The following is a 72,089-nucleotide window of genomic DNA, read 5'->3' as shown; positions in this document are numbered from 1 at the left end:
AGCCTCATTTAAAACACTTGAAATTAAAAAACCCAACCACAATAGCAATTAGGTTACACATGACACAATTAACACACTTTAACTCAGAAACTGCCCAATGAGGGAGTGCACACAGTCAACCGTTTCGCGCCTATCAAAGAAAAGGCAGTTTCATCTCCTCTTAACAGAACTCATTGTGCCTGCTTTGGTTACGGAGTTGGCCGTGTTGAGTCGCCTGGCTAACGAACTGGTAGCGCTGACCCTTAACCGATACCGTATGGTGGTGAGGGAGATTCCCTCTTTCCGCGAAGGGCAGTGATTAGCCCAAATGGATGAGGTCAAACCGACTGTAAGACATTTGTTTAAACGCCCCGGCCCTCTTTCGGTTAGCCCGAGCCGTGCTTAATGTCAGATCGTGCTAATGACAATCCGTCACAGGGTGGGCCTAGCTCTAGGAAAAAAGACCAAAAAGCCGCTCATCTAGAGCGGCTTCGAGTGGCTTCTCTCTTTCACACATGGTTGGTGATCCCAGTCATCAGCGCCGCTAATCGGCTGCGGCTGTTGTAGTTAACGCGGCGTGAAACAAATCCTGGTCTCTTATCTTTCTTTTTTCTTCTCTTTCTCTCTCTTTCTCTCTCTTGCCCTCTCTCTTTGTGTGTCTGTTTCAAACACATACACTCAGATTTACTTAAATCAGTCTTAGACTGGGAATTTGGCCTTACTGTAGCTGAGCTAGGCTAAACTGGACTTGGTTGGGTTGAGCTTGACTTATTACTGAAGTACAGCTCACTTCAGCTGTAATCCAAATGTCCTACAGTATGGGGGGAGCTTTTAATTAACTTCATTCACATTGATTTGTTGAATTCATATCAGTCATGCAGAAGTGAAATGAGACTTCTTTGTGAGTACTAACTCCCCCTTCCCCCCTTCCCTCAGGATACATTGCTGGACCCTGGGGAAGATGTGGCCCTTCTCTCCGTAAGCTTCGAAGACACAGAGGCAACCCAGGTGTTCTTTAAACTCTACCTGTCCCCCAGCATTGAACAGTAAGTGTTTTTTTGCTTCAGTGTTTTCTTTAGCTCCATTCATGTGGGCTGTAGACAGCTCCCTATACATTCACCAGCCAGTTTATTAGGTATTTATTAGGTACCGCATTCGCGAAAATGGATCGCTATTACAGACAGTCACATGTCCGTGGGCTTGCTATATAAAGCAGGCAGACAGGCATCGAAGCATTCAGTTACGATTCGATTGAACATTACAATGGGCAAAACGAGTGACCGAAGCAATTTTGAGCGTGGTATGATTGTCGGTACCAGGCACGCCTGATACAGTATCTCAGAAACGGCCGCCTTCCTGAGCTTTTTACGCACAATAGTGTCTAGGGTTTCTCGAGAATGGTGTGACAAACAAAAAAGATCCGGTCAGCGGCAGTCCTGTTGGTGAAAACAGCTCTTTGATGAGAGAGGTCGAAAGAGAATGCCAAGAATCGTGCAAGCTAACAGGCGGGCCACAAACAGACAAATAATTGCGCAGAACAACAGTGGTGTGCAGAACGGCATCTTGGAACACATCTCGTCGATCCTTGTCATGGATGGGCTAATGCAGCAGACGACCACACCGGGTTCCACTCCTATCAGCTAAAAACAAGAAGAAAAACTGGTTTGACGAATTCCAGTTCCTGTTGCGTCATGCTGATGGCCGAGTCAGGATTTAGCGTAAGCAGCATGAGTTCATGGACCCATCCTTGCCTGGTATATTTGTATTTATTGCCAAAGCAGCAGCTCCACTTCCTGGGGTCCAGCAAAACTAAGGCAGTTTATACAATTTTAAAACATAACATTACATTCACAGATTTCACAACACACTCAGTGCCCTCAGGCATCTACTCCACCGGTACCACATATATACATGACTAAATCCATGTGTATGTATAGTGCGTATGTTATCGTGTGTGTGCATGTGTATGCATGTGTCTGTGCCAATGTTTGTGTTGCGTCACAGTCCCCGCTGTTCCATAAGGTGTGTTTTTATCTATTTTTTTTATCTAATTTTACTGCTTGCGTCAGTTACTTGATGTGGAATAGAGTTCCATGTAGTCATGGCTCTATGTAGTACTGTCCGCCTCCCATAGTCTTTTCTGGACTTGGGGACTGTGAAGAGACCTCTTGTAGCATGTCTTGTGGGGTATGCATGGGTGTCCGAACTGTGTGCCAGTAGTTTAGACATGGTGTCAACGGTACTGGCCGGTGGTGGTGGGGTACCGCCATCCAATCTGCAGCAACTGTCTGATGCCATCGCGTCAGCATGGACCAACATCCCTGTGGAATGTTTCCAACTTGTAGAATCCATACCCTAAAGAATTCAGGCTGTTCTGGAGGCAAAGGTGGGTCCGACCCGGTACTAAACTGGCCAGTGAGTGTAAATTACATCCCAAAAAATGAGGATCCATTGATGGATAGCGAGTGAGTGTGGAGGCTTCCATTGTACTGCAATCATTTTCTTGCCGTTAGCCCAGCAAGAAGAATGCGCTTCTGACATAGAGATCAATGAAGTACCGGGGGGGAAGAAAAAAAAGTAAACAAAAGGAGATGCAGGAATATTTTCTGACAATAGAGTGGACAAGTTCGATGCTACTTCATCTCAGAATATAGATATCAGAGAGCATTCCCAAACCATGTGTGTAAAGGTACATTAAGACGGCACAATGTACAGGAAACATCATTAAGAATTTTAATATAGAACAGTTTACGAGGAGTTAGACAAGTCCTGTATACAAAATTATAATGGATCTGTTGGTGATCAGGATTCTGAGAGGATTGTTGAATATTAGACCACACAGATGAAGATGTTAGAATAACTGTCCACGTTTACTTTTCCTCAGCCAACAAGACGAGTAATCACTAGCCTACAGGGCCTTGAAAAAGTATTTGCCTCCTTTCTGATATTCTATATTTTTGATGCTGAATGTTATCAAATCTCCACCCAAAACCAAATAGTAGATAAAGGGAACCTGAATTTACAAATAACTAAAAATATATATACTTATTTTATTTATTTAATTAACAAAGTTATGCAACACCCAATTTCCTTGTGTTAAAATGTAATTGCCCCCTTATACTCAATAACTGGTTGTGCCAACTTTAGCTGCAATGACTGCAACTAAATGCTTCTTTTAGTTGTTGATTAGTCTCTCATGTCCCTGTGGAGGAATTTTGGCCCACTCTTGCATGCAGAACTATTTTAACTCAGCGACATTTGTGGGTTTCCAAGCACGAACTACTCGTTTCAAGTCCTGCCACAACATCTCAATTGGGATTAGGTCTGGACTAGGCCAAATTCATACAACTAGGCTACATCCCCCAAATTGTTAAAAGCAATGAGGCTCATGCAACAGATCAGAACAATAAGCTTAAAATGTTGATAAACTATTATTTGTTCACATTATAAGCGCAGGAATGCACACAAGACAGTAGGCTACGTTCCATAATGTGATTAGCTGAAAACACTGTTGTCATAAGCACACTGCACATGCCTACGGTTTCATGAGACAAAGATGAAAATATCCGTTAGAAATGTAGAAAGAGGGGCTATAAAGATGCAACAACACTAGCATGGGTTGCTAATATGACTAGGATAGTTCCTTTGGCTACTGGACAATGAAAAGACATTTGAAAACCAATAGAACATAAGAGAAATAGGCTACTGGTTTCAATGGCATATGGAAGTCTTTCTAAAATAATTGCCTGCATGTTTGTATAGATTTTGGCTAGGCTACTTTGAAGCAAGGTAAGACATGCCTCATAGTATGTAGTAAAACATTCAGGTTTCAAACAATGAAGTATATGTTTTCAATATGCATACTGCCTCCAGCTCATTACAAAGTGGTGTGTGACGCGCTGAAGCCTGCCTAGTAGTTACCTATGCACTGGAATCGGAAGTGCTGCTTCAATTACCAGTTGAGAATAAATCGTGGCCATCTAAACTTTTTTAAACACACGATTGCGTTTAGAATGGTTGCGCAATGATTGGTGCTTATAAAAGCAGCAACGGGAAAAAGAAGCAGCACTCCAGCAGCAACGAATGAGCTGTTTGATGAGCCGAAGCAGCAATGCTGAAATGCATTTTCGCAATGGGAATTTTTTGTAAGACTGAACGTTTTTTGTGTTCATTTCAGTAGGAATGCAAATGTGTACGTATGTATATAGGCATTTATGTATGTATGTATGTATGCATGCATGTACGTACAGTACCAGTCAAACGTTTGGACACACTTACTCATTCCAGGGTTTTTCTTTATTTTTACTATTTTCTACATTGTAGAATAATAGTGAAGACATCAAAACTATTGAATAACACATATGGAATCATGTGGGAACCAAAAAAGTGTTAAACAAATCAAAATATATTTTATATTTGAGATTCTTCAAAGTATCCACCCTTTGCCTTAATGACAGTTTTGCACACTCTTGGCATTCTCTCAACCAGCTTCCAATCACCTGGAATGCATTTCAATTAACAGGTGTGCCTTATTAAAAGTTAATTTGTGGAATGTATTTCCTTTTTAATGCATTTGAGCCAATCAGTTGTGTTGTGACATGGTAGGGGTGGTATACAGAAGATAGCCATATTTGGTGAAATACCAAGTCCATATTATGGCAAGAACAGCTCAAATGAGCAACGAAACAATAGTCCATCATTACTTTAAGACATGATGGTCAGTCAATCCGGAACATTTTAGAACTTTCAAAGTTTCTTCAAGTGCAAAAACCATAGAATTCAAGGAACACTTAACCAGCATGGCTACCACAGCATTCTACTGCGATATGCCATCCGATCTGGTTTGAGCTTAGTGAAACTATCAGTTGTTTTTCAACAGGACAATGACCCAACACACCTCCAGGCTGTGTTAGGGCTATTTGACCAAGAAGGAGAGTGAAGGAAAAGCAGCCAACAAGTGCTCAGCATATATGTGAACTCCTTCAAGACTGTTGGAAAAGCATTCCAGGTGAAGCTGGTTCAGAGAATGCCAAGAGTGTGCAAAGCTGTCATCAAGGCAAAGGGTGCCTACTTTGACGAATCTCAAGTATAAAATATGTATTGATTTGTTTAACACTTTTTTGGTTACTACATGATTCCATATGTGTTATTTCATAGTTTTGATGTCTTCACTATTACTCTACAATGTAGAAAATAGTAAAAATAAAGAAAAACCCTTGAAATGAGTAGTTGTGTCCAAACTTTTGACTGGTACTGTATGTATGTATGTACTGTATGTATGTGCGTACGTATGTACATGTGTGCGCATATATAAGTATGATAATTGTATTTGGATACAGCGAATACAGTGTCTTATAAGCCCATGTGGGCTGGGCATCATGAAGAGGCATGACAAAATAAATCACATCAAAATATACATGAGTTTGTGTGTGCGTATGCTCGTGTGTGTGCGTGTGTGTCGGGCAGAGTGTTAGGTATGTACATCCCCTCTCCTGACCCCAGGCCCCCCTCCAGCCTGCCTGGTCTGGATGTTTGTGCTCGGATGAATCTCTGGAGATGTTTTTTGCAAGTGCACGCCCCGTCACACCAGGTTAAGGCGCCTCTTCCCCCTCTATCTCTCTCTCTTCATCCCTCCTCTCCCTCAAATTTCCTCACTCTCTCTGTCTCCCCCATGTCCTTGTCTCCCTTTTCCTTTTTTACTTCTTCCCGGTTTCTTCTGTCCTCCATTTTTCTCTCTCTCTCCCTTTACCTTCTCTTTATCTCTCGCTGTCTCTCTCTCTAGCTGTCTCCCTGTGTCTCTCTCTCCATGTATCCCTGTCTCCCTTTTTGTCCTCTTTGCTCTCTAGCTCTCTGTTTCTCCTTTCCTCCATCTTTCTCTCCCCTCATTTCTCTCTCTCCCGTCCCTCTCTTCCTCCACAGATGTCTTCAGGTGTGCTGTCACAGGTTACCCTATCCACCTTCCCTACAGGGCCAACCTCTCCCCCGCATGGCAAAGTAATACATAGAAATCAGCCCAAAATCACACACTTTAACCAGGGCACACTTTAGCCAAGTCTAGGACAAAAAGGCTTCTCAACAGTTTTTTACCCCCAAGCCATAAGACTCCTGAACAGATGATCAAATGGCTACCCGGACTATTTGCATTGTGTGCCCCCCCTCCCCCCACCAACCCCTATTTTACGCTGCTGCTACTCTCTGTTTATCATATATGCATAGTCACTTTAAATATACATTCATGTACATACTACCTCAATTGGCCCGACCAACCAGTGCCCCCGCACATTGGCTAACCAGGCTATCTGCATTATGTCCCGCCACCCACCACCCGCCAACCTCTCTTTTACGCTACTGCTACTCTCTGTTCATCATATATGCATAGTCACTTTAATCATATCTACATGTACATACTACCTCAATCAGCCCGACTAACCGGTGCCTGTATGTAGCCTCGCTACTGTTATAGCCTCGCTACTGTATATAACCTCGCTACTGTTATTTTTCACTGTATTTTTTGTTGTTTTTATTTCTTTACTTACCTATTGTTCACCTAATACCTTTTTTGCACTGTTGGTTAGAGCCTGTAAGTAAGCATTTCACTGTAAGGTTGTACCTGTTGTATTCGGCGCACGTGACAGAAATAAACTTTAATTTGATTTGATCTAGTTAGTCCCCTGCACTCTCCACACTCTACGTTGAAGTACTCTCTGATCGTGCAAAATAGCACCAGGGTCTATATCATTGGTCAGTTGATTCAGGAAATTGATTCAGGAAGTGAATTGGGTTCCAACTGCAATTACAGATTTGTGCCATATTTTTTTCCAATGAGGATGAGAATACCAAACAATCAAGAGAAGCATGCCCACTCAGCTGTGTGTGTGTGTGTGTGTGTGTGTGTGTGTGTGTGTGTGATGTGTTGTGTGTGTGGGTGTGTGTGTGTGTGTGTGGTGTGTGTGTGTGTGTGTGTGTGTGTGTGTGTGTGTGTGTGTGTGTGTGTGTGTGTGTGTGTGTGTGTGTGGTGTGTGTTCGAGCACATGACCTGGTCTGGCACATGACCTTGCCCATGTGCTGGCCAGGCTGCAGTGGCATTCAGGTCGTCCTTCGCCAGTTGAGTGAGGAGGGTGGACAGAAAGAGGCTAAAGGCATGACAGAAGAGAGCGGGAAGGGGGGACCGTGTGGTGCTGGGGGGGGGGGGATGGAGCAGAGAGGGCTGCACAGCAGACCTTACTATAATATGAACATACAGTGCGTTCAGAAAGTATTCAGAGGCCTTGGCTTTTTCCACATTTTGTAACGTTACAGCCTTATTCTAAAATTGATTAAATACAAAAATGGCCTCATCAATCTACATCCTGATCAATCTACGCACAATACCCCATAAAGACAATGCAAAAACTGTTTTGCAAATGTGTTAAAAATAAAATAAAAAACAGAAATACCTTATTTACATAAGTATACAGACCCTTTGCTATGAGACTCGAAATTGAGCTCAGGTGCATTCTTTTTTCCATTGATCATCCTTGAGATGTTTCTACAAATTGATTGGAGTCCACCTGTGTTAAATTCAATTGATTGGACATGATTTGGAAAGGCACACACCGGTCTATATAAGGTCCCACAGTTGACAGTGCATGTCAGAGCAAAAACTAAGCTATGAGGTCGAAGGAATTGTCCGTAGAGCTCCGAGACAGGATTGTGTCGAGGCACAGATCTGGGGGGAAAACATGTCTACAGCATTGAAGGTCCCCAAGAACACAGTGGCCTACATCATTCATAAATGGAAGAAGTTTGGAACCACCAACACTCTTCCTTGAGCTGGCCGCCAGGCCAAATTGGGCAATCGGGGAAGAAGGGCCTTGGCCAGGGAGGTGACCAAGAACCCGATGGCCACTATGACAGAGCTCTAGAGTTCCTCTGTGGAGATGGGAGAACCTTCCAGATGGACAACCATCTTTGCACCACTCCACCAATCAGGCCTTTATGGTAGAGTGGCCAGAATGAAGCCACTCCTCAGTAAAGGGACATGACAGCCAGCTTGGAGTTTGCCAAAAGGCACCTAAAGGACTCTCAGTCCATGAGAAACAAGATTCTCTGGTCTGATGAAACCAAGATTGAAGTCTTTGGCCTGAATGCCAAGTGTCACGTCTGGAGGAAACCTGGCACCATCCCTATGGTGAAGCATGGTGGTGGCAGCATCATGCTGTCAAACCAAATCAAATTTTATTGGTCACATACACGTGTTTAGCAGATGTTATTGTGGGTGTAGCGAAATGCTTGTGTTTCTTGCTCCAACTGTGCTGTTTTTTCTAACAAATAATATCTAACAATTTCACAACAATACACACAATACACACACATCTAAAGTAAAGGAATGGAATTAAGAATATATAAATATTTGGACGAGCAGTGTCAGAGCGGCATAGACTAAGATACTAGAATATAATAGAATACAGTATATGCATATGAGATGAGTAATGCAAAATATGTGAACATTATTGAAGTGATTAGTGTTCCATTATTAAAGTTGCCAGTGATTTCAAGTCTATGTATATAGGGCAGCAGCCTCTAATGTGCTAGTGATGGCTATTTAACAGTCTGATGTCTTGAAATAGAAGCTGTTTTCCAGTCTCTCGGTACCAGCATTGATGCACCTGTACTGACCTCGCCTTCTGGATGATAGCAGGGTGGTCACGCAGTGACTCGGGTGGTTGTTGTCCTTGATGATCTTTTTGGCCTTCCTGTTGCGCCTTCTTCACCACACTGTCTGTGTGGGTGTACCATTTCAGTTTGTAAGTCATGTGTACGCCAAGGAACTAGAAGTTTTACACCTTCTCCACTGTGGTCCCGTCAATGTGGATAGGGGGGTGCTCCCTCTGCTGTTTCCTGAAGTCCACGATCAGCTCCTTTGTTTTGTTGACGTTGAGTGAGAGGTTATTTTCCTGGGGATGTTTTTCAGCGGCAGGGACTGGGAGACTAGCCAGGATCACGTGAAAGATGAACGGAGCAAAGTACAGAGAGATCCTTGATGGAAACCTGCTCCAGAGTGCTCAGGACCTAAGACTGGGGCAACGGTTCACCTTTCAACAGGACAACGACTCTAAGCAAACAGCCATGACAACGCAGGAGTGGCTTCAGGACAAGTCTCTGAATGTTCTTGAATGGCCCAGCCAGAGCTCGAACCCGATCGAACATCTCTGGAGAGACCTGTGCAGCGACGCTCCACATCTAACCTGACAGAGCTTGAGAGGATCTGCAGAGGAGAATGGGAGAAACTCCTCAAATACAGGTGTGCCAAGCTTGTAGCGTCATAACCAAGAAGACCCGAGGCTGTAATCACTGCCAAAGGTGCTTCAACAAAGTACTGAGTAGTGTCTGAATACTTATGTAAATGTGATATTTCAGTTGTTGTTTTTTTATACATTTGCAAAACGTTCTAAAAACCTGTTGTTGCTTTGTCATTATGGGGTATTGTGTGTAGATTGATGAGGAGAAAAAATACAATTTAATCCATCAGGGAATATCATTCTGCCGGAGGAGATGGTTGCCGTTTTACGGGCTCCTAGCCAATTTCGCTTTATTTGATAAAAAAAAATAAAAACCATAATGTTTCTGCCACCGTCTCTTATGACCGAAAAGGATATCTGGATATCAGAACAGTGATTACTCACCTCGTACTGGACAAATATTTTTTTCTTTAAAACTTCTTATGGCTGCATCCCGCTACCGGGATCGATATGACAGCAGCCAGTGAAAGTGCAGGGTGCCAAATTCAAACAACAGAAATCTCATAATTAAAATTCCTCAAACATACATGTGTGTATTATCATTTTAAAGGTAATCTTGTTGTTAATCCCAACAAAGTGTCCGATTTCAAATATGCTTTTCAGCGAAAGCACTACAAACGATTATGTTAGGTCACCACCAAACCACAATAAGCACAGCCATTTTTTCCAGCGAAAGATAGCTTTCACAAAAAGCAGAAATAGAGATAAAATGAATCACTAACCTTTGATTATCTTCTTCAGATGACACTCATAGGACTTCATGTTACACAATACATGATTGTTTTGTTTGAGAAAGTTCATATTTATAACAAAAAATCTGAGTTTACATTGGCGCGTTACATTCACTAGTTCATAATTGACTTTTTTTTGTACAACATACACTACCGTTCAAAAGTTTGGGGTCACTTCGAAATATCCTTGTTTTTGAAAGAAAATAAAATGTTTTGTCCATTTTAAAATTACATCAAATTGATCAGAAATACAGTGTAGACATTGTTAATGTTGTAAATGACTATTGTAGCTGGAAATGGCAGATGTTTTATGGAATATCTACATAGGCATACAGAGGCCCATTATCAGCAACCATCACTCCTGTGTTCCAATGGCACGTTGTGTTAGCTAATCCACGTTTATCATTTTAAAAGGGTAATTGATCATTAGAACACCATTTTGCAATTGTTAGCACAGCTGAAAACTGTTGTCCTGATTAAAGAAGCAATGAAACGGGCCTTCTTTAGACTAGTTGAGTATCTGGAGCATCAGCATTTGTGGGTTCGATTAAACCTTTCTTCTAAAACTTATCAGTCTATTCTTGTTCTGATAAATGAAGGCTATTCCATGCGAGAAATTGCCAAGAAACTGAAGATCTCGTACAATGCTGTGTACTACTCCCTTCACAGATAGCGCAAACTGGCTCTAGCCAGAATAGAAAGAGGAGTGGGAGGCCCCGGTGCACAACTGAGCAAGAGGACAAGTACATTAGTGTCTAGTTTGAGAAACAGACTCCTCAGAAGTCCTCAACTGGCAGCTTCATTAAATAGTACCCGCAAAACACCAGTCTCAACGTCAACAGTGAAGAGGCGACTCCGGGATGCTGGCCTTCTAGGCAGATTTGCAAAAGAAAAGCCATATCTCAGACTAGCCAATAAAAATAAAAGATTAAGATGGGCAAAAGAACACAGACACTGGACATAGGAAGATTGGAAAAAAGTGTTATGGACAGACAAATCTAAATTTGAGGTGTTCGGCTCACAAAGAAGAACATTCGTGAGACACAGAAGAAATTTAAAGATGCTGGAGGAGTGCTTGACAGTGTGATGGTCTAGGGGTGGTCTAGGGGTGCTTTGGTGGTGGTAAAGTGGGAGATTTGTACAGGGTAAAAGGGATCTTGAAGAAGGAAGGCTATCACTCCATTTTGCACCGCCATGCCATACCCTGTGGACGGCGCTTAATTGGAGCCAATTTCCTCCTACAACAGGACAATGACCCAAGCACAGCTCCAAACTATGCATTAACTATTTAGGGAAGAAGCAGTCAGCTGGTATTCTGTCTATAATGGAGTGGCCAGCACGGTCACCGGATCTCAAACCTATTGAGCTGTTATGGGAGCAGCTTGACCGTGTGGTACGTAAGAAGTGCCCATCAAGCCAATCCAACTTGTGGGAGGTGCTTCAGGAAGCATGGGGTGAAATCTCTTCAGATTACCTCAACAAATTGACTACTAGAATGCCAATGGTCTGCAAGGCTGTAATTGCTGCAAATGGAGGATTCTTTGATGAAAGCAAAGTTTGGATGACACAATTATTATTTCAATTAAAAATCATTATTTATAACTTTGAACTTCTTGACTATATTTCCTATTCATTTTGCAACTCATTTCATGTATGTTTTCATGGAAAAATGGAAAAAAGGAAAAAAGGGACATTTCTCAGTGGCCCCAAACTTGTGAATGGTAGTGTATGTTTATGCATGCATGCTTGCTTGAGTGTAGCATTGTCATGGTACTTTGGGTGTGTGTGTGTGTGTGTGTGTGTGTGTGTGTGTGTGTGTGTGTGTGTGTGTGTGTGTGTGTGTGTGTGTGTGTGTGTGTGTGTGTGTGTGTGTGTGTGTGTGTGTGTGTGTGTGTGTGTGTGTGTGTGTGTGTGTTAGTGTGTGTGCGCGCGTGCACGAGCAACCATATGTCTGTGATGTACTGTGCGTGTTCTCTATGCCTGTGGCTCTGCTGGTTTTGCCTCTGCCCTTGCTTGTGTACTCGTTCCACTTTGGCCCCGGCTTGATGTCCCCCCTTCCCTTGAAGCTGACCCGGCAAAGAAAAAGAAAATAAATCTGAAAAATTTGACAGCTTGTGTTCTCTCTTTCCTTTCTTCTCTCTCTTTCAGTTTTCATGTTTCATGATTCTCTCCCTTTATTTCTTGTTCCCATCATCCCTCTCTCCTCTTAATTTCTCCCTCTGTCTTCTCCCTACTCCTCTCCCTCTCACTCCCTCCTTCTTCGCTCCCCTGCTTCTCCCCTCCGCTTCTGATCTCTCTCTTGCCTCCCAGTCAGTCTTGCTGGCGTAGCCTCAAAGGGAGCGGGAGAGAGTGGGACTTAAAAGAGGAGCCAAGAGCCGCTACTATACACAGTGAGGTCGCTCCCACTCGATTGAAGTGAGTGTGAGAGAGAAAAAACGACACATAGGGCTGTTCTCTCCTCTCTTCTGCTCTCTCTTCTCTTCCGTCACTCCTGAAGCCATTTGATATCTCACTTCCTTCTCTCTCCCTTTCTTTCCTCAGAGAGGCACGGTAGCTCCGGGATATGAGATTCCCCCCCAAAGCTATGATGTTACACCTCTCTCTCACTCACTCTCACTCTTAATGTTATACCTCTATCTCTTACTTGTTCTACCTCTCTCCTATCTCTCGTTTAAAACAGACCAGCAGTTCCAGTGAGAGAAACTGTATAGCTACTCCACTGACACCCACATATTTGCCTATACATAGGGCTGTAGCTATTGTATGTTAGATTGTACGTTAGTTTGCTCAGACGTAAATACATTCACCACTCTTCCTCGCATTGATTTGGAAAGATGTTAAGAGTTTCTTCTCCTACACATTTGTGTTTATTCACTTCACATCGATACTTGTATTGACATGCTGTGGATGAGGTTTTGATTTCCGGACAGCAGTGTTTTCTGAATGCATGTAGGCCTACTTCTGTATCTTCAAAAGGACCGTTCCTCTTTGATTGACTGTGAAGTGAGGTCCTTGGGATATTGAAATGTGCCATACAAAAACCTGAACATTTATTGTCGTTATTCAAAAGTACATTCAGTAGCCACTTGAAGAAGGACAGGCTGTACTGTAGTGCTGAACTCTTTTAAAGATGCACTCAGAATTTCAGCCAGTAGTTTTTAAAGTGTTGCTTATGAGCCAAAAGTGGTCCCTGTTTTTTGTGTGCTATGTCATCCAATTGTGTACTACATCATCCATTTTGTGTGATATGTTACGAATCCAATTCATTCAATATGTTACAAATGTGTTGTGATTAAGATCACAGAGTGCATCCTTAAAGGGACTTTAGCCTCTAATTAAATGCCATTACTCAAATCATTACATTATTTAAAGTTAAATGGACATGGTTATGCCAGCTATCTACAAGTCATCTACAAGTTTTAGCCATCTAAAAGGTTTAGATTGACAGACCATATCTCTTCCGTCCTTCTCCTTCCCCATTTTCCTGCCTCGCTGTTATATCCCTTTATTTCTTCTTTCTCTCTCTTTTCATCTCCACTTTTGCTGGTCTGAACCTGAGCATACCGAGTCGTTCTATGAGATCTAACCAGAAAGCCTGCAGCATTACATAAAATAATTGAGTGGGCACCATCTCTGCCCCCAAACCAAAGCCGATTTGGTAGCCCCCAAAAAAATAAACGGAGAGAGACAGTTTTAGGCTGCGGCAGCGCAATGTTTGGGTCTGTTTGTTTGTTTGTGTGTGTGTGTGTGTGTGTGCATGTGTGCCCCTTGTGAATGCAAGTGCCTTTGTCTGTGTTTGTAATGTGCATTGCACATGTGTCTTTATGTATGTGCTCCTATGATCTATGTGTGCCTCCACAAATGTATTTCTTAGTGTGCTTTTGTGTTTGTGTGCTTTAAGCTCCCAAGTTCTTTGCAGTTTTCCTCTATAGTCTTTGTACTGTAGCCATAGCTATAACGCCCTCCCTCTGCTTGGACTCATATCCAGAGGGAGCTGCATACTTAACATAGCCGCGGGCACCCACCAGAACACTCCACATGCACACATACGTGCACGCACACACACACCAAAATAATTGTGAGTGTTCCGCAATGCACCTCATGTATATCAAAAGCACCCAAAGAGCTCCAGGTTGCAAACTGTGTGGATAGATCTTTTGTTCTACAGAACATCATGCTGCCTGACTTCACCCTCAACCCTGTCATGCTTTTTGTGTCCCTGGTGGATCCAGCATACTCCCTCCCAGTGTGACCTGATTTGGGTTCTGACTATGACAGAGGAAGTTTCATGAGACTACGTCACCCACAATTCCAAGAACAATATTTTGAAGGGAATTATTTTTTACTAGGGCACTTACCTTATGCTCTTGAGGTTCTTTGGATTGTGTAATCTGTCTTTGTCACAGATAAAGTTTCTCTAGAGAATGTTCTTTCGTGACTAAAGTTTCTTTGGAAACTATTTTTGGCATGTCAGGACAGTAACTAGAACAGCAGAGTTGCAGGAACATATTGCCATGGGCCAAAGCCTTCTCATGAAATTCTGAGTAGGGAGTGTCATTAATTAGCCCAAAACAGGAGATATACTGTACACGCGGATTTGGGTCTATGGGAACTTTGGGAACACTTTGGGCCAAAGAATTGATGGGGAGCGATCGGAACGTCGTATTTAACAAAATATTCCAAATTAATTTTTGACCTTTTCTTTCAGCTTTTGATGAGACGCTTTCCTTCCTCTGTTAGCACTCATTTTAATGCTGAAGTCCTTTACACCAGGGGCACCCATACGAAGAAAATACAAATACATTCAGAGATAGACCAAGCCCCGCTCAGGTAAGACCTCCCATCCTTTCTAAATGTTATTGTCGTACTGTTGTCTATACTACCAGGGTTGTTGTCAGTTGTGATCTTGTATCCATTCATTTGAACTCCACTCTTAGATCTGCTATTGTTGGCTCAAAAGAGAAGCCCACTGTGGTCTGCTCACCCAGTGCTTTTAGTTCAAATATGAATTCCATAAACTTGAATATCCAATCGGTTTTCAAATCATAGAGGGCCTGGTCTGTTGCACGATAGCAACCTAAGCTCATGTAAGTCAGTTTGTAACATTCCGTCATTGGTTACTCTGAGAGTTCCCCATATTGACATTGGCTTCGGCCTCAGGCCCTATGGTGCTAACCTTGGAAAATGAATACCAATTTATACTCCTTCCTCTATTACCAATAGAGACAGACCAAATGGTGCAGTTCTATGTAATCTTATAGCCATACTAACTATATCAATATCCACCCTCAGACAGGGCCTGCAACTGCCTATTGACCGTAGCTTGTTTGAGTTGGAGACTCCATGTGACTTTAAACATTGTAAAGGACCTTGGTTGATGCATCTGAACATGAGGAGCTTACTTCCTAAACTGGATTACATCAAGATCTGAGCTATGCAGATGAATCCAGACATTCTTGTATTGACTGAAACTTGGATCTCTGGGGACTTTCTGGACTCTGATATTAATATTGAGGGTTATAATGTGTTTAGAGTTGACAGACAGGGTAGACCTGGCCCGGGTATCCTGGAAGGATATTGACCTCATTCCGACAGTAGAGGATGCCTGGTTATTCTTTAAAAGTGCTTTCCTCACCATCTTAAATAAGCATGCCTCATTAAAAAAATTTAGAACCAGGAACAGATATAGCCCTTGGTTCACTCCAGACCTGACTGCCCTTGACCAGCACAAAAACATCCTGTGATGTACTGCATTAGCATCGAACAGTCCCCGCGATATGCAACTTTTCAGGGAAGTTAGGAACCAATATACACAGGCAGTTAGGAAAGCAAAGGCTAGCTTTTTCTAACAGAAATGTGCATCCTGTAGCACAAACTCCAAAAAGTTCTGGGACACTGTAAAGTCCATGGAGAATAAGAGCACCTCCTCCCAGCTGCCCACTGCACTGAGGCTAGGAAACACTGTCACCACCGATAAATCCATGATAATTGAGAATTTCAATAAGCATTTTTCTACGACTGGCCATGCTTTACACCTGGCTACCCCTGCCCCGGTCAACAAGCCCTGCACCCTCCACAGCAACTCGCCAAAGCCTCCCCCATTTCTCATTCACCCAAATCCAGATAGCTGATGTTCTGAAAGAGCTGCAAAATCTGGACCCCTACAAATCAGCCGGGCTAGACAATCTGGACCCTTTCTTTCTAAAATGATCCGCCGAAATTGTTGCAACCCCTATTACTAGCCTGTTCAACCGCTCTTTCATATTGTCTGAGATCCCCAAAGATTGGAAAGCTGCCGCGGTCATTGCCCTCTTCAAAGGGGGAGACACTCTAGACCCAAACTGTTACAGACCTATATCTATCCTACCCTAACTTTCTAAGGTCTTCGAAAGCCAAGATCATCGACCATTTCGAATCCCACCGTACCTTCTCCGCTATGCAATCTGGTTTCCGAGCTGGTCATGGGTGCACCTCAGCCACGCTCAAGTTCCTAAACGATATTCTAACCGCCATCGATAAGAGACAATACTGTGCAGCTGTATTCATCGACCTGGCCAAGGCTTTCGACTCTGTCAATCACCACATTCTTATCGGCAGACTCAACAGCCTTGGTTTCTGAAATGACTGCCTCGCCTGGTTCACCAACTACTTCTCAGACAGAGTTCAGTGTGTCAAATCGGAGGGCCTGTTGTCCAGACTCTCTCTCTATGGGGGTGCCACAGGGTTCAATTCTCGGGCCGACTCGTTTCTCTGTATACATCAATGATGATAAATAATTCTAAACACACCTTTAGTTTACAAAGTTAAACAACCTCTACTGCCTCAGAAACCCGGATCCGGGAGCACCCCCCACCCCCCACACACTGATTAGCATAACTAGCATAGCTTCACAAGTAAATAGTAGCATCTAAATATCATTAAATCACAAGTCCAAGACACCAGATGAAAGATACAGATCTTGTGAATAAACCCATCATTTCTGTTTTTTAAAATGTTTTACAGGGAAGACAKAATATGTAAATCTATTAGCTAACCACGTTAGCAAAATACACCATCTTTCTTTGTCCGCCATTTTTCTCTCTCCACCACTAGCTATCACCAATTCGGCTAAACTAAGATATTGATAGCCACAAACCAAGAAAAAAACTCATCAGATGACAGTCTGATAACATATTTATGGTATAGGATAGGTGTTGTTAGAAAAAAGTGCATATTCAGGTAGAAATCACAGTTTACAATTGCACCGACCATCACAAATCGACTAGAATTACTAGAGAGAGCAACGTGTATGACCAATTTACTCATCATAAAACATTTCATAAAAATAGACAAAGCATAGCAATGGAAAAGACCCAGATCTTGTGATTCCAGACAATATTTCAGATTTTCTAAGCGTTTTACAGCGAAAACACAATAAATCGATAAGTTAGCATACCACATGTGAAAACGTTACCAGAGCATCGATTCCAACCAAAGAGCGCTATAACGTAATCACCGCCAAAATATATTAATTTTTTCACTAACCTTCTCAGAATTCTTCCGATGACACTCCTGTAACATCATTTTACAACATACATATACAGTTTTGTTCGAAAAGGTGCATATTTAGCCATACAAAACCGTGGTTATACAAATGGAAATAGTCACAACTCAAGCCTCAAAATGAGAACGTCAGCTTTCAGAGTGATCTTGTTTAATCGAAAGCTAATCATATACTTGACTAAAAAATACAGGGTTGACAGGAATCGAAAGACAAATTAGTTCTTAATGCAACCGCTGATTACATTTTTAAAATTATCCTTACTTTTCAATACAGGGTTCGCCAAGTGAAGCTATCCAAACAAAATGGCGAAATATGCGTTTAAATATTTTCGACAGAACAACGATTTATCATATTAAAATATTGCTTACTTTGAGCTGTTCTTCCATCAGATTCTTGGGCAATGTATCCTTTCTATGTTATAAACGTCTTTTGGTCGATAGATGTCCTCTGTCCTTCGAAATGTCACCACCAACGACCGACACCCCGAAACGTTTCCAAAGCTAAAAAGTGCACGACAAAGAAATTCCTCAGAATCGCACTAAACGGATATAAATTGCTATAAAACGGTTCAAATTAACTACATTATGATGTTTTTAACAACTATACGACTGAAAACATGACCGGAGAAATATAACTAGTTAAACAACGATTTGGAATGAGGCAGGTCCGATGTCCATCTTGCTTGTGGCGCCGGAGAAGAGAGAGAGGTCCTCCCACGTTTTGTGGTTTTATATGGGCTGGGATTGTGCAATAGACTCCATTCAAAACGTGATGACGTACAGACACCCAGAGGAAGACGTAGGCAGTGTCGGTTCTTCATAGCATTCACTGTCGCCTTAAAAACAGACTCCAGATCAGGGGTAAAAATTTCTGAAATCTGACCCCTGTCATGAAAAGTGCTGTAGATATTGTTCTGTACCACTCAGAGACAAAATTCCAACGGCTATAGAAACTAGAAAGTGTTTTCTATCCAATAATAACAATAATATGCATATTGTACGATCAAGAATTTAGCACGAGGCAGTTTAATTTGGAGACCCAAATATGCTAATGCGGAACAGCACCCCCTATAGTTCCAAGAATTAAACAGATGTATTTTTTCTTCATAATAAGCAGGAGTAATATTCTTAGATCAGAATGACAGCAGACTGTACTTCTATCCATGTCACTAAAGACTAACAGAAAAAAATGACAAAGTTAACTAGAATGGCTTATCTTTTCTCCCCAACCCACCAAGAGGTAACATGTAGATATACACATTTACTTTCAAAGCATACACACGAAACACACCATAGTAGCAATAAAAACAAAAWATAAACTGAGGTACACTTGCGACATGTACTGAGAGTAATATTGCTTGTACTGGCAACCACACAGAAGAGTTATTGCAGCATATATATCAATGGGTTTGTTTTTTTGCATAGGCTAGTCAGTTACAGTACATTACAGAGGCGCATGGAGCAGAAAAGAGGGGAACAACTTAGGGTGAAAGGAGGCCTTTGGTGTAGTGAGCAAGGTAAATGTAATCTTGCTGCTGGTGATTATCTGATCCACCTCTATGCAGACGAAACCATTCTGTATACTTCTAGCCCTTCTTTGGACACTAACCTCCAGACTAGCTTCAATGCAATACAACTCTCCTTCCGTGGCCTCCAACTGCTCTTAAATGCATGTAAAACTAAATGTATGCTCTTCAACCGATCGCTGCCCACACCTGCCAGCCCGTCCAGCATCACTTCTCTGGACGGTTCTGACTTAGAATATGTGGAGAACTACAAATACCTAGGTGTCTGGTTAGACTGTAAACTCTCCTTCCAGACTCACATTAAGCATCTCCAATCCAAAATTAAATCTAGAATTGTCTTCCTATTATGCAACAAACCATCCTTCACTCATGCTGCCAAACATACCCTCGTAAAACTGACTATCCTACCAATCCTTGACTTCGGAGATGACATTTACAAAGTAGCCTCCAACACTCTACTCAATAAATTGGATAGAGTCTATCACAGTGCCATCCGTTTTGTCACCAAAGCCCCATATACTACCCACCACTGCGACCTGTGTGCTCTCGTTGGCTGGCCCTCGCTTCATATCCATCGCCAAACCCACTGGCTCCAGGTCATCTATAAGTCTTTGCTAGGTAAAGCCCCGCCTTATCTCAGCTCACTGGTCACCAAAGCAGCACCCACCCGTAGGTATTTCTCACTGGTCACCCCCAAAGCCAATTCCTCCTTTGGCCGCCTTTCCTTCCAGTTCTCTGCTGCCAATGACTGGAACGAACTGCAAAAATCACTGAAGCTGGAGACTCATATCTCCCTCACTAACTTTAAGCACCAGCTGTCAGAGCAGCTCACAGATCACTGCACCTGTACATAGCTCATCTGTAAATAGCCCATCCAACTACCTCATCCCCATACTGTAATTTACTTTATTTATTTTGCTCCTTTGCACGCCAGTATCTCTACTTGCACACTCATCTTCTGCACATCTATCACTCCAGTGTTTAATTGCTATATTGTAATAATTTTGCCGCTATGGCCTATTTATTGCCTTACCTCCCTTATCCTACCTCATTTTCACACACTGTATATATACTTTTTATATTGTATTATTGACTTCATGTTTGTTTATTCCATGTGTAACTCTGTGTTGTTGTTTTTGTTGAACTGCTTTGCTTTATCTATGCCAGGTCGCAGTTGTAAATGAGAACTTGTTCTCAACTAGCCTACCTGGTTAAATAAAGGTGAAATATATATTTTTTAATTAAGAGGTGGTGGAGTGGCCATTCTTATTAAAAATAATTTCTCTCTTTACTGAAAAATGTAATATCTAAATATAAATATTCATAACTGTTATAGGAGTCACCCGTCCTCTCTCGTCTAACCTGTGCCAACACTAGTTTGTTGTCATCTTTTATTATATCAGAAGTTATTATCCTGGGTGACCTAAATTATGATTGGGAAATTCAGGCTTCAGACAATCTAAAATACATGTGTAATGATTTAAACCTAACCCAGCCGGTGACTAAGCCTACATGGCCCAACCCTAAAGATCCTTCGCCCCCACCTACATGTGCAGATTACCTCAACTAGCCTGTACCCCTGCACACTGACTCGGTACCGGTGCCCCCTGTATATTGCCTCATTATTCTTATTCTTATTGTGTTACTTTTATTATTACTTTTTATTTTAGCCTACTTGGTAAATATTTTCTTCTTCTTGAACTGCACTGTTTGTTAAGGGCTTGTCAGTAAGCATTTCACAGTAAAGTTTACACTTGTTGTATTCGGCACATGTGGCAAATAAAGTTTGATTTGATTTTGATTTGATTTGAAAAACAACTCTTATTGATCTTATCTTAACGACTACACCAGGGAAATGTGTTTCTACTGGTGTCTTCGTCCAAGACATGTGTGGCCATTGACCATTTATTTTTGTTTGAAAATCTAAGCCTTGTGTCATCACAAAGAGGAACTTTAAAAACTTCAGTGAACAGGCTTTTTTACATGATCTTTATTTTAGTGACCTTGATTGTATTTCAGCTATCCCTGGACCGGACTTAGCTTTCAGCCTTTTTGAAGAAGTCTTCAATACTATTGTGGATAATCATGCTCCTTTAAAAAAATGAAGGGTTAAAGGTAGATCAAATGCCTGGTACACTCCTGAATTATCAGAAGTCCTTCATAAAAGAGAGGATGCTTGGGTCAAGGTCAGGAACACAGGCTTAGTCCAAGAATGGCAAGCTTTAAAGCAACTTAGAAAACATTATGTAAGACTAATCAGAATGGCTAAATTTGATTATTATGTTACCGCTCTTTTGGATTGTAATGGGAAACAGGCTAAATTCTGGAAGACTTTCAAATCCCTGAAGGGTTCTACTTCCTCCTCTCTGCCACAACAAATTAATTCAGACACTGGTCTCATTACGGGAAAAAACACCATCACTTATGCATTTAATCACCATTTTTATTTCAGCAGGCTATCTCTTTGAAATAACTTCTAAGGCTGTTCACAATGATATTGGGCTGGATGCTGATAGGGGAAACTTGCTGAATGCTCAGAGAAATTATAGTGAAAGCTTTTATTTTAGGCTATTTACAGAAAAAATAAGTCCAGGATGCTTTTCTAGCAATAGACAACAAGAAATCCACAGAGGCCGATCAATTGGATCACAGTATGCTTAAGTGTGCTGCGCCCATTATTGTTAGCTCTATATCCCACATTATTTATTTAACATTGTTATCAGGAAATATTCCAAAAGTATTGAAATCAGCTCTTGTGCTGCCATTCCATAAGGGGGGATAGTAGTAATCTTAATAATTATCACCCCATTTCAAGGCTTCCTTGTCTAGCTAAGATTCTTGAATCCTTGGTAAATGTACAACTTTGCTCTTTTTTGTCTAATTAATGTATTTTGAATGTAAACCAATCAGGATTTAGGCCTGGGCATACAGCAACCACTTTAGTTTTTTAATGATCTTTTCAATGCTTTAAACACCCAAATTGAATGTGCTGCTTTGTTTGTGGACCTGTCAAAAGCTTTTGATACTGTTAATCATGGTCTTTTATTGAATAAGTTGACCTCAATACGCCTGAGTTCATACAGAACTCAGGTCATCGTGATTGATGGGGTTAAGTCTGAGTTTCATGATGTAAATAATGGTGTACCACAAGGGTTTATTTTGGGACCTATTCTCTTCACTATTTATATTAACACCATTGGTCAATCTGTTAAAAATTGTAAACTTAATCTATATGCGGATGATATTATTATGTATGCTATTGCCCCGACTGTTGATCTGGCCGTGTCAAAACTACAGTCAGAATGCAGGAATGTTCACTCATGTTCATTCACACATTCACTCATTAGATGGTTGGTTTTTATTATTTCCATTTATCAATACGTAGAGTAATTTAAGAAGTTGAATTAGGAATCACCCCCTTTTACCCTCAGAACAGCCTCAATTCATCAGGGCATGGACTCTACAAGGATTCGAAAGCATTCCACAGGGATGCTGGCCCATGTTGAGTCCAATGCTTCCCACATTTGTGTTAAGTTGGCTTGATGTCCTTTAGGTGTTGGACCATTCTTGATACCCACAGGAAACTTTTGAGCGTGAAAAACTCAGCAGCGTTGCAGTTCTTGACACTCAAACCGGTGTGCCTGGCACCTACTACCATACCCCGTTCAAAGGCACTTAAATATTTTGTCTTGCCCATTCACCTCTCTGAATGGAACACATACACAATCCATGTCTCAATTGTCTCAAGGCTTAAAAATCCTTCTTTAACATGTTTCATCTACACTAATTTAAGTGTATTTAACAAGTGACATCAATAAATGATCATACCTGGATTCACCTGGTCAGTCTATGTCATGGAAAGAGCAGGTAATGTTTTGTATACTCAGTGTATATTGTAGCAGTGGCAGCCTATTAGAAGACTTGGAAGCATGGCTTTTCATAGTGCTTTTTGGCCTCCTATGAAATGGATTGTCACACCAGTTAATGTGTCATGTTGTGTTTAATTTAAATTGTAATTAGGTTTAATTGTTGAGACAAGCACCTTTTCGTGACAATATGATTTGGTCTACTTTTATATTTGCCTTGCATTTTAATTAAAATATTTCTTACAGAATACATTTAAATGCATGTTGGAATATATTTTATTAAACATTTACAGTTACATTTTTAAATATATAGATAAATACATGTGGAAATATTTTCTAAAATGTATTTCAGAATGTTTTTCAAATACATTAATGACATTTTCCAATGCATTAGATTAGATACACTATATATACAGTACCAGTCAAAAGTTTGGACACAACTACTCATTCCACGTTTTTTCTTTATTTTTACTATTTTCTACATTGTAGAATAGTAGTGAAGACATCAAAACTATGAAATAACACATATGGAATCATGTAGTAACCAACAAAGTGTTAAACAAATCAAAATAAATGTTATATTTGAGATTCTTCAAAGTAGCCACCCTTTGCCTTGATGACAGCTTTGCACACGCTTGACATTCTCTCAACCAGCTTCACCCGGAATGCTTTTCCAACAGTCTTGAAGGAGTTCCCACATATGCTGAGCACTTGTTGGCTGCTTTTTCTTCCCTCTGCGGTCCAACTCATCCCAAACCATCTCAATTGGTTTGAGGTTGGGTGACTGTGGAGGCCAGGTCATCTGATGTAGCACTCCATCACCCTCCTTGGTCAAATAGCCCCTACACAGCCTGGAGGTGTGTTTTGGTTCATTGTTCTGTTGAAAAACAAATGATAGTCCCACTAAGAGCAAACCAGATGGGATGGCATATCGCTATATAATGCTGTGGTAGTCAAGGAAAGAGATTCCACATTTTAACTTTTAACAAGGCACACTTTTTAATTGAAATGCTGGTTGAGAGAATGCCAAAAGTGTGCAAAGCTGTTATCAAGGCAAAGGGTGGCTACTTTGAAGAATCAAAAATCTCAAATATATTTTGGTTTGTTTAAAAGTTTTTGGGTTCCAGATGTGTTATTTCATAGTTTTGATGTCTTCACTATTATTCTACAATGTAGAAAATAGTAAAAATAATGAAAAAATAGGTGTGTCCAACTTTTGACTCATACTGTATCTAAATCATGAGCAACACTAGATGGTTGCTAAACCGCAATTGGTTGCTTTGCAAAACTGCATTAAAGGGAAGCGGTCACAGCCCACATTGTGTAAAATCCGCACAGTCGTCAGTTTATAAATTAGGCCTGCCAGTAAGAAAACTCCCAAAGAATTTTAGACATGATGAATCTACTGATGAACATCCATGGCTTACATCAACTGCCTACCACAATGTGCTCAGGCAACTCCCCCTCATGCCTGAATATTACAGTGTGACTTTTTCAAATGTTTTTTCCAGTTACAACCTCTGTCTGACCCATACGATGTCATCATCATCATCGTTTCATCATCCTTTCCCACCACACCTTGTGGTTTTGGGCCATCAGGGTTGTGTTCAGTAAGGTGAAATGTTCAGAACGTTGCATATAAACATGTAACTAATAAAGTTATGTAGAGACCTGAATAGGGGCCTGGGTTCAAATAGTGTTTGTTTTCTTTCGGAAAAACTTTTAGTTGCTCTTGATTGAGCTTGTCTGGAGCTATAGAAGAAACAGAATATCCTCAAAAGTGCAAACCCTGTCCATCTGGCACTCCATGCAGGCTCAATCAAATATTTGAAAGAAAATACTATGTGAATCCAGGACTATTAGTCATATTCTTGTTAAAAGGTGAAACACAACACCACTACTGTAGAACCCCAAATATTGAATTATAATGACATTCAATCTAATTCACACAATGAAAAAACATGGTTTACGATCATAATCGTTCACCCATGACTGTCCCGCAAAACTTGTCCCACAAAACTGCTTCAGCCAGGGGCCTCCAACAAGCCCACTGGTTCATCCCTCTCTTTTGCCCACGGAGCAAAGGAGAAGAAAAACGAGGAATGACGACCGTCGTTCAATTAGTCATCCCAGGGCCGAACAAACTGTTGGTTTTCCTGATTAAACAAACGTGCGCTAATCACCACCGGAACGACGCTGCAAGACCAGAGCAGAGGACGTCAGATGAAAAAACAAAGAGAAAAATACAGTGGTCCTCACAAGACAGGACGTGACTTCTCACAATGACCCCTCCGGCTCTCGAGAGTGTAGTTGTATGGTTTAATTAACCTTTCTAGGACACACGTTCCACTAGCGGAACCCCTCGACAACATTCCGCTGAAATACTCATCATAAACTTTGATGAAAGATACATGTTTTACATAGAATTAAAGATACACTTGTTCTTAATACAACCGCTGTGTCAGATTAAAAAAAAACTTTATGGGAAAAGTAAACCATGCAATAATCTGAGACGGCGCTCAGATAGAAACAAAATTTCTCCGCCATGTTGGAGTCAACAGAAATACGAAATTACATTATAAATATTCCCTTACCTTTGATGATCTTCATCAGAATGCACTCCCAGGAATAATGTCCATTATTTATGTTTATGTCCAAGTAGCTACTTTTGTTAGCACGTTTAGTACACATATCCAAACGCTCGTGCAGGTCCAGGCGAACGTCGGACGAAAACTTCAAAAAGTTATATTACAGGTCGTAGAAACATTTCAAAGTATAGAATCAATTTTTGTATGTTGTTATCATAAATATTCAATAACGTTCCAACCGGAGAATTCCTGTGTCTATAGAAGTAATGGAACGCAAGTCGATATCATGTGGAATGCGCATGACCAGGACCTGGCTCTCTGCCAGACCACTGACTTATTCCCCTCTCATCCGGCTCCACATCACAGTAGAAGCTTCATTCAAGGTTCTGCAGACTGTTGACATCTAGTGGAAGCCGTAGGAAGTGCAAACAGATCCATATCCCACTGTGAATTCAATAGGCGATGAGTAGAAAATCGACCAACCTCAGATATCCCACTTCCTGGTTGGATTTTTCTCCGGTTTTTGCCTGCCATATGAGTTCTGTTATACTCACAGACATCATTCAAACAGTATAGCCAGCCTATACAGTGCCTTGCAAAAGTATTCATCCCCCTTGGCATTTTTCCTATTTTGTTGCATTACAACCTATAATTTAAATAGATTTTTATTTGGATTTCATGTAATGGACATACACAAAATAGTCCAAATTGGTGAAGTGAAATTTAAAAAAGAACTTGTCTCTAAAAATAAAAAAATAAAAAAACGGAAAGTGGTACGTGCATTTGTATTCACACCATTTGCTATGAAGCCCCTAAATAAGATCTGGTGCAACCAATTACCTTCAGGAGTCATAATAATTAGTTAGATTGCACACAGGTGGACTTTATTTAAGTGTCACATGATCTCAGTATATATACACCTGTTCTGAAAGGCCCCAGAGTCTGCAACATCATTAAGCAAGGGGTACCACCAAGCAAGCGACAATATGAAGACCAAGGAGCTCTCCAAACAGGTCAGGGACAAAGTTGTGGAGAAGTACAGATCAGGGTTGGGTTATAAAAAAATATCCAAAACTTTGAACATCCCATGGAGCACCATTAAATCCGTTAATAAAAAATGGAAAGAATATGGCACCACAACAAACCTGCCAAGAGAGGGCCGCCCACCAAAACTCACGGACCAGGCAAGGAGGGCATTAATCAGAGGCAACAAAGAGACCAAATATAGCCCTGAAGGAGGATCTGTCCATAGGACCACTATAAGCCGTACACTCCAGAGCTGGACTTTACGGAAGAGTGGCCAGAAAAAAGCCATTGCTTAAAGAAAAAATAAGCAAACGTGTTTGGTGTTCACCAAAAGGAACGTCGGAGACTCCCCTAACATATGGAAGAAGGTACTCTGGTCAGATGAGACAATTTGCACCAGACTCTGTCTGGTGCAAATCCAACACCTCACATCACCCCGAGAACACCATCCCCACAGTGAAGCATGGTGGTGGCATCATCATGCTGTGGGGATGTTTTTCATCGGCAGGGACTGGGAAACTGGTCAGAATTGAAGGAATGATGGATGGCGCTAAATACAGGGAAATTCTTGAGGGAAACCTGTTTCAGTCTTCCAGAGATTTGAGACTGGGACGGAGGTTCACCTTCCAGCAGGACAATGAAACTAAGCATACTGCTATAACAACACTTGAGTGGTTTAAGGGGAAACATTTAAATGTCTTGGAATGGCCTAGTCAAAGCCCAGACCTCAATCCAATTGAGAATCTGTGGTATGACTTAAATATTGCTGTACACCAGCGGAACCCATCCAACTTGAAGCAGCTGGAGCAGTTTTGCTTTGAAAAATGGGCAAAAATCCCAGTGGCTAGATGTGCTAAGCTTATCGAGACATACCCCAAGAGAATTGCAGCTTTAATTGCTGCAAAAGGTGGCTCTACAAAGTATTGACTTTGGGGGGGGGTGGGGGGTGAATAGTTATGCACGCTCAAGTTTTCTGTTTCTTTGTCTTATTTCTTGTTTGTTTCACAATAAAAAATATTTTGCATCTTCAAAGTGGTATAGACATGTTGTGTAAATCAAATGATACAAACCCCCCAAAAATATATTTTAATTCCAGGCAGTAAGAAAACAAAATAGGAAAAATGCCAATGGGGGTGAATACTTTCGCAAGCGACTGTATAAAGCATCCAAAACAACTGGCAGGGAGTTTGAAAGGAGAGAGAGCGTGCAATGGTGTGATCACATTGGATGGTGATGAAATTATCCTACATTTATTTTATTTTTATTTTACCGTTATTTTACCAGGTAAGTTGACTGAGAACACGTTCTCATTTGCAGCAACGACCTGGGGAATAGTTACAGGGGAGAGGAGGGGGATGAATGAGCCAATTGTAAACTGGGGATTATTAGGTGACCGTGATGGTTGAGGGCCAGATTGGGAATTTAGCCAGGACACCGGGGTTAACACCCCTACTCTTACGATAAGTGCCATGGGATCTTTAATGACCTCAGAGAGTCAGGACACCCGTTTAACGTCCCATCCGAAAGACGGCACCCTACACAGAGCAGTGTCCCCAATCACTGCCCTGGGGCATTGGGATCTTTGTTTAGACCAGAGGAAAGAGTGCCTCCTACTGGCCCTCCAACACCACTTCCAGCAGCACCTGGTCTCCCATCCAGGGACTGACCAGGACCAACCCTGCTTAGCTTCAGAAGCAAGCCAGCAGTGGTATGCAGGGTGGTACATAGACTACAACACTAAAATTAATAACTGTATTATTATTACAACATTTTGCTGTAAACTTGAGTGAATTTCATTTTGAAGCTGATCAAAAGCCCTGCATTCCGAAATAACTGCATCTGCCTAGGCAACCATTTGGATCAACTTGCCTACCTGGTTAAATAAAGGTTAAAAAAAAAAAATAATTAAACTTCTGATACTGAGATCTGTCTGTTGTCGTGGATCATCATTCTCCCAAGTCGTTCCTATAATAATGTGGCCCCCAATAATATAATGCTCCCAGCAGGCCCAGTTATTCAGGAAAGCTTTCCTTTCCCCCCCGTGCGGCTGTTCCTCACGCACCTAGAACATAATGCTTTAATATAGCCTGAAGATTTGTTATTTAACTTTTAAAAAGTATTACCTTTAGCAACCTGTCTGCCTAGGGAGACTAGGCCATGCTACTCTTCAAAATGATGATCAAATGTTTGGGTATTACAGTAGACCTATAACCTAGCCTACTACACTGAGTATACGGTATGGAGGGATGTATTTTCTGTTTGTTGAGATTGACATTAGCCTAGTCTAATTGAATGTTGAAAACGCAAACCTTGATGTCGAAGCGCCCAATGTCAGTAATCAGAATGTAGAAGTGATGCTTTGCTTATTGGTTATGTGGTGCATAGGCACAGAAACCTTTTGGTAGAAGATTTGGTGCATATATTTTATGTAACTATAAATATAGCATCAAAAATGAGTGCCCCTCTTTTGAAACAAAATGCCCCCCAGCTGATCATTGTCTGGCGCCAGCTCTAGTATACTGGCCAACCTCCACAGTCTGTCTCTGCGCTCGCTGGGGGTTGAGAGGGAGAGACGGAATGTTGACATACTGCTATGTCACTACCCCCAGGGTGGGCCCCGTTATCCCCATCTCTCCCCTCCCTCCCTCACCTGGACACTGGCCAGCATACTCAGGGAGACGCTACCGCTGTCCCCAGTCAACCCCCAGCCAGCCCCTGGTTGTCCGAGCCAAGACCCAGCTACAGTAGAGCGAGATCCCCAGGGGTGCCTCACCTCATCTGGGGTCAACGAGGGCAGAGGTGTGTGGGGGGGATGATATGGAGGATGAGGGTGGATTAACACCGTGACCAAACCGTCGGGCCATCATGTGCATGTTGATTTTGTCTATCCACACCAGACGTGATCATGACACACAGGTTAAAATAATAGAATCAACTATATTCACTCCGATTAATCCACAGATAAAAGGGGAAACCTAGTTAGTTTTTAGTTAGTTATCTATGATTCTCCTTGTTCATCTTTAAAGCACCCACGTGGGTTTGTATGCCCATGTGGGTAGATGGGAGACACGGGAATTGCAGTGCGTCAAACATCTTGAATAAAACCTATTTTCTATTTTAGTGTTTGGCAACACAAACGCTTGTTGACATGCGCGAGCAGTGTGGATAAAATGATTGACTAACATGCACGCGTTAATTTATTTTGCAACGCTCAAGCATGTAACGTGGCCTGTTTGGTTTCCCTGTGAACCAGGGGGAAGAAACGAGCAGCACAACAGGGTGAAGAGAGAGAGAGAAGGGGATAGGTCGATGTTACTCAATCAAATAGGAGCAGAAAGTGTGTGTGTAAGCATCCAACTGCTTTTCTCCACAAAACAGGATGTCAATTATTCATTGAGTGTTTTGATGAATAGAAAATAAATAACATCTGCATATCGATAGACTTGGAGCACACGCTTCATGTCAAAAAAAGTGTACTCTGTACACTGCATTATGCTCCCATGTGAATTGATTAGACAATGTTTAGACCACAAGGTCTTCACCAGGCTCCCATTGGACCGGATTTTGTTCAATTGTATTGTGAAAGAAGAAAGAACTATCTTTTACCTGGCCAGACAGACTAAATTTAACCAAAATCCAAACAACACATGAGCATTTGTTGGATGAAATTCCATTCAGGGACAAGCATTCACAATGAAGCACACTAAAGGTGGGCTGTACTACATGAATCAGTCAGACCTCAAAATGTAATAGCATGTTATTTTGGTCATTTTAGTCACCTATTCTTACGTTGAACTCAGTATTTAGAGCACAACTGACATCTGTGTCACCTTTGCTGATGCAATGCTGAATATGTCTGAGCCATTCTTTTGGTTTATGAAACATACTGTTTTTCCAAAGACTCCAGTCATAGACTGTTCTCTCTGCTACCGCACCACGAGCGGTACCGGAGCGCCAAGTCTAGGACCAAAAGGCTCCTTAACAGCTTCTTCCCCCAAGCCATAAGACTGCTGAACAATTAATCAAATGGCCACCCGGACTACTTACATTGAACCCCCCCGTTTGTTTTTTCACTGCTGCTACTCTCTGTTTATTATCTATGCATAGTCACTTTACCCCTACCTAAATGTACAAATTACCTTGACTAACCTGTACCCCCGCACATTGACTCGGTATCGGTACCCCCTGTATCTAGCCTTGTTATGTAATTTTCTTGTTTCTTTTTTCACTTCACTTTAGTTTATTTAGTCATTCTTAACTCTATTTCTTGAACTGCATTGTTGGTTTAAGGGCTTGTAAGTAAGCATTTCACGGTAAGGCGCATGTGACAAATACAATTTGATTTGATTTGAGACGTGTTGATGGAAGACCTAACACATTACGAAAAGCAAAACTTTAGCGTGTGTGTGAGAGAGAAATGAGGTGAATGAGGATTGTTACCCATTACTACAGGAAACACTTCCGGACACGTTGTATAATACCCTCCAGGGGCATGTACACATGCCAGAAGCGGAGGCGGCACGTCCTGGGTGCGGGCACATTGAATACCTGCTGCATGATCTCACCTTTTTGTCATCAGTTAGACTACCACAAAGCCAATAGGAATGCTTGATTCCCTGTTGTCATGCCAGGGAGGGCGGGTGTGTTTAAGTTCAATGATACACAATTCCACACACACACCCTGCTGTGACTAAATAAACACACTCTTTACAGACAGTGTGGCCTTGCTGCCTTTCAGAGAGCTGTGACTACCCCCCACTTGGTCCTACGTAAACAAAGACGAATAGACTTGAATAGGGGTGTCTGAGTCACTGTGTGTAGTGTTTTCCCAGCAGGAGGTGTGTGTGTGTGTGTGTGTGTGTGTGTGTGTGTGTGTGTGTGTGTGTGTGTGTGTAATGAAACACAGACATATTGTAATGCATGGTTAAAATATGCATGGTTAAGCTAATACCTTGTCTATGTTACAGGGCAACTTCCCCTTCTGCGCATGCTTATATACTTTACTGATGACAACTGATTTTTGACGCAGAATACCCATTGGTTGACTGGACTATGCTATTTTTGCGATTTAGAATTGGGGATTTCGGTCTGGGGCTGTAAGGTGGGTAGAGTGCAGTCACCCCAGTCTCTCTCACCTGCCCAGGACGGTCAATAGTCAACCGAACCTGGAGCGTCCCTGCTAGGCACACACACCAGCAACCGCAACTCAGAGCTATCAACACACTACAACAGTCTGGTTTGTGTGTGTCGGGTGGTGGGTGGATGCGTGCGCTACACACATTCTCTGATACGCTTTGAGTTTGACAACTCAGCGTTTCGATAAGTGCACTCATTTAAAACCCTGCCGTATTAAGTTGAAGAGTATCGATTGATGCTTTAATGATATGGTTTCTTGTCTTCTTGAGAGGCTGGATACGTATTTGATCAGTATACATTTTTGCATCAAAGTAGCAAAAATCCATGTGTACCAACCAGGGTTAACTGGGGTGAATTTGAACTCAAGTCACTCAATTGATTAAGTGATTTAAATAGCTTTTTATTTTCAGTTTATTTAGTTGGCTTTTCAGGATGCCAATCCAAAAAGTTAACCTTTTAATATTGTACAGTTCTGCTTCAGCTGGTATTTGCTGGTATCTGAGAATAATGCAGGTATTTCTCTCCCTCTCTCCCTCCCCTGTTCTCAGGTGCAGTATATCATTCAAGGCTACCACAAGAGGAGAGAGTACATTGCTGCCTTTCTCAGTCACTTTGGAATGTAAGTCTGGTGTGCGCACGCATGTAAGCGAGAAAAGGAAGGGCAAGGAAACGTTTGTGCGAGCAAGCATATCTGTATCATTGTATTTGATTTTTATGGTGGGCACATTAGTGTCTATGTAAGAAAGGTTTGCCAATGTGTGTGTGCTTTATGCAGGGGGATGGTGGAGTATGATGCAGAGGGATTCACCAAGCTCACTCCTCTCCTCGTGTGGAAAGACTTCTTTTTCCTTGTCCATGGTGAGTTACACACACACACACACACACACACACACACACACACACACACACACCACACACACACAACACACACACACACACACACACACAACACACCAACACACACACACACACACACACACACACACACACACACACACACACACACACACCTCTTTCTTTCATTCTCACTATGTCTTCCTCCCCAAACTCTCTTTTTCTCCCTCTCGCTATCTTTCTCTCACCCCTCCTCCTCCAGTGGACCTTCCTCTGTACTTCCCACGGGACCAGCCCACCCTGACATTCCAGTCTGTGTACCACTTCACCAACAGTGGGCAGCTCTACTGGCAGGTGCAGAAGTCCTACCCTTACAGCCCGCGATGGGACGGCAACGAGATGGCCAAAAGAGCCAAGTAAGGCAAGACACTACCGGACAGATGTAGGGTGAAGTTGCCCCTAGATGCTGATCTTGAATCAGTTTTGCCTTTTCCTCACTGATGATTAGGATTGGGGGAGGGGAAGCTGATCTTAGATCTGTACCTAGGGGAAACATCACCCGTAGCATACTGGACAACAATGACTATTTGAGCTACTATACCGTATAGTAATTACCCATAATACATGATGATAATGATTCAAATCTAAGTTATTTGTTTAAGTCATGTAATCCAATCGACTAGCACAAAACTAGAACCTGCTGTCATCTTTGGACCAGGTCTCCCTCGCAAAATAGATTTTTTTAAACTTATCTGGATTTATAATGGTAACATGAAAAGCAAAACAATCCTTGTCATACTAATAATCACTAACAGCACGGACATCAAATCCCTTTAATTGAAACCACATATCACTACTCACACCGGTGAAGATTTATATGGCAATTTTTTAAAATAAAAATGATAGATGTATGGCTCTCCCAAATTGTATTTACTTGACCTTTTTTCTATTTAACAAGAACCCGTTGACCCTATTTGTGAATTAATGGCTTTGTCTCTAGCTTTATGGCGTTTACTTAGAACAGCAAAGGAGTGCTTAACTGTAACAGTTGAGTTTTTGTCCTGAAGTTGATAGTTACATGGAACAGATGGAATTTTCTTTGTTTGCATCGCTAGTCTCCAAGGAAAGTCAGTATCTTATCTCTGTTTTGCTGACAAGTAGTTTTCAGTCTTAGTTTGGCACTGTGGAGGGCCCAAAATATGCAAACATTCCAAATGCCTGGGATTCCAACCTATCAGCTACTGGTTTATAAATGAGAAGAGTTTGTATTCTAGGCTACCTGACCTGGAGTGAAACTCGCCCTTGGAAACACACACGCACGCACTATTTGGTGTTGTTGACAGCTCTAAGTTATTGTACCTTGTCATTCCATTGCATTTTTTGTCTTGGTTTTTATTTTATTTTTACTTGCTTGCTCTTCACAATTTGTCATTTTCTATTAGGAAGATTGAGCATTGAGATAATCAGGAGTAGCCATCGGTCTCTCTGTCTTGATTTCACAGTGGTAAATTGTTGAGATGTTTTGTGTTTAGATTATACTCACAGCATGTCAGGAGAGAACATTCTCCTGCTGAAAGAACAAACTGGTGCTGCGCTTTTATGGTCAGATAAGAACTGTAGTACTCCCAGTAAATCTGTGTCTGTCTAAATTACTTTGAATTGGTATCTTTCTTTCTCTCTCTCACTCCACAGAGCATATTTCAAGAGCTTCATTCCTCAATTTCAGCAAGGGGCCTTTGCCACTGTGAAACTCTAGAAGTGTAGTGTGTGTGAATGCGCTGCACATAAGTGACAATGTACGCTGTACAGGGACTCTCTGTAACTCCATGTTGAGCTTTGTGTTTTATGCTTTTCCCTGAATTGTCTGTGTTTCCATTTTATTTAGTTGTTTTTTCACCAAATTACAGAGAGAAAATGCTGAAATGCTGTTGCTAAAATGGTTAGGGTCAGTAGTTCAGAACCAGTTAGTCTGTCAATAGACAGATGTTGGTCTTGCCCAGCCAAGGTGCTACAACCTCAAACAAGGCATCACTTCTGATCTTCTGATTGGTTGTGAGAAAACTGGAAAAGGGCCCTGAACTCTTTGACTGGAGCTTGATGTGATACGGTCATCTTCTGGAAAAACCTTCAGTGGTTCCTCTTGATTCATATAATACATTCTTACTAGAGTGGTACCATTACGTTATCATTCTACAGTTGTCTTAATCTTTGCCTTGAGAGGAGTATTCCTCAGTACAATGTACATTGGAGAGAATACTGTATGTTCCATTTTTCATTTGTAAAGACCTGTGATCATATTTTATTCACTTACTCCATGAAGGTATGTTACTAAATGTTTTCTGTTATATTTTCATTTCACCATCTATCTCAATCACTCCTATTCCCAATAAACCCTGAAATCCTGTACTGTCTGTAAATACATTCTTTGTTGTTTCATTATTATTGCTTGTCACTAAGCCACTGATGCACTGTGATTAAATTATGGCCTGTGCTAAATGTAGCTGTGTTTGAAAGAAAGGGAGAGAGAAACAGGGAATGGGGGATGGATGGTGTGTGAGAGAGAGCGAGACTAACAGGGAGAGTAGGGAGGGAGAGATGGTCTGTGTGAGGGAGGAAGGGTGAAAGAGAGAGTGGGAGTGTGTGTGCATGCTTGTTTTCATCATTAAATCTTAGAGGGTCATTGTTAGGGGTCTTTCCTGGCCCGGGGGCCAGCCCTTTGCTATATTTATTGTTGGTAATGCAGCAACTGTCAAGTCTAATTGGGAACTATAGGGTGAATGTATCTGAGGCATTTAATAGCATTAAGTCTATTAATAAAAATATATTAAAAGCAAGATTATTTTTGTCTTTTTTTGCTGCGTTCCATGTTTCGCGCGGTAACCTTTGCCGACCTGCTCTCAAATCGTCTCTCTCATCAGCCCGGGGACGAACTGCTATCTTTATTTTGAGGAGTGGAAGGAGGGTGTGCAGAGGAAGGACTGAAGGATATGGGGTAACAGCCTCTCTAACGAAGGCTTCTCGATTGCAGTCTTTATTTCAGTTTTTTTATTCACTTCACGTTCAAAATTCATTTTGTTTTCCTTTAATTGATTTTGGCTTAGAAAATCCTCTTGATCCTAACTTTTTTTTATCAGCTTTAAATATACAGTGGGGAGAACAAGTATTTGATACACTGCCGATTTTGCAGGTTTTCCTACTTACAAAGCATGTAGAGGTCTGTAATTTTTATCATAGGTACACTTCAACTGTGAGAGACGGAATCAAAAATCCAGAAAATCACATTGTATGATTTTTAAGTAATTAATTTGCATTTTATTGCATGACATAAGTATTTGATACATCAGAAAAGCAGAACTTAATATTTGGTACAGAAACCTTTGTTTGCAATTACAGAGATCATACGTTTCCTGTAGTTCTTGACCAGGTTTGCACACACTGCAGCAGGGATTTTGGCCCACTCCTCCATACAGACCTTCTCCAGATCCTTCAGGTTTCGGGGCTGTTGCTGGGCAATACGGACTTTCAGCTCCCTCCAAAGATTTTATTTTGGGTTCAGGTCTGGAGACTGGCTAGGCCACTCCAGGACCTTGAGATGCTTCTTACGGAGCCACTCCTTAGTTGCCCTGGCTGTGTGTTTCGNATTTTCCAAGCTGTTTAAAGGCACAGTCAACTTAGTGTATGTAATCTTCTGACCCACTGGAATTGTGATACAGTGAATTATAAGTGAAATAATCTGTCTGTAAACAATTATTGGAAAAATTACATGCACAAAGTAGATGTCTTAACTGACTTGCCAAAACTATTGTTTGTTAACAAGAAATTTGTGGAGTGATTGAAAAATGTGTTTTAATGACTCCAACATAAGTGTATGTAAACTTCCGACTTCAACTGTAATTGTTGTATGTGTGGGGTACAGAGATGGGGTGGTCATTTAAAAATCATGTTAAACACTAATTGCATGCGACTTAGTATGCGACTTAGTATGTGAGTTGTTTAGCAAATTTTTACTCCTGAACTTATTTAGGCTTGCGATAACAAAGGGGTTGAATACTTATTGACGTTTCAGCTTTCATTTTGAATTCATTTGTAAAAATGTCTTAAAGCATCACTCCACTTTGATGTTATGTGGTACTGTGTGTAGTTCAGTGACTCAAAATGTGTAAAAAGTCAAGGGGCATGACTACTTTCTGAAGGCACTGTAGCTGTGTTTGAAAGAGCGGAAGAGAGAGATGGGGAAGGTGTGTGTGAGAGAGCAAGACTAACAGGAGTGTAGAGAGGGAGGGATGGTCTGTGTACTGGAGGAAGGGAGAGCGGGACGGTGTGTGAGAGAGGGAGTGTGTGTGTGCATGCTTGTTTTCATTATTAAACATGAGGGGGTCATAGTTAGGGTTTTTTCCTGGCCCGGGGGCCAGCCCTTTGCTATATTTATTGTTGGTAATGCAACTGTCAAGTCTAATTGGGAACTATAGGGTGAATGTATCTGGGGCATTTAATAGCATCAAGTCTCTTAATAAAAAATAATTAAAAGCAAGCTTATTTTTGTCTATTTTTGCTGTGCTCCACGTTTCCCACGGTAACCTTTGCCGACCTGCTTTCAAATGGTCTCTCTCGTCAGCCCGGGGACAAACTGCTCCTTTTTTTGGAGGGGGTGGAGGGAGGGAGTGCAGAGGAAGGAGGGAAGGATTATGGGGTAACAGCATCTTTAACAAAGGCTTCTCGAGGACAGTAGAGGCTTTTTATTTTATTGTGAACTAGGCGCTTCACGTTGAAAATGCGTTTTGTTTTCCTTTAATTGATGTTGGCAGCTTAGCATGTCCTCTGGATCCTTACTTCGTCAATGTTCTTAGCAGAAGTCTGTAGCTTCACGTACGAATAAACGATCAGCTTTAAATCAATAAAAAAAATATGTTTTATTAATATTATTTTATATATAAATAAAGATTGGAGTGAGCTGTGAGGAATCTACAGACGCTAACATTGTCGACGATTCATAGAATTCTGTTAAGTTTGGTGCAATACTTAAGGTCTTGAAGGTAATATACTTTGACGTAAAACTTCTAAATTACACGTAAACTACTCTTTTAACTTACTTAAACTATAGCACAGGTGTCATTTCACATGAAGGCTCCACTTCCAAAGTACTGCAGTCCACATGATGGAACTTGCCTCTCTTTTGCAGGCGTTAAACCTCTTAATAGGGATACGGTCTTTGTAATGTAATCTTAATCTTATGAAGGTGCTGCTCAAGATACCTTTTGAAGCTGTTTTTCTCACCCCGACTCACGGCACAGAGGTCTCCTGCCTGCCAACTCTGTTGCTAATACTCCAAATCCAGTAATCCAGCCTTATTTAGGAGATTGCAATGGCAGTCGGCCGGAATCATTAAAGGTAGGAATAATTACCCGGGGATCTCTGGAGAGAGATGGTTAAAATCACACTCGGCATCTCTTTACCGCTGAAAAGTTTAACTTTTGCTGAACCGGGGAATGGTTTTGCTAATGATTGTTGGCCATTTTGGTTTTGGAGAAGCGGTTTGGTGCACAGTTAAACAGCCACAACCTCTTTGCCTGATTGTAATAAATGTTTGTTATGTTCTTTGATTACTTAATCGTATATTGCAATAGGGCCCAGTCAGGGTTGGCCTTTGTGGCCCCTGCAGGTTGTTAATGCTGAGGGCTCCCAACCAAAGCTGAAATCTCACCTACCTCACACTATTTCTCCTTCCTCGAGCTCCTGGCATGTTTTGCTCAGCAGGTGTTTCCAACTCAACTCAAGGGAGTTGGCTAGCTAGCAGTAGCGCGGTGCATGGGTAAAATCACCGGGGAAGCCAATTCAGAAATAAAAGCCATATTACAACCTACTGTATGTGTTGTGATAATTGAGTTGTTTGCTCTATAACCTGTTCGTTCATATGCCTTAACACTGTGATATATAGGCCTAAGGCCGAGACAATAAGAATAAATTCAACCACACATTTGTTTCATTAGAAAACTAGAGGGCAACATCTTTGTGGTGAAGTCCACAAACATATTGCATGTAATAAACAGTTACATGACCTCCAGCATGCTCAAGCGAGGTAATGTTTCCGACATTTTCAGACCACTAAACAACTATTGATTTAGAACCACAGAGAGTTACCTCAAGTCACAAAGAAAACAGGAGCTGCCTCCACTATTCCAGCACCGTTTCAACTTCAACATTTCAACATCATCTAATCACCTGTGCTTAATCTAATACAGTGACAACTAAAATACACCAAAAACAATTTAGTCCAATCAACGTAAGCTAAATATGATGTGGGGGTCCATGGTACTGATTTCTGTGTGTGTGTGTGCGTGCAAGTAGAAAAAACATGTTGACTCACCCAACTTATAAAGAAACGCCAATGCCACCCTCCTCTTTCATGTTGCCTAAACAGCAGTAAACACTTTTCGTTTTTGTTGTACTAGGTTACATGGCTAAAATACTTGCTCGCTAGCCTAACTTCCTTTCATGGGCAACGATACGCCAGGCCAGCTAGTTAACATTAGCATGCTACATCTAGCTACATGTTGAACTTCCATCCTCTCAGGCCAGGGGCACAATGCATGAATTTATGGTTGGATCAGAATTGCCTTGATGATGATAATTTGCCAGTACGGAGAATTAAGTAAAACCACAAGTCCAAATCCCTATCTCCACCCATGGCTAATTAAGGAAAGGGATGATTTTAGCTAGCTAGCCACTGGATGACAACAGCACAACAAGATGTAAAAAAATAAATAAAAAATGTGTGAATAATGACATTTGGCTTGTGATGGGAATAGTCTGAAGCCAAATACAAACTGGCTTCCCTTCACACTTTTTTTTGTGTGCCAGGACCATTCACAGCTGAGCTCACTTAGTTAGGCTCAACGCTGATTGGCTATTCTTTTTTTTACTTTTTTTGCAAAGGAGGCCAAATGCCCGCTGGCTTCCCTTGCATTCGATGCTATGGGCAGCAACAATGTCATACTCTTTCTGACCAGACTGCATCAGATAGATATACGCTACACATACTGAGACATAGGGGCGCTGTTTCGTTCGCTTGGATGCTTTCTCCGGTGAGAGACATTCAGCCTTTTGCAAATTGAAGGAAATGTATGAAACAGAGAGACAAAAGATAAATATTTTTTCTTATTCTGGGGTTAATCTTTTGGGGAAGCCTGGCTTCCCTTGGCATCCATGAATACAGGCCACTGCTAGCTAGCTTTATCAACATTAGACTGATATCTTGTTTGCGGTTAGCTTCAAGGCAGCCATGGATCTGCCAGTCTCAGCTAATGACGGGTGTGTGAAACAGGATCACTTAAGCTCTGTAGCACCTTCCCTAGGTGATAACCCGGGGCTAGATTTTAGCATCACTCACACCGGTTCCACCTAAGAAGAAGTAACTCGAAGAACTCAAAAAACTTTCAAAAGCAGAGACTGAGGCCAAGAAAGTCAAAAGCTCCCCACTTTTAACAAGCTGGAGAGCTAATATAGGGGTTTCAGCAGGAGACAATGTTTGGTATGCAGCGGGGTTGTTGATGCAAGCCATGTTAAATATGATGGAGCTGAGAGGCTTAGCTAATTTGGGAAGGAGTGAGGAGAGTGGGGGGATTTGCCTAAAATTAAAAATTAAAAAATAGCCCAGAGATGTCATGGAATTGAGAGAATTACTGGTTCGGGCCTCTCTTTTTTTTTATCCCGAAGTCACAGGGATATTCTAATACACTCACTGTCAAAGCAGCAGATTTTCCCCTCTCGTATAGATAAAAACGGGATCTTGTTAAACGGTGATTGTTAATAGCTAATTACTCTCGTCCTAGCCGAAACATGAGAAGCCAAGAGAGTGTGGCTAAGCCGATCAAAGGACTCCTCGTTCCAGAGCTTGTAGGTTTTCCATTTTTGTCACGTTGTTTGGGCGTTTTGGATGGGTTGGATGGCTTTTGACGAGATGAGGACAGATATTTTTTTATACTCCGTCTTCCTCTAGGGTACAATCACAAATATTTGATTTAAACATGTCGTGGATTTACCAAAGCACATCCCTCAGGTGGTTTGTCTCTGGAATGCAGCTTTTGGTTCTCTGATATTTAACAGGGAATTTGGCGAAGGCTTGACACGCTAAATCAGCATAAAAGTTTCATCTTGATATGCCTAATAGGCCTACTTGGCAATCGTAGACACTGTTTTTCTTGGCAGAGAGGTTCGACTGGAGGTTTAAGTGGAGTTTAGAGGTAATGTAAATAAAAGTGACTTGAAGTTGGACTTCATGGGTTTCTCATGGGTTGACCTTTCTCTTCCTCTTTACAGTTTTGTGGCCCGTCTGTCTCTCTTTCTTTGCACTCTACCACTTTTCCTCTGCTCTTTCTCCCCTCCTTCTCCATCTCTCTCTTCCCTCTCTTTTCCACTGGCAAGTCTACCTGAGGAGCTGTCACTCTGGATTGTGATGCTGCCGGTTCAGCCTGTCACACTGACTGAGGGACACATCCCAATCTGCCTTGTACACTGATAGACCTGTCAGGTGGAGTGACAGCCAGGACTTGGACAGGCAGGAAATAAATAGATGTAAATACGTGTGTGTTGGTAACTTTTCATTGTGTGTGGACAAGTGTCCATGCAACTTGGAAAACTTTACCTGAGCCTAAATGGATGTGAAGTAGCCTACTGTAAGCATGTGATATGTCAATTATAGATGTACATGAAATTAGAACTGGATTTTCGAATTCATGTTTGAGTGAAATGTGCTCCGTATGAAATTAATAAAGTTTATTTTACCATTGAATTCTTGCTATTTACAGTAACAGGCTTACAGTAACAGGCTTATTACTAAGTATTGTGTTATATGCAGATTATAGCTGTTTTAGCTATAAAGATTAGCACTGTTCTATAGATAAGTACCATTTTGGCTATATAGATTAAATGAAAATTGGCACACCATCACATACATACTCACATACACACCTACAAATGTCTGACATTTAAGCTCATTAATATCATATTTTGTTGTGAGGCTATACAGTATGTAGCTACAAAGAATATTTGCCCTTTTTTGCGTAACCATAAAGAAACGTTAACCCAATCCAGAGATAACAGCACCTGAAACTACCCGGACACTCGATGGCAGCTCAATAAAATGCTCGACCAGCTATACAGTATGTGGCCACTGCACAGCTGTACACGGTTGACCTCGATCGGCCCCCGTCAGCCCTGTAGGTCATGCCACCAAGGATTGTGGGTAAAAAGTGAGGTGCGGGTTGGACTGCAGCAAACACAGTAATGAYAGYGMGYYGGGGGGGGGGGGGGGGGGGGGGGGGGMTCGCTCGTGCCAAGTGACACAAACCCCCCTTGGCAGCCTAATTACATTTTCCACTTTTCCACACTCGCATTAAGCATCCATCCAGCCAGAAGAAATGGACTCACCGGAGGAGTAGACCTCGGGAAAAGACTCTGCCCCCCACCCCTCCCTCCTTCCTTCTTTTTCGCTCATGTCTCCTCTTTTCCCTTCCGTTGCATTTGTGCTGTAGTTGTTTGCGTATGGCAAAGGGGAGAAAGAGTCTGTTATGCACAAGACAAGAGCAGTCAGGAGAAGTCAGTCTTTTCGTCTTCACCAGGTTACTGTCCCTTAGCACCTAGAAGAGAAGCCCTAGTGGGAATACTCATCATTCGTTATAGAGATGCCTGCTCATTTGCTTCCATTTGAAATGTACATGAGGGAACATGATCAAAAGCATAGATAAAACACCAAAAATTATTGGGATGATTCTTGCAGATTAGAAGCAACCATGCTAAGCTTGCGGCAGTTATTGGCACACACATTGCAGCACCATGAATTATTTTCCTCAAGATTAGGAAATACAAGCTCAAGTCTATTGTGTGGTAATCTTGCTAAAGCATTCCATGGGAATCCAGGGATATAAGCACATTTTCTGGATTCCTGATTTTCCTTCGTTAATGTGTCTGTAAAGAGAGTATTCAGACAGGACGGTGCTCATAGTGGCATAAGAGATATTCTGTCTGTGTGTCGCTCTCTTTTTCTTTCCCTTTGAGGCTATCATTTTCTCTATCTCACTTCCTTTTTTTCCCCTGCTTCTCAATGTTTGCTGTGCTGTGGCACACCTGCCTTCTAGATGGCCATTGTTGACAACCTCAAATTCTTCTCAGATCTAGCCTGACAACCTACATTTCTTCTTAGATCCTCTAGGTCATCCTTGAGTTAAGCAATTACACTTTATCACTGTATTTAGGAGTCATCATGCGACAGGAATGTAGAGTCATCATAAGAAAGGATCAGTTAGTATAGTCGACGGGAGAATGACTTGCGCTCCGACCGAAAAAAAGCCATTAACATTCCAATTGTACTGGCCTTCCCGCTCAGGCCGACATTCTCGTATGCACTGGACAACATTGTTGACGGACAGAGATTAACTTCCCCATTGTGTTGTGGTTCCCTTGAAAAGCACTACTGAAAACACAATTCGATTTTACCTGTTTTAGAGCAGTGAGGGGTGAAAACAAGGCCGAGAACTACCAAAATAAAAACCTGACCTACGGCACTTCTTGTCAGGTGGCCAACTAACACGTTCCTTTGTCATTTTTTTTATTGGGCCTTCTTCCAGTCTACAAAACAAGTTGGCGAAATGTCCAGTAAGGTGATGGACGTACGGGGGTCCTGTTTATCCCTAGCTGCAGATGGAGGGGTTGACTCCTCCATTGCCTGTTCAGAAGTCCCCCGACCACTCAAGTTATTTTCCTCTCCAAGCCCCGGCTATTTGTTCGCTTCTTCGACCGCACACTCCAACATTTCCCCTCTTCTGTTTTTCGCCTTGCCTGAGCAGTGTTTCATTCCTCTTTGTTTCGAGGGACGCTGTGTTCGTGGCGTACTTCCTTCCATTGTAGCAGGAAGAACTGATACCCTCTGATTGTAAACTTATGGTAAAAAAAACTCACTTATTACTGTTAAGTGTGTTCACGTGAAACGTGATTGAGGATATCGACATAAGAACGCCTTGATTCTGTCTTATGTAGAAAAATTGGAGATTCTGTTTTTTACAATGGATAAAAGCAGAAGCACAAAGCTACAAAATGGTATATCATACACTGCATTTGAGGAACAATGAGAAAGTAATTCTGCTTTGAAAGTTGATAAACTTGTAACTTCACTTTTGAGAAAATGGCCTTTGAATGTTTTGGTACCTACCGGAGAGCTCTTCTTTGTCTACACCCATTCACCATCGTTCACACAAGCTTTAGCCCCCACCCAAACATTTTACTTGCCCTAGCAGAGCTGGTTAGGCTGTTTTGATGTTATCCAGAGCGTTGGTGACTGTAACTGTGCTCCTGGAAACAATATTATGATTATTTATTTGTATTTATTTTTTAGCCTTTTTTCTCCACAATTTTGTGGTATCCAAATGGTAGTTACAGTCTTGTCCCATCGCTGCAACTCCCGTACGGACTCGGGAGAGGCGAAGGTCGAGAGCCATCTGTCCTCTGAAACAAATAGACAGAAGTGTGCTACAGTATATGGCAGACAAATCCAAACTCATCTCTCGGCATGTCTAGCCCACTCATTTTCTTAGCCAATCATGGCTAGCGGGAAAGTTGCTGCCTTTTTCTGTGGCTAAACAACGAGGCTCGTAATTCAACAATTGTATTCGTATTTACATTTGGCATACAAGTTTGTTATTAAGGCACATGAAAGTTCACATGTTCAAGAATGCATTTCTGCCCAAAAAAAACACATTTTGATAAAAAAAAAAGTTTATGTTCAAACGGCTTTCCTGTGAAGTAGTGACCCGCGACATATGCCTAGTTTCCTGAAACAGGTCACATATGGTACCTTCACTCACAGTCATCTCCTTTTGCACATGGTGTTGTTGCAGCTTGGTTTTGCCACTAGAATGGCTACGGGAAAGGTTATGATTCCATTGCAGAATTGTATAGCATTTAGCAACGAATATCGAGAATCACCTTTAGTCCGCTATGCAATGGACTGCAGGTTGTCAACATACAAAGGAGAAGTGTTGAACCGTAACATTCCTTAACAACATTGAGTCACCTCTCAGGTCACCAGCTCGATTTTTCCGCCCTCAGCAAACAAACAAAGAAACATTTGGTGGTTGCTACATAATGGCAATTTGGCATTTTAGCCAGTGCTATTCCTCAGATGTTTTCACATAAGACTATTATTTTTTCTACAGCACTAGTGTCCAATTGGATACTTTATGACATATTGAAATTATAAGGAGACTGAGGCATTATGAATGCAGGGTTTGTTGACTACTGCTCGAATACTGTTTAAAATAAGCAAAGAGGTAGGCCTACCTAGTAGCGCCTCATCCATAAGCAACCTTTAAAGGTTGGATCCCCGAGATCACCACCTGTTTAAAATCGTATCAAAGCCCGCCCATACCTCCTTGAACAGATCAGTGATCTGACAAGGATGTAAAGAAGAATCTTATGATGGAGTCATAGAAATAGATCATAGGTGGGGTTATCAATCAATGTGAAGACCTGGAAGCTCTTGGCTTGACGTGTCCAAAACACCATATAGGCTTTCTGATTTTCTTGCTCTGACCCTCTGATTAGTTCACATCATAATGACGGCTGTCAGAATAGAGACCAGAGGGTCTGCACTTGGATGTCTATCTTGAGCTTGTCAAACCTGCAGTTATTACTATGTCATTGCAACCACTGGAAGGGTATCGTTAAGACACTTGACAGCTACACTATCCTTCTGTTTTTTTGCATACTTTATTTTGATTGGTCTTATGGGAGGAAATGCACATCAGAATAAAATAAAATGAATTCTCCTCAGTATCACACATTCCATTAAGGTCAGGAACGCTCTATTGTGCTGGTGTGCTCCTCTGTTTCTTACTACTTGACATTAGTCACCATGGTAACCGGCAAATAAAATTGCAGAAAGATAGGTTGCTAATATGGATCAGCTGTGTCCAATCTGGATTAAAATACAATACAAATCTGTGCAAGGCTCATGATGTGAATGGGTTGTCATCGTGAGCACTGGTTCTACAAAATATCACATGAAATGTAATAACATTATGAAGACCATGGTAGATGTCACCAACAAAGGGGTGCATAATTGGCTTACATTTTGTCATTTAAAATAGGTTCATTCAGATGGTGGTTAGAAAATCTTATAGACAAACCACTACATTTTCAGTCACCTGGATAACATGTCAACTAACCTATAGTATAATAATAATAATAATAATAATAATAATAATAACAATAATAATAATGGTAGTACAACTAGGCTTTTAAATTTTTATATGTAAAATATGTATATCAGACCGTCATGCTGACATCATAAATAGTTGTACATACACCACGTGCATATGACTGCAATAACAGCTCACACTGCCTAGTTCCCTGTCTGATCCTTTACCCCATTGCCCTCCGAGTCAGCACTTTAGCGTGTGCATGCATAGACAGCATTTGGAGTGATCAGATTAGCTAGTCTGATCACATGAGCTATTATCCAGGTTAGAGTGTTAATTAAACCTGTTTAAAAAATACTGTCGAGGAGGTGATACAGAGAAAGAAAACAAATGAGTTTTGTCATCCAATTCCCATACATTCATTAAATGATTTGATAGCCGATTTAAAAATGTCCTCATACTTTGAATATCAGTTCATATCCTTGGCTTACTGTTAAACAAATGGAACAGCATCAATGTAACAGTATAACTTTAGTCCGTCCCTTCGCCCCGACCCGGGCGCGAACCAGGGACCCTCTGCACACAACAACAACAGTCATCCACGAAGCATCGTTACCCATCGCTCCACAAAAGCCGCGGCCCTTGCAGAGCAAGGGGAACAACTACTTCATGTCTCAGAGCGAGTGACGTCACCGATTGAAACGATATTAGCGCGCACCACCGCTAACTAGCTAGCCATTTCACATCGGTTACAATTACACGTTACCTTACGTTCCTAATCTTTCAGATTTGAAAGTGAAAACATTAGTACACCAAAAAGCATACTATTTATATCATTCAATCAGACAAACACTATTTCAAATATCTCAATTAATTCCACATACATTCAAATGAAGTATTCAGATATATTTCCTTTGAAAGACAAGTAATTTAATATATTTGATAATACACTTGGAAAGTATTCTACAGTATTTTCAAATACTTATTTCAAATATTTTCAGATACCTGAGTTAAATGCATGGGGGTGTATTTGAGTCAGTGTATTTGAAATATGTCTTCCACATATCTGTACCAGATGTACTGTCATTATTATATTTGCACTGATGTCATGCTGAAATTAACATAAACCCTGCAGCAAAACAAAGCCACACATTATACAGATGGATATTACAATACCACTGAAACTGTAACCAGCTAACATAATGGTGTTTTGTCTCATACGGTCATATGGAGGTGGATGGTCAAACATTGATCTTGACCTCTATTGATTTACACACTGAGTTGTGTTTTGTTTGAATGCCGGCTGTTGGTGGAGATAAAAACAATAGGAACTGGGTTTAGTCATTGAAGGCAGTGGGTCAAAAGAGTTTGACCCTCCTGATCTCATGCAGGAAATGAAACACTACTAGTTGTGGAATTGTTAGGTTAGATTACTCGTTGGTTATTACTGCATTGTCGGAACTAGAAGCACAAGCATTTCGCTACACTCGCATTAACATCTGCTAACCATGTGTATGTGACAAATAAAATTTGATTTGATTTGATTATTTGTATTTATTAAGGATCCGCATTAGCTGCTGCCAAGGCTAACTGTTTTCATTTTTTTAACCTTTATTTAACTAGGCAAGTCAGTTAAGAACAAATTCTTATTTACAATGACAGCCTACCGAGGAACAGTGGGTTAACTGCCTTGTTCAGGGGCAGAACAACAGATTTTTACCTTGTCAGCTCTGGGATTCGTCCAGCGCTCTTACCACTAGGCTACCTGCCGTCATAAAATAATTTACGATAAAACACATCATATAACATTATCATCATATAACATAATTACACATATCTACAATACAAAATGTATAATACCACCATAAAACAATAATACAATGTACGTGTGTGTAGAGTGCGTGTGTCTGTACCTGTGTGTGTGTGTCTTCACAGTCCCCGCTGTTCCATAAGATGTTTTTTATCTGTTTTTTTATCTGATTCTACTGCTGGCATCAGTTACCTGATGTGGAATACAGTTCCATGTAGTCATAGTCATAGTCAGTCTGTTCTTGGGGATTGTGAAGAGACCTCTGGTGGCATGTCTTGTGGGATATGCATGGGTGTCCGAGGTGTGTGCTAGTAGTTTAAACAGACCGCTCGGTGCATTCCACTTGTCAACACTTAAAAAACAAGTAGTGATGAAGTCAATCTCTTCTCCACTTTGAGCCATGAGAGACTTACTTACTGACTTCATTGTCCTCATGGGGAAATGTTGTTGCAGTGTCATGTACACATTTAAAGTGGCGTTTAAATACAAAACAAAATTGACAATACAACTTTCATAATAGTTACATACCAATAAAACGTTTTTTTTAACGACTAGCCTACTGGCCTTACTGAGTCGATAGGAACATTAGTCCGAGCTATTTAGGAGGGATATCACACCTGGCACAAATGATTGTCTAGTTCTATTTTTCTTGCTGAGGGGTGCCCTATACCTGCGCCCAGAGGGGAGTAGTTCAAAGTCCGGGTACAGGGGGTGGCTTGGGTCTAAAATGATTTTGTGAGCCTTGCGGAGGGTCCTGACCTTAAAGATCTCATCCAGGCCTATCTGTTTGACTCCAAGTACCTTGCTTGCTGTGGTGATAATCGTTCTCAGCATATTTCTCTGGCTGACAGTGGCATTGCCAAACCAACAAACAAATACAGACATGCATATCATTAATGTTAACTCTGCTGCCCTGTTCTAAGCCAATTGTAATTTTCCTAAGTCCCTCTTTGTGACACCTTACCACACGACTGAGCAGTAGTCCAGGTGTGACTAATCTAGGGCCTGTAGGATCTGCCTTGTTGAAAGTGTTGTTAAATAGGCAGAGCAGTGCTTTATTATGGACAGACTTCTCCCCATCTTAGCTACTGTTGTATCAATATATTTTGACCATGACCATGACACTCCAGTGATTCACCAAGCAGTTTAGCCACATCAACTTGCTCAATTTCCACATTATTCACCACAAGATTTAGTTGAGGTTTAGCATTTAGTGAATGATTTCTCCAAAATACAATGCTTTTAGTTTTTGAAAATGTTGGACTAACATATTCCTTGCCACCCATTCTGAAACTAACTGCAGCTCTTTGTTAAATGTTGCAATAATTTCAGTCGCTGCAGTAGCTGACGTGTATAGTATTGAGTCATCCGCATACATAGACACACTGGCTTTAAAAAATATTGAAAAAAGTAAGGGGCCTAGACAGCTGCCCTGGGAATTATACCTGGATTAAGTTGGAGAGGCTTCCATTAAATAACACTTTCTGTGTTACTCTTTATCCACAATATAGCAGGGGGTGTAAAGCACCACCATAGCACCATTATTTTTACCAGCAGCAGACTATGATCGATAATGTCAAAAGCAGCACTGAAGTCAAATAAAACAGCCCCCACAATCTTTTTATCATCAATATCTCTCAGCCAATCATCAGTCATTTGTGTAAGTGCTGTGCTTGTTGAGTGTCCTTCCCTACAATCATTCTGAAATTATGTTGTCAATTTGTTTACTGTGAAATAGCATTGTATCTGGTCAAACACTTTTTTTTAAAGTTTACTAAAGGTTGGTAACAGGCTGATTGGTCAGCTATTTGAGCCAGTAAAGGGGGCTTTACTATTCATGGGTAGCGGAATTACTTTTGCCTCCCTCCAGGTCTGAGGGCACACACATTCTAGTAGACTTAGATTGAAGATATGGCAAATAGGAGTGGTAATATCGTTCACTATTATCCTTAGTAATTTTCCATCGAAGTTGTCAGACCCCGTTGGCTTGTCATTGTTGTCTGGACAACATAACTTTTTTCACTTCTTCCAGACTCACTTTACGGAATTCAAAATTACAATGCTTGTCTTTCATAATTTGGTCAGATATGCTTGGATGTGTAGTGTCAGTGTTTGTTGTTGTCATGACATGCCTAAGTTTGCTAATAATTAAAGTAGTTGGCAACATCAGTGGGTTTTGTGATGAATGAGCCATGAATGATGGAGCTGAGTAGCCTTTTTGCCCAAAGTTTTATTTAAGGTGCTCCAAAGCTTTTTACTTTTGGTCTTTATATCATTTATCTTGTTTCACAGTGCAGTTTCTTCTTCTTTTTATTCAGTTCAGTCACATGGTTTCTCAATTTACAGTACGTTTGCCAATCGGTTGTGCTGCCAGACTTATTTGCTATACCTTTTGCCTTATCCCTCTCAACCATACCATTTTTCAATTCCTCATCAATCCAAGGGGATTTAACAGTTTTTACAGTCATTTTCTTAATGGGTGCATGCTGATTAGTAACTGGAATAAGCAACTTCATAAATGTGTCAAGTGCAGGGTCTGGTTGCTCCTCATTACACACCACAGACCAGCAAATATTCTTTACATCATCAACATAAGAATCACAACAAAACTTATTGTATGACCTATTATACACTATATTAGGTCCATCCTTTGGAACTTTGGTTTTCCTAGATATGGCTATTATATTGTGATCACTACATCCAATGGATTTGGATACTGCTTTAAAGCAAATGTCTGCAGCATTAGTAAAGATGAGATCAGTACATGTTGATGATTCCATTCCTGTGCTGTTTGTAACTACCTATGTGTTGCATGCCCTGTTGAAAAGGCTGTAGAGAGCCCATGTGAAACAATTAGGTAAAAATGTATAATTACTTTCATGAATAAATCTTCTTAAACTATATAAGTAATGTACATATTATTAATCAATGAGTATGTCATAACATTCATAAGCATTTATAAGCATTGTGAGCAGTGCAATTAATAAGAAATACCAACATTTTAAAAATATTTATAGGTAGCCTATTTAGTCTTCATAAAGTACAGTTGTCGGAAGTTTACATACACCTTAGCTAAATACATTTAAACTCAGCTTTTCACAATTCCTGTCATTTAATCCTAGTAAAAATTCCCTGTCTTAGGTCAGTTAGGATCACCACTTGATTTTAAGAATGTGAAATGTCAGAATTATAGTAGAGAGAATGATTTATTTCAGCTTTTATTTCTTTATTTCTCAGTGGGTCAAAAGTTTACATACACTCAATTAGTATTTGGTAGCATTGCCTTTAAATTGTTTAACTTAGGTCAAACGTTTTGGGTAGCCTTCCACAAGCTTCCCGCAATAAATTGGGTGAATTTTGGCCCATTCCTCCTGACAGAGCTGGTGTAACTGAGTCAGGTTTGTAGGCCTACTTGCTCGCACACGCTTTTTCAGTTCTGCCCACAAATGTTCTACAGGATTTAGATCAGGGTTTTGTGATGGCCACTCCAGTACCTTGACTTTGTTGTCCTTAAGCCATTTTGCCACAACTTTGGATGAATGCTTGGGGTCATTGTCCATTTGAAAGACCCATTTACGACCAAGCTTTAACTTCCTGACTGATGTCTTGAGATGTTTCTTCAATATATCCACATCATTTTCCTACCTCATGACGCCATCTATTTTGTGAAGTGCACCAGTCCCTCCTGCAGCAAAGCACCCCCACAACATGATTCTGCCACCCCCGTGCTTCACGGTTGGGATGGTATTCTTCGGCTTGCAAGCGTCCCCCTTTTTCCTCCAAACATGTATATAAACTTCCGACTTCAACTCTATAACCAAACATTATATTGAAACTTGAATGATGTTGTATCTGTATGGGCCAAGGATTACATGGTTTTTGGTCCATGCCTATTTCCCAAACAAATATCTGCTAATATGAGAACTTGTTTAGTGTTAAATATGATAATTAACATTCAAGTAAATCCTCCTGTGACAATGTATTCATTTGAATGATTATGGTGAGGTGGGTAATTGGTGAAGGACATCTCTTTCTGTTCCCTAACTCAATGCTTTCATAATCCATCAGCGTTGTCTGCTTGACGTCACCAATGCACCTGCACTACCGGTTCTGTGGAGCACTTGGTCATGATCCTATTGAATGAAACAGGATTCACGTGCGCCCTAAGTAATAGCTTATAGATTTATGTCATGATTGTCAAAAGATATCTGTTTTTCCACTCTGCTATGTCTGGATCCATTCGATTGTTGTCATGGTGAATAATTCGAAGGGATAATTAAGTTTCCTCACTTGAGGAGATCATGACTCGGACAGACGCTTGGACAGACGCTCGGAGAGTCATCCTACCTTCACCAAGCCACGAAGTGGTGATGTGCAGTTCGCAAACGATTCGTTATTTTTGAACAACTCTTTTCATCATGATTTTCTTGTGAATCTTTCAGGTTTTTTGTCCTTGTTTTGACCTGCTGGCCACAATGAATTCTACGCAGGATTAATACGCGCTCCTCCGGCTCAGCAGCTCAAGAGCCCTGGTTTTAAAGTCTATGCTCTGGAGACGTGCTCCGACCAACAACTGTCTGTCATACACTAGGTGTACAAAACATTAGAAACACATTCCTAATATTGATTTGCACCCCCTTTTGCCACCAGAACCGCCTCAATTCGTCGGGGCATGGACTCTAAAAGGTGCCGAAAGCATTCCACAGGGATGCTGGCCCATGTTGACTCCAATGCTTCACACAGTTGTCAAGTTGGCTGGATGTCCTTTAGGAGGTTGACCATTTTTTATACACACAGGAAATTGTTGAGCTTTAAAAACTCAGCAGCGTTGCAGTTCTTGACACACGCAAACCAGTGCGCCTGGCACCTACTACCATACTATGTTCAAAGTCACAAATCTTTTGTCTTGTGCATTCACCCTCTGAATGGCACACATACACAATCCATGTCTCAATTGTCTTAAGAGTAAAAATCATTCTTTAACCTGCCCCCTCCTCATTCTTTAACCCGAAAGGCCACTCAGCAAGGAAGAAGCCACTGCTCCAAAACTGCCATAAAAAAGCCAGACTACGGTTTGCAACTGCACATGAGGACAAAGATCGTACTTTTTGGAGAAATGTCCTCTGGTCTGATGAAACAAAAAAATAACTGTTTGGCCAAAATGACCATCGTTATGTTTGGAGGAAAAAGGGGGATGCTTGCAAGCCGAAGAACACCATCCCAACCGTGAAGCACGGGGTGGCAGCATCATGTTGTGGGGGTGCTTTGCTGCAGGAGGGACTGGTGTACTTCACAAAATAGATGGCATCATGAGGTAGGGAAATTATGTGGATATATTGAAGCAACATCTCAAGACATCAGTCAGGAAGTTAAAGCTTGGTCACAAATGGGTCTTCCAAATGGACAATGACCCCAAGCATACATCCAAAGTTGTGGCAAAATGGCTTAAGGACAACAAAGTCAAGGTATTGAAGTGGCCATCACACGGCCCTGACCTCAATCCTGTAGAAAATTTGAGGGCAGAACTGAAAAAGCATGTGCGAGCAAGGAGGCCTACAAACCTGACTAAGTTACACCAGCTCTGTCAGGAGGAATGGGCCAAAATTCACCCAACTTATTGTGGGAAGCTTGTGGAAGGCTACCCAAAACGTTTGACCAAGTTAAACAATTTAAAGGCAATGCTACCAAATACTAATTGAGTGTATGTAAACTTTTGACCCACTGAGAAATAAAGAAATAAAGCTGAAATAATCATTCTCTCTACTATTATTCTGACATTTCACATTCTAAAAACAAAGTGTTGATCCTAACTGACCTAAAACTGAATTTTTACTAGGATTAAATGTCAGGAATTGTGAAAAACTGAGTTTAAATGTATTTAGCTAAGGTGTATGTAAACTTCCGACTTCAACTGTATAAACAACCATAATCGCACCAATTTCCATGAATTTGTATTTTTATGGATGATCCAAATACCTGCTTTTGATTCCTGCAATTTGCCATCTCATACCAAGCATTCCTCACATTGTTGGTGATGAATATAGATGACCCCCTCACATGTCTGACTGGAACTCGGCAGCAGAAAGACTCAAAGGCAGGAAAAGACCGATGCGCTTTATTGTTCCAAACATCATTGCCATGTAGGTCAGTTTGCAGACTAAATTAGTCATAAGAATCTTATGCAATAGATTGAAAATTAGTTATTTCATTACCTATGCAGAAACTTGCCCACCAAACACATATAATTCTGTTATGGATTATATAACAAATCAAGTTTCAAATCAAGTTTATTTTATATAGCCCTTCGTACATCAGCTAATATCTCGAAGTGCTGTACAAAAACCCAGCCTAAAACCCCAAACAGCAAGCAATGCAGGTGTAGAAGCACGGCGGCTAGGAAAAAACTCCCTAGAAAGGCCAAAACCTAGGAAGAACCTAGAGAGGAACCAGGCTATGAGGGGTGGCCAGTCCTCTTCTGGCTGTGCCGGGTGGAGATTATAACAGAACATGGCCAAGATGTTCAAATGTTCATAAATGACCAGCATGGTAGAAATAATAATCAGGAGTAAATGTCAGTTGGCTTTTCATAGCCGATCATTAAGAGTATCTCTACCGCTCCTGCGGTCTCTAGAGAGTTGAAAACAGCAGGTCTGGGACAGGTAGCACGTCCGGTGGACAGGTCAGGGTTCRATAGCCGCYGGCYGAACAGTTGAAACTGGAACAGCAGCAAGGCCAGGTGGACTGGGGACAGCAAGGAGTCATCATGCCCGGTAGTCCTGACGCATGGTCCTAGGGCTCAGGTCCTCCGAATAACACATTGTTTATGTTGAGAGGGAGTAAACCCCAAAGGCTGTTTGTGTAACAGTTTAACTTTAGTCCGTCCCCTCGCCCCGACCCGGGCGCGAACCAGCAACTGCACACATCAACAACTGACACCCACGAAGCATCGTTACCCATCGCTCCACAAAAGCCGCGGCCCTTGCAGAGCAAGGGGAACCACTACTTCAAGGTCTCAAAGCGAGTGACGTAACCGATTGAAACGCTATTAGCGCGCACCACCGCTAACTAGCTAGCCATTTCACATCCGTTACACTTGCACACCTGATCTATAGGCTATCAAATGTGGACGGTGGGGCGCAATGATCAATAACCTAGGTTCTATCTGGCACTTCCCCAAGCCTACATTTAAGTTTTTATATCACCTTTGGTCTCATTGTAGCTTTTACCTTTCAACTATTTCCCGATAGCCTGCCTTTTCATTCATCTTATGCAGTGAAGAAATAGTGGACCACTCTGGAAACTGGTTTGAACAGATTATGGCTATAAATCAGGGGCAACTCAATTAATTCAAAGGTAATTTGAGGAAATTCCCAATATTGTGTTGTTCCTTTTGTGTCATATTGGAAGAACACCCTTGGTCTCTGTCATTGGTCTTTCGTTTTGAACGTTTCCTAAACAAGTGTAGACCTAATTTAACGGTAGTTTGTTGAGCGTAGGCCTCTCTCTTAAATACGCTGTCTTGGCAAGGATGCATGTAACAAACACTATTTTAGTGCGTGTTATTTTTAGTTGTGGTGTTAACGACTAACATAGGAACCATATAACATTGGATTGCAGTTAATTCGGCATTTAGTAGGCCTCTTCTACGTGGCGTATTCTGGGCTCTATGCCCTCCTGGAACTGCGTCTGAATTACCCCACATTTCATGTCGCATCCTTTGCTGTAGCTATGAAACACATTTTTGTAAAACACATTATCCACAGCTGCACTCTATGATAATTCCATAGCATTTTTTGTGTTGTGTTTTGTTTCCAGATGTCCTTACAGCAAAATAGCCAATATATCCTGCATGAACCACATAAGCAATATGCCTTTGCCAGATGTATTTTCTGAAATGTGGTCCAAATAGTTAGATGTGCTATGAGGACTCGAGACGGGGAAAGAATGTCATTGCAGTTTCGTATCCTCAAAGACGTTCTAGACTAATGCTCGAGAAAGTGGTAGCGTTTCCTTTACTATTTCCCGTTACTGTTGGCCTAGCGACATCTATCTGTTCCTTGGGCTACACATAAGGGCAGGAATTGACATACTGAAGCTGCGAAAGAAAAAAAAAAGGGATATCATCTCTCTCGACTGCGTTCTCCCTCTCTCTTCGCGTAAAAATCAAAAGCTACAAACACTTTGAATAGTCATGAAATTAATATCCACAAGGACTGCAAGATAAAGATATAATGTGCGGTGATTAACTGCATAGACCTACTCTATGCGGCCCAGAGACCCTTTCGCTAGAGATGAGAAAGTGCGTTGAGGGAGGTAATCCCTTCCAGTCTCTGACGTGTCTTTACCAAGGAAACCCACACGCGTGTCCTCTGACGCAACTGCCCATTTCAGGAAACATGCGTCAATGGACCGTACCAAATCAGACAAACGGTGAGTCTCACCTCCAACGGATTTTATATACATGTGCATTAACATTTAGCATAAACATAATAAATCACCTTTAACTATGTTATGTATAAACAATAAAACAGATTTACGATACTGTGTGCTGATTTTTACAATCTTAGCTATGATAACCCCTTCCCAAGTGAAGTGTCTACGCCCAGAGACAGTGACGTGAGGAGCCGTTAGCGTTGATAAGCGGTTGCATTTCTTCGTATTACCATTAAAGTGAGTCATCTTAGGAAGTGCGGTGAAGGGACATAGAAAGAAATATAGAACTGTTCCAAGGGGTAGCTGAAATAAATGTGTCGCGGGGAAGGGATTCTATAGAGTAGGCTGAGGTGGAAAGCAAACATAAAGCCTCTGTCTGTGACTCACACGCAAAACGGGTCTATTCTCCGTCAACTCTGTTTTGACAGCGAAAGTAGGTGCCCTACTGACTTTTTTTCTTGAAGCTGGCTCTTGTAGCACACCTGAATAGGCTAGCAGTGGAGGAAAGAACAATAGCTGAAGTTATTCTCAAGGAGAGAATTATTTGGAGTGGACAAAAAATAAAATAATTTCGGCTTTACTTCTTGGTAATTGCTTTAAGTTATTTCATTTCAAAGAGACTGGATTTATTGCACTAATAGCCAGGCTATTTTGAGAATTGTTTTGGGGGGGATATCAGTGTTTTAAAGACTGTTCAAGTTGGTCACTTTCCAATCTGCTCCACTTTCGGCACACAAAAAGGGATTGCACTGTCAGAGATTTTCTGTCAGAGGATTTTTTGAGATCGTCGGAGCTCATATCATCTACTGAAATCTTCCTCTTTCCTGGATCATGTACCAGGACTACTCCGTGAACTACGACACCTCGTCCCGCGGCAGCAGCACTTCTCCGGCCCAGCCAGAGTCATTCACGAGCGGCAGCAGCACGATCGGCAGTCCGATCTCTACCTCAAGCTACCAGGTAACCAACACTATGTATTTTCTCTTCTCTCAAAGGAAAATATTGATATTCACAACTATCATTTGTTTAATTTAAGTTTCATTGTATCGAAATGTCACTGCAGTTGTCTATGAGTTACTACCCACTGATACACTCTTCGATTGGTAGGACTAACTTGATGCGTAGCTACAGTATTGGCAAGGCTATCACGCTGTGCGTAATTATCGGAGTGCAATGCAATAGAGGTGCATGATATCTTTCTAATATATTGCTGTCAAATTTTATTTTTGAGAATTATTAAGAATATTATATTTATATTGAATATGTTACTCCAAACTATAGCCTACTGCTGTAGAGCCTTTTTCTTTACCTTTGGAAAGAGCGCGCCGCAATATCCTGTGATATTACCCGAATCTGAGCGCGCTATAGCCTGGGATATTATTCCAACATTTCCCGGACCTGCTCTATGCAATAAAATAACTTAATAGATTATATATATATGGCTCAGGCCAAGACACCAGTGCGCGAGTGAAGTGCATAAAAAGGACGAAAATGACCGACCCATGCCGAATTTATTTTGAATGTCATGAAACCTAACTGCAGAAAATGACTTACTGACAAGTGATTGTCATCTGAATTTCCATATACAATCAGGTATTGCACAGTCGCTGTACTTTAACACCCACGTGTTGCACTGCTATGGGACTGTGCACCAGAAGTTAACGGGAGGCTTTATTGGAAAATACATATTTTGTAAACGGAAAATGTAACTTTCGAACGTGTTTAAACTGTTTCGTCCACAGATAATGTAGTCAAAATCGTATTATAATAACTTTTGGATGAGTATAATCTGCTATCATGAATTATTATACACACCAAACTGCATATAGATTGCTACGTCATTTTTGTCAATGCTAATTGCTCTCAACATTTTTCCTGCAAGATATGGATTGAAATAAAATTACTGGGGACATTTGGTAGGCTATTATTGGATCACGCCGTACTTGTAATGCTTAAACCAAAGGGCTACCTTTTCCCTTGCGCACTGGATAAATGCTTTATTCATGCGCACAATTTGGTCACCTTGAACAAACATGCACTGGTTCTCCCAATTCTTCTCAGTGTCTTCTTGGCACAGAGATATGTCTCTGACCTGATGATGATCAGTGCTCAAACTGTAAAGCGAACAGTGCAACAATGAATCTTGACTAGGACTCCTCTTTAGTTCTGCAGCAAGGCCTATAGCGTCAGTCAGTGGTGGTACGCTGTGTACACTATGGACAACCAGTCGACGCTGATACGCCAAACGGTTCGACCCAAAGCTTCGAGGTGTGTGTTGCAGATGAGCAACATGTAGTCATGCACTGGAAGATGTTGGCGTGACTTGGAAACGGCGGGTTAAAAAACTTATGAAGCGTCTCTGAATGCGCCCTCGGGGATGTTGGAGAACATGGAGACATCGAGGCTGGAATTTCCTCCAGGTGTCCTATTGTGATTACATTACCTTTTTTTTTACCTGCCTCCCGTTCTCTCATTCTGAGATGTGATGCTCAGTGGCTATAATTGAGGAACAACCATATATATCAGCGTGTCACACCTCATGTCTCCTTCCAATGAATGCTGTTCCAGTCAAATATTCCCTTTTTAAATTAAGATGTAGCCTATCGATAGTTTTTACGAAGGCGACAGAGAGACATGTTTCCAGTTGTTTTTATCTTCTACTTGGTCACAATCCCGGATCCGGGAGCACCCTCATCAGTAAAAAAGCTGACTAGCATAGCCTAGCATAGCGCCACAAGTAAATACTAGCATCTAAATATCCTGAAATCACAAGTCCAAGACACCAGATGAAAGATACAGAATCCAGCCATCATTTCCGATTTTTAAAATGTTTTACAGCGAAAACACAATATGTATTTCTATTAGCTAACCACGATAGCAAAAGACTAAACCGCATATTTTCAAAAAAATATTTACCGCATAGGTAGCTATCACAAATTCGACCAAATAAAGATATAAATAGTCACTAACCAAGAAACAACTTCATCAGATGACAGTCTTATAACATATTTATTGTATAGCATATGTTTTGTTCGAAAAATGTGCATATTTCAGATATAAATCATAGTTTTACATTGCAGCCACCATCACAAATCTCACCAAAGCAGCTAGAATAACTACAGAGACCAACGTGAAATACCTTTATGAAAAATACATGGTGTACAGCAAATGAAAGACAAACATCTTGTGAATCCAGCCAATATTTCAGATTTTTTAAGTGTTTTACAGCGAAAACACAATATAGCATTATATTAGCTTACTACAATAGCCTACCACACAACCGCATTCATTCAACGCAACGTTAGCGATAGCGAATAAACCAGCAAAAGATATACATTTTTTCACTAACCTTCACAAACTTCATCAGATGACAGTCCTATAACATCATATTACACAATACATGTATGGTTTGTTCGAAAATGTGCATATTTAGCGCCACAAATCGTGGTTTTACAATGTGAATACGTAGTCAAAATGCAGAAATATTGTCCGGAGAAATCTTGGAGAGGCACCTAATCTAATCAAATAACTAATCATAAACTTTACTAAAAAATACATGTTGGACAGCAAATMAAAGATACACTAGTTCTTAATGCAACCGCTGTGTTAGATTTTTTTWAATAACTTTAGTACGACATACAGCTTACGTTATAGCAAGACAGCGCCCAAAATCAGGGCGGAATATACGTCTAAACATTTGACAGAAATACGAAATAACATCATAAATGGTTCCTACTATTTGATGAGCTTCCATCAGAATCTTGTACAAGGTGTCCTTTGTCCAGAATAATCGTTGTTCGGTTGTAGAATGTCGTCTTCATCTGTCGAAATAGCTAACAAAGCTAGCCATGTGGCGCAGGAGTGTCCAACTCACCATAACGCAAAACAAAGAAAATACAGAAAATCGCAATAAACTGATTTAAGTCGGTTTAAAATAACTAGTTTATGATGTTTTTAACACATATCAAATAAAATCAGAGCCGGAGATATCTAACGTTTATAACGAAAGCTTTTCAGAACGCAATCCAGAGGTCCTTCTCGCGCCAAGCTGAACGGTGAAAAGACTGGTCTCGTCATTCCAAGAGGTCTTATTCGGCCTCAGATAAAGCTATACACCCCATTCCACCTCTCACTGTCTATTGACATCTAGTGGAAGGCCAATGCAGTGCATGTAGACTCATAGATTTCATGCAAATTAATAGGATGGCCCTGGAACAGAGCCCCCGATTTTAGATTTTCCAGTTCCTGACAGGAAGTTTGCTGCAAAATGAGTTCTGTTTTACTCACAGATATAATTCAAACGGTTTTAGAAACTAGAGAGTGTTTACTATCCAATAGTAATAATAATATGCATATTGTACGAGCAAGAATTGAGTACGAGGCCGTTTAATTTGGGAACGATTTTTTACAAAGTGAAAACAGCGCCCCCCTATTGAGAAAAGGATTTATGTTGGCAGTATCCAGTGGCGACCCCACTTTTTAGCAAAGTGTTTCAGCCTAGCTCAGTGCTTTTTGTGGTGGTGGGGTTGAGCCAGCAGAAAATGGGAGCATTGCGCCGTGATTGGCTCAGTGTTCTGTCACTCATGGGGACAACACGTCATCGCCTATTTTTAGTCCTTAAGTAAGGGTAGACATCCCAAATTTTGGCCCTTTGGGTCCTGCCATAGTTATTACAAGTGCCCTTCTAAGAAGGCTCAAGGTCATTGGCCACAGATAAAATGACGTCAAATCACGTTATATGTACAGTAGCTTTAATTGGACTGATCATGTCAACATCTTACTTTCAAAGTCTTAGCTATCAGTCATCATGAATCAAGTCGACAATCTACTGGCAAATCCGTTTTAATCCTTGTCATATGAAGAGAAATGGTGAAGAGAAATTATAAATAAAACGTATCGGTGCTCATCGGCCATTGGGCATAAAGATTACAACAAGTTGGAAATCGCAAATTCAACAATGAGTCGTTTGGAAGGAATCAGTGGCTAACTGCAAGCAATGCAAAGCAACCTCTAATGTTAGCCTGCTATTCAATGGAGTGGCTTTTTTTTTTTTTTTGTTCCCACCATAAATCCAGAGAATGCCAGACTTTGATAACAAAGTTTGATGATAAAATTTGCTCACATAGGACCGCGGTGCCACCTTCACAAGGGGAGTCCAAAAATGTATTTTATGCTGCTGCATAAATGATGTAATATGCAAGGGAGATATGTATACTGTAGTTAAAGTAATACTAAGTGTATGTTGTGAAGTAAACTGTTAGTAGCCCATGTGCCTCACCCTAATAATTTGGTCTATTTTCACCAATTGTGAACACATCGTTCGTAGCTGGTGTCTGCTTGTTTGCCAACTTTTTTGTACAGCTTTGACAGTGCTACTGATAGTAGTGATGGCGCTTGGCTTGCACGTGAAAAGTCAGCACACACAACATTCTATAATAGAATTGTGTTATTTGACAAGTCAAATTTAAAGCTTATTTAACGTGTCAAGTAGTGTTATATGACGTATCTTTTTTGACATGCAAAGACCCAAACGGTGTTCAATGTGCCTCACCCTAATCATTTGGTCTATTTTCACCTCTTAATTTCACCTACTGTTCTAACTTGATTGTGTACATGTAGCCTATAACATGTTTTAGAGAAATTTAATATTGTAAGAGTTTTCATTGTCTTATATGCCCCTTTATTTATCCTACACTTCTGACGGGGAGTACACTGTAAGAACGGCCCATGTTTTAAATTCTGTCGCTTATATTGACTGCGTCCGTCGTCGCTCGGTCATTACTGTCTTAATCGAAATGACGGATTGCCTCTTATCCGCTTGTCGTCCCCTTATGCCATAGTTTGTACATGTCAATTGTCAGTAGAAACCACATTTGTTTAAGCAAGTCAGCCATATCAGCTATGTTTTTTAAAAGGCAGTAAATGAGGCTGAATGAACTGTTTCGCTGCCAGACAAGGCTCTGCTGAAAGCTAGGTGTAGCAGTGGTAAGGTGTTTGGACTGTTGTTGGGACTCTGCTGTTGGGACAGCTTTTATGTAGACCCTAACAGTTTGTGTGCACCGTTTGTCACCGTTATAGTGCAATTATTGTGTTGAGTATTGGCTTTGCTGGCATGCATCCCACTTTTTTTAATTTTCTGCCCCACCATGATTTACATGCTAAAATAGCCACTGGCAGTATCACATGTACAACCTGCTGTAGGCCTACTGGCACATGGAAGGGAGTTTCTGTGCTCGCTACAATCGGAAGGTTGTTCTTTCATACACCGGTGTTCTAATCTTATTTCTTATAATGGACATAGTCTGTTCAGATCTCCTTTTAATAAGACAAATGTGGGAAGTGTGTCTCATTTTTGTCGGCCTATTAATCAGTTGACTGGAAGCGTTAAGACGGGTGCCAATTTTACGTGCGACTTTATCAGTTGGATTTTGTCATTATGACGGCGTCTGCTTCTGCCAAATGGAACCAGTGGGCGTGCAGAAGCACAATAGCTGGACTGGTCATAGTTTAAGTTGGTCTTTTGAAATGAGCGTATGGGTTACATCAGCTTCGAGATAGTCAAGCATTGCCATCGGTGCTTTCTCTACCCTGGAAGGGTTTAGTTTTATGCAGGCAAAAGTTCCTGGAATTTTACATCATCCTTTAGTTTTCTGGGGGCGGAGGACAAGTATTCTGTTTGTTTAAGTGGTCTGGTTTCTTTCCTCTTACAGCAGTGGGCAAGTTCCAGTGAGTTATTAAGGACCAGAATCCGGGAAAGCGGGGAAAGGGGGCAACACCTGTGGAGCTGTTTTCCGGCACACGGGGCACTAGGACTGACATGATGGCCTATGGGAGACTAATCTCGGTGCCAGGAAACGTGTAGGCTACGTGTTTTATTTGGACCCTGCACCTGAAATGTTTCCAAACAATGGTGCTTTTCATGCATTTTAATTAGTTTGCCCACGGTCGATTCACCTATTGTCTCTAAAATCAAGTTTTGACATACTTGACATATTTTCATATCCCCCCTCTTTATGTATGTCCTCTCCGTGTAGCAACAGGCACTGCAATTTATTGTAACCAACCATTAGATTACTAAATTTATAACTTTACCTTCTGGTTAGTTACCTGCCCCTGGGATTTATGAATGCAATGGAATTTTCACTGTTGCCTCACTTCTGGAATGTATTGGCGGGGGACCTGGCTTTTCTCTCTAGCCTAATATAATGCGGCTTCCGACCTTACTGGAACTGACCGTTTTACGCACATGCTTGACATATCCCAAACACGTCTCACCACAAGGACATAATGGATGAATTAATCATCGAACATTGTAAGAGCTTTCATTGTCTGTATAATGGACACGCTCACTGGTGTCATATAATGATATTGACCTAAAGGCAAGGATATCATCAAAATATTGTCCTATCACCATAAAGGTGCCTCATGAGGGCTTAAGCAGTAAGCTTTATTCAGTAGGCCTCTACTATATTTTGCTTCATAGATGGTCACTTCTGTGCTGCCACTCACAATGTTGGTAAAATGTCACTGTCTTATGAGCATTATAGTCTTCAGATACCCAAGTAACCTTGATGTCTTACCTAATCTATTTTATTAGATAGGCTACACTTGTATATGGAAAGAGATGGGCCTATCCAGTGATATCAGTGCCAATGCAAAACAACATTATCACATTTTCTGACAGGAATAAACTAGTCATCACACCTTTGTCCTTCTCCATGGATTGTATTTTTTTCCAGAGAGGTGTACAATTCCATACCATGTTGCTCACCAGATGACTTGCTGGTTGACGCAACTAAGCTCTTGTCTCCTATAGCCATAGTAAGATGGAGGCCGCAGCAGCACTACGGGCTTTCCCGCCATTATTCACTGAATGTGTCACTGACTGCCACTCCGGGGGTTAAACGGGTGAATCTAGACAGTGTTTGTGTGTGGTGTCAGTGATTCACTACTACAGTAGGGTTCAATGCAGAGAATTTGTGAGTATGATTAAGAGTGGGTGACCTGTGTGTGTGTGTTCAAGGAGGTTAAGCTACAGGACTTGGAAATTGATAGCAGAGTCAAATAGCCTACATGTCAAGTGGCGTGTTTTTTTTCTTCTGCTGTTGTAACAAGTGAAATAAATAAGCAAAATTCGATTTAAGCGAAAAAATAAATGAATGGAAATTGAGATCTGTGAAATACAATCACCATTTTGTTATGGGTCTTTCCCTAGAGTTGAAGACACACACAACTTATTTGCTAGGCCCTGCCCCAGAATTTTGGGACTATCCCTGCCCCAATGGATAGTCGAGTCCACCACCTGGACAAGGACAAGCTCACTTTTAAATGGTATGAAAGCCTGTGAAGGCTTGTGTTTAAACGGCTGAATAATTTAACAGTGATTCCTGAAATTCAGAGCCAGTTCATGGAGTATTTTGAAAATCTGAAATTATACTTTTGTTACATTATTTGCTAGCCCTGCTGGTTAGCTAGCACTCAGTCTCGACAAACAAACGTTGCTAATGCTAGCTAGCTAGCCACTTAATATATATTGTTTCCTTAAGATGCATGTTAGCTAGCTAAGTTAGCAATGTTATGAATAGAACTCCCATCTGCTGTCGACATGAGGATACGATTTGAGAGCACTAGTTGGCTCCAAAATTGCATGCTGACAGGGAATTCAGAGCCATTCAGTGGCTAGCTACACTACAAATATAATTTTACCAGCTTCCCATGAAGCAATTGTTATAGCAGTCTACCACAACATACCCAAGAGTTTCCTGATTAGCAAGGGGAAGTCTGTTTAATTTCAGTCTGTATTAGAAACACAGTTTGAGATTTCGTCAGTGTTTGAATTGGGCTTCCTGGGAAAATGTTGTCAGAGGTTGCAACAGTAAGCGAAGGATCAACTGTCATCTTGAAATCATCCACTCACCATTTCTCTCCTGATCTGCCCTCTTTCCCCCCCTCCCTTTCTCTTTGCTACCTTTCCTGTATCTAGAAATACCGGGCCGACATGCCTGGCTCTAGCAGTGCCTTCATCCCCACGATAAACGCCATAACGACCAGCCAGGACCTGCAGTGGATGGTGCAGCCCACAGTGATCACCTCCATGTCCAACCCTTACTCACGCTCCCACCCCTACAGCCACCACCTCTCCAACAGCCCCGGGCTCCTGGGTCACACCACCCTCGCCCGCCCGGGTGTCATACGCTCCGTCGGGGACACCCGCGTACGACGAAGGAGAGATGAGCAGGTGAGGACCACGAGTGTACAGATGCGTGTGTTCAAGAGTTACTTATGTCTGGCAGTGTGGAGAGCATCTTGTGGCGGCAAGCAACATTTTAAAATATCTTTTAACATTGTAAAACAGTAGAGTGAGTTCTACTTTCAAAGTACCAAGATGTGAGGAATTTGGCGATATTGAAGATGATGGCTTATAGTTGTAAACCCAAAGCTTCTCTACTTGTTTGCGCTGTTCAGCTTAAGTGTTAATGACAACTCACAAAGTGTGTTCTTTTTGCCCTCAGCTTACCCCTGAGGAAGAGGAGAAGAGGAGGGTGAGGCGCGAAAGGAACAAATTGGCAGCCGCCAAGTGCCGCAATCGCAGACGAGAGCTCACCGATATGCTCCAAGGGGTTAGTTAGACAACTGCACCATACAACGGCACAACACACTCTCCTACGCGTACACACACGCGCACATACACAGACTCGCGCGCACACACACACACACACACGCCCCTGTCAGTTTAAATTCCAGAGACTCTATTTGTCAACTTAGTTGCTACAATTCGTCATATGTTGTGCACTTGCAGTACAAACGAAGCACCAAAGCATGAAAAGGGAAAAAACGTATTCCCTTGTGCGGGACAGTTTCATGTTCAGCTCGGTTCACGAACACTTCTCAAACAGTGTTGCACGTATTTATGCGTCGACCTCAAACCAGAACCTTGCGATACTGGTTTGTCTAGGTCTCTAGGAGGACTTTAGCTATTAGCACTAAGCCGTGCTGACAGAAGACAGTGGATGTAAGGGTTTTTGTCTGGGTGCAGACAGCTGTAGACATGGACAGGGCTGGGCCCTAACCCTCCTAGCTAAGCAGACAGCACTAATTAGACTCATTAGCTCAATTACAAAAGAAACAGGGAAGGAATGTGCTGCAGGCGGCTGTCATTATGAATGGGAGATGTTTTATTAAGTGGGAGTTCCATCTCTCATCTCTTACAATTTTGACGAATTCATGGCTACGCCCTCCAACTCCCCCACACTGCTTCCAGCAAAAACGCCTTCCCTCCTCCACCACACACAACTCTTTGTTGAATTACCAAATAAGGAAGTGTCATATTCCAAGCATGTCAGCAAACGTATCTTCCTTCTTGTTCTATTGCTCCTATTTTTTTTCTTTTGTGGGGGGGGAGTCTGCTAGTTTGTTTCCTACTTTCTCATATCTTTGTGTTTGAGACAAAGTTCTCAGACAGGCCTGTGACTTATCTGTGTTCTGCCCGCCCGATCTGGTGACTACAGGCTTCTAAGGGTCTGTCTTTGTCTGCTGGGGCCGTGACACATTAATGACACATTACGCTAGAGGAAACACGGTGTGGTTTGCGTGTTACATCACGTAGCTCCATCTGGGAACAACAATCTTAAAACATGAATGTGTTTTTTGTTTGGACAAAGTTGTAATAGGAATTACTTTTAGTATCAGGATAACGGTCAAACTGGAATGCCAGGATATTCTGACAAATATAGGTTTGAGTTCAAGTCATTTAGGGGCAAGATAGCCAAGATGTATATTGATTGCCCTTTCGCTGTATCTCAACTATATTCCTTAGCAAACTCACAGTGCCTTCAGAAAGTATTCACACCCCTTGACTTTTTCCAAATGTTGTTACAGCCTGAATTTAAAATGAGGTTGTTTTTGTCACTGGCCTTCAGTACACACAATACCCCATAATGTCAAAGTGGAATTATGTAAAAATGTATAAGTGTCATGGACTCACTCTGTGTGCAATAATAGAATAGTGTTTAACATGATTTTTGAATGACCACCTCCATCTCTGTACCCCAAACATACAATTATCTGTAAGGTGCCTCAGTTGATCAGTGAATTTCAAACACAGATTCAACCTCAAAGACCAGGGAGGTTTTTCAATGCCTCACAAAGAAGGGCATCTATTGGTAGATGGGTAAAAAATAAAAAGGCAGACATTGAATATCCCTTTGAGCATGAAGTTATTAATTACACTTTGGATGGTGTATCAATTCACCATGTGACTACAAAGATACAGGCGTCCTTCCTAACTCAGTTGCCGTTCAGTGATTTCACCATGAGGCCAGATACAGAGTTTTAATGGCTGTGATAGGAAAAAACTGAGGATGGATCAACAACGTTGTAGTTACTCCACTATACTAACCTTATTGACAGAGAGAAAAGAAGGAAGCCTGTACAGAATACAAATATTCTAAAACACGCATCCTGTTTGCAACAAGGCACTAAAGAAAAAAATGTGGCAAAAAGATTATGGCAAAGCAATTCACTTTTTGTTCTGAATACAAAGTGTTATGTTTGGTGCAAATACAACTCAATATTTTCAAGCATAGTGGTGGTTGCGTCATGTTATGGGTATGCTTTTAATCGTTAAGGACCGGTGAGTTTTTCAGGATTAAAAATGTATGTAATGGAACTAAGCACAGGCAAAATCCTAGAGGAAAATCTGGTTCAGTCTGCTTTCCACCAGACACTTGGAGACGAATTCACCTTTCAGCAGGACAATAACCTAAAACACAAGGCTAAATCTACATGGGAGTTGCTTACCAAGAAGACAGTGAATGTGTCTGAGTTAGTTTTGACTTAAATCTACTTAAAAATCTATGGCAAGACTTGAACATGGTTGTCTAGCAATGATAAATTTGAAAATAATAATGGGCAACTGTTGCACAATCAAGGTGTGGAAATTGCCCGTAAAGACTCACTGCTGTAAGTATTGACTCCGGGGTGTGAATACCTATGTAAATGAGAGATTTCTGTATTTAATTTTCAATACATTTGCTAAATATTCTAAAAACATGTTTTCACTTTGTCATTATGGGGTATTGCATGTAATCCATTTTGAATTCAGACTGTAAAACAACAATGTGGAATAAGTAAAGGGTTATGAATACTTTCTGAAGGCACTGTACTGTACTGTACTGAAATATAATGTGCTTTAGGTTCTTTTTGGGAAACGGTGCACTCTTGTGGTAGCATTAGGTGATGCAGAAACTTACCAATGTGAACCTTAAACAGTGGTTGGGGCTTTGCTGTCTACTCCATACACCAGAAGTGTAATTGAGCTGAATATGAACCCTTCAGATACTGAAGATAAAAAATGTGTCCTTATCAGCTGTTTGTTGTTATGGTTTCCAGGAGACTGAGGAGCTGGAGGAAGAGAAGGCTGATCTACAGAAAGAGATAGAGACACTGCAAAAGGAGAAGGACAAGTTGGAGTTCATGCTGGTGGCCCACAACCCCATGTGCAAGCTGCCAACCAACGATCGCCACCAGAGGGGCCACCACCAGCAGCAATGTGCCCCTCTCCCCCTGACCATGCGCAACAGTCTGGGTCCCCGAGGCCCCATCAACCCCGTTGTGGTGAAGCAAGAACCGCAAGAAGACGACGTGGACGGCAAGTCCCAGCGCTCTGTCATTAAGCCTATCTGCCTTGGGGGAGGTAGTGGGATCTTCTGCGATAGTGACAGCCTCAACACCCCAGTGGTGGCAGCCTCCACCCCAGCATCCACACCCAGTGCCCCCAGCCTCATATTCACCTATCCCAGCATGCTGGAGCCCGAGAGCCCCTCGCCATCCTCTGAGTCCTGCTCGAAGGCTCACCTGCGCAGCAGCAGCGGGGATCAGTCGTCGGACTCCCTCAACTCGCCCACCCTCCTGGCCCTCTGAGCAGGGACAGTTAAGGTGAGGTTGTGGGGGAGGGCGAGCAGCGCCCCCTACCGACTTGGCAGACGAAAAGCACACTCAAACCTGGACCAAGCCAACCATGAACTGTGTTCTTGACACCAGGAACCCTCAAGGGCTAAGCCGCTTGTTTTTCTCATACGCTTCAGTGTGATTTAAAAAATAGATATACCCAAATGTGTGCACCTGTACCAGCCAGTGTCGTCACTTCTTCATTTCAACTCCAGCACCTCAATTTGCTTGTTGAACAATAAACAGATGACATGGAGTTGAGGAAATGCCAGCAAAGCCATTCATGAGGCGAAAACTGTGGAAAGCAAGACATATTTTTAGATCAACATTAAGTAAAGCCATCTGATGACAGTTGCACTCTCCTACGATCAATAAATCACTAAATGAGAGACAGAAATCAGCATTTCCTGACATCCCTCCTGTTTGAAGGATGGATACAGAGACAACGGAGAGATTTCAAAAGCAGATTTATCTTTTTCTTGATTTTTGTCTCCCTCTCACAGAAACTATATTGGGAGACTACAGAGTGTGTTCATAAACATCTGACTTTATTTCCATATCTACTTGTATTTATGGCGTGTGCTAATATTTTCTGAATGTGTGTCCTTACGTTCTGATGTTGTCTTCTGATCTGCCTGTAGAACAGCAAAATGGTTCACTGGGTAAGCCACAAAGCCTCAGTGTCTCAAAGGAAAAGAGCCAATATTTACTCGATGCCTAGTTCGTCACCAGTCTACTCTTAACATTGATCATAGTATCGATGGCCATCGTATTGGTGTTTTCCTCAGTAACGTACCTGAACTATATTATGCATTTATTACAAGTTTGTGCGATTTACATTGGTGTGAGAGATTTCGTGAGGGATTTCTCTTCTGTGTGGTGGTTGAATACAATTTTTTTTTTTTTTTTAAGGAGCAGCACGGGAGGCATTGGGGTTTAAGGGCTAGAGTGATATCTGAGGAGACATTCAAACAGTGTTCCCTTCTACTTCTAAAATAATGTCATTCAGCAAGACAGTTTGACCAATGAGGTTATTGTGAGCAACTCCTTATACCCCCACTACTGATGGAGAGTTCAACCAGACACTCTGGAGCTTGATTGAAAGTTATCCATTTGTTTTGTATCCGCATTCTTTTTTCCTCTCGCCTGTAACTCAAACTCTGGCTTTGTCAGAAAAAGGGGATTGGATATTGCCCAGTGATCTCAATATTCCCTTGCAATAGGGTAGGTTTCGAAACCAAAAAAAAGACATCTGTATATCATTTGTACTAAAGGAGGGGGTCTGGTTGAACTTTTCAGATGCTACTGTGGTGTGAAAACATGATAATAGTAATAACACTGGCTACATTATTTTGTAATTTCATCATTATTAATGTTCTTATAAGGGGCAACACCAATATGTGGGCAGGTGACCCTGTATATCAACAAGCACATTGAAACCTGTTCACTGGCCATTGTGTGGCCATATCAGACCCATAGCAAAAACAATGCACTTTCCAATTGATGGGACAAATGAGATTCTCTTTACAGCTGGCCTGAGGTGCAAGAGGAATGTCTTGAGGATAATGGTAAAAGAACACTTATTTGTTTGTGTTTTATGGGACAGAGGTTTAAGGATACCAAGCACTGAAATGGATAGAATTGCAATATTTCAGACGTATTGTTTACTTCAAACATTCCTTACATGGTCAGTGGGGTAATGACCTTTGTGGCGATCACAGGACAGAAGACGGACTGAAACATTTTTGTTGTGCTGGGTGCAGCAAATAAGACATAAAGAATTGCTGTTGTGGACTAGTCACATCACTTATTGATCTTTGTTTGGATGGTTATAGTATCACATGATGGCATTTGGACAACAACTCCTATCATGCATTGGGATAAATTGCAGACCAAGAAAAAGATACCAAAATGTAATTGTCGGAGAGTTTCTTGTCTGTTCGAGTCTTTTGAACCCCCTAAAAACACGTAGGAAAGCCATCAACTTTAGATATTCTACTGTACATGTCATTTGCTGTATGTCTTCTGTTTTTGACATCTATTTCTTATTTTTCCAAATGCTTTAATTGTTTAAAATGATTCAAAACAAACAAAAAACAGCAATATGTATCGCAGTGTTTGTTAATTTCGTAATTCTATAAATATAATAAAAAGCATTTTCAACAAGGAATTCTTGAACGCTGTTATTGACCTGTTCATCATTTGTCCATGGGCAATGCAGTGTCCTTATTTTTGTATCTCTGAACATTAGGCACATTTGATTTGAAAGGCGGCGTACCTCTAAATTAGAGCTTGATTCAATCTGTATTGCAGAAGATCCGGGGGTATAGCAGGATGGAAATTTTAAAGTCAATGCTCCCGCATTAATGGAGACTGCATTCATGGTAAACACTGTAAATGTCGGCTCAATCGGAAATTAGGCTACCTTTTAAATTTCAATCGTGCTATACCACAGAGCTTCCTCGATCCCGATTGAATCGAGCCCTTAAGTGGAGTATGAGTAGAGTAAACCACCTGTCATGCAATAGCAGAACATAACACTGCCATAAAAGATGGTGAAAATGTCAATACAGGAGGATTCCCAGTGGGGTGGAAATCAGTGTTACACATGCACACATCTTGGTAGGTCATTCTAAGCAGTCAGTTTATCAGAACATGCCTGCAGTGACTACACCTATCGCTGTTGTGAACACATGGCCGATAATTATAGACATTTACAGGTAAGTGGTTGGTGCCATTATCCTTCTCTTTTCAAAAGTTTGTATCAATTTCACAGTATACACTGATCTCTAGTGATCTGGACAGCCAACAGAACAGGGTAAAACACACCGCCACACACCCAACTGCCTGTAGAATCTATTTTGCAGGAAAACCACATCGTCACACTTATGTTTGAGTTTCTTTTAATTCAATTACAGCAAAGAGTCAATGAATTATCAACCTGAAACACTGGGTAGAGAGGCTTAGTGAAAGTGGAGTAGAATGTGTACAGTTGGGTTAGAGTGTCAGAGGAGATGGTGTAGAAGGGCAGAGTGTCAACTGGCCAGTCCAGATACACTCCTATTCTGTTGGAGGGGGCAGGTATGGTAGTCTGCTTACAGTTGCGGAAGGCAGAGTATCTGTACTTAGAGCATTGCAGAATCCAGGACTCCGCTATTTCCTTTATGCCACCCCTAAAAGAGTCCCTGTCCCACTCCAC

The 72,089-nt window shown here is 41.3% G+C and overlaps 1 protein-coding gene across 2 annotated transcripts; it reads left to right on the top strand.

Annotated features, from left to right (window-relative positions):
- The first annotated feature begins 56,192 nt into the window (after positions 1-56,192).
- On the top strand, positions 56,193-71,056 carry LOC112068328 (fos-related antigen 2-like). Of its 2 annotated transcripts, none has more exons than XM_024135434.1 (4): positions 56,193-56,902; positions 64,926-65,180; positions 65,455-65,562; positions 68,333-71,056. In XM_024135434.1, the coding sequence occupies exons 1-4, from the start codon at positions 56,774-56,776 to the stop codon at positions 68,861-68,863; spliced, it is 1,023 nt and encodes a 340-aa protein (XP_023991202.1). In that variant the 5' UTR covers positions 56,193-56,773; the 3' UTR covers positions 68,864-71,056. The 2 variants fall into 2 exon arrangements, with proteins under 2 accessions (XP_023991202.1, XP_023991203.1); XM_024135435.2 differs by lacking the exon at positions 56,193-56,902 and adding an exon at positions 64,143-64,273.
- The last annotated feature ends 1,033 nt before the right edge of the window (positions 71,057-72,089 follow it).

This window comes from Salvelinus sp. IW2-2015, unplaced genomic scaffold, assembly GCF_002910315.2.
Source record: "Salvelinus sp. IW2-2015 unplaced genomic scaffold, ASM291031v2 Un_scaffold451, whole genome shotgun sequence".
NCBI classification, from domain to species: Eukaryota; Metazoa; Chordata; class Actinopteri; order Salmoniformes; family Salmonidae; genus Salvelinus; species Salvelinus sp. IW2-2015.
This window is presented reverse-complemented; position numbering and strand designations above follow the sequence as displayed.

Bases quoted from the DNA above. Each gene is read 5' to 3' on its own strand.
- LOC112068328 (XM_024135434.1), top strand. From the start codon at position 56,774: ATGTACCAGGACTACTCCGTGAACTACGACACCTCGTCCCGCGGCAGC. The intron at 65,181-65,454 runs GTGAGGACCACG...TTTTGCCCTCAG, and splicing joins GACGAAGGAGAGATGAGCAG to CTTACCCCTGAGGAAGAGGA. The intron at 65,563-68,332 runs GTTAGTTAGACA...TATGGTTTCCAG, and splicing joins TCACCGATATGCTCCAAGGG to GAGACTGAGGAGCTGGAGGA.